The 72089-nt window shown below is 58.4% G+C and overlaps 1 protein-coding gene across 1 annotated transcript; it reads right to left on the reverse strand.

Moving 5' to 3' along the window:
• Positions 1-22240: 22240 nt before the first annotated feature.
• Positions 22241-60406, reverse strand: LOC124569870 (nascent polypeptide-associated complex subunit alpha, muscle-specific form-like). Its single transcript, XM_047131094.1, has 2 exons — positions 59405-60406; positions 22241-22699 (listed from the first exon to the last, which is right to left on the reverse strand). The coding sequence occupies exons 1-2, from the start codon at positions 60404-60406 to the stop codon at positions 22241-22243; spliced, it is 1461 nt and encodes a 486-aa protein (XP_046987050.1).
• Positions 60407-72089: the final 11683 nt, after the last annotated feature.

Below are 72089 nucleotides of genomic sequence, written 5' to 3' on the forward strand. Positions count from 1 at the left end.
CAGTTACGTCGCACCATTGTCGAACTCGGCGTACAGCAAAGGGAATAGTGGGCGGCAAAAAAAAAAAAAAAACCAAACAAAAACATTTCACATTTCACCCTCGCCATGTATGATGTGCAAAAAAAAAAAAAAACCCGCAAACGGCCGTCGTTACGGTGACACAAAAGTCGCCGATCGCACTGTCCCCCCTCGCAGACGGGTAACACACACACACACACACACACACACCAACAACACCAATGGGTCAAAAACCACGCCAACGAGGCGTGCCACCATTCCACGCCACGGCGACCAACCTCGTGGCCGTACCCCGCGCAACACGCTTTGACGCGCCCCCCCCACCCACAAAAAAAAAAGGAAACACATACATCACAGCCGTCCACACAAACAACAACAACAACAATTCCGCCCTTCCCGCAAAAGGCACGTTGGTGGCCCTGAAAAGGGCCGTTTTGCCGCTCTCGCAACGGAGGAGCCTTCTCCATCCTTCCTTCCTTCCTTCCATTCCAGAGCCACCTCCTTACTTGGAGCTCGTGTACTTGGTCACCGCCTTCGTGCCCTCGCTCACGGCGTGCTTGGCCAGCTCGCCAGGCAGCAACAGCCGCACAGCGGTCTGGATCTCGCGGGACGTGATGGTCGAGCGCTTGTTGTAGTGCGCCAGGCGAGAAGCCTCGGCCGCAATGCGCTCGAAAATGTCGTTCACGAAGCTGTTCATGATGCTCATCGCCTTCGACGAGATGCCCGTGTCAGGGTGCACCTGCTTCAGCACCTTGTAGATGTAGATGGCATAGCTCTCCTTCCTCTTGCGCTTCTTCTTCTTGTCGCCCTTCGAAATGTTCTTCTGCGCCTTGCCAGCCTTCTTGGCGGCCTTCCCGCTAGTCTTGGGCGGCATCTCGAACCAACGTACGGCAGCAGCAACACCAGTAGCAAGCGCTCCGCTCTAGTCAGCGTCTCCCCACACAGTGGCACCCGCCGCCAGCCGCCGCCGCACCTTTACCAGCTCGCCCTGTTGCGGCCGCCGACCAATGGGGCGCGCGCGCAACCGGCCGCCGCACCCGAGCCCATAAAGCACCCCCACCCCGGCTGCGCCGGCACGCACTCCGCTGCTCGACTCGCTGCCGCTCGCACCGGTCGTTTTCGTTGCCGTTTCGTGTGCACCGTCGCTAGCCCATCGCCATGTCCGGACGCGGAAAGGGAGGCAAAGTCAAGGGCAAGTCAAAGTCCCGCTCAAGCAGGGCTGGGCTCCAGTTCCCGGTCGGCAGAATCCACCGCCTCCTGCGCAAGGGAAACTACGCAGAGCGCGTCGGCGCCGGGGCGCCCGTCTACCTCGCCGCCGTCATGGAGTACCTCGCGGCTGAGGTGCTCGAGCTGGCCGGAAACGCGGCCCGCGACAACAAGAAGACGCGCATCATCCCGCGCCACCTGCAGCTTGCCATCCGCAACGACGAGGAGCTCAACAAGCTCCTGTCGGGCGTCACCATCGCACAGGGTGGTGTCCTGCCCAACATCCAGGCCGTCCTGCTGCCAAAGAAGACCGAGAAGAAGGCCTAAAGGAGGCCAGGCAATCGCAGCGCCGCGTGCTCCCCTGCACGCAACGCGCTTTGCCGGCTCGGCCCACAACAATCGGCCCTTTTCAGGGCCACCACACAAACCTACGTCCAAAGCAAAATTTCAGTCGTCCTCGCCGCACCTTGTTTTGTTTTTTAACTTTGCACTGTCACAGCACAGCCGCCGCCGGCGCACGTCCGCCATCTTGTCGTCCACACAGCCCGTGTGGCCCAACACACACACACACATTTTGCACGGTCGCAGTCGCCTTCCAAACCGACAACGGCAGCAATAATGACCATTGTTAAAGGGAGGCGTGTCGACACACCGCCCTCCACTCCCGCGCGCAACGGCCGTCGACACGAACGAAACAGCTGATCCGGCCGCCTATGCCCACACGCCTTGCCTCGGAAACCCCAACGCCGCCGCAAACAAACACACAGAGCCAAACCACGCAAGCAAATAATCACCGCCTCTCGCACAACAACACACAGCCCGCCATCTCCGTCGCGATCGATACAAAGACACACAAACGAAGCAGCTCCACACACAGCCAGCCACATGACACGTTTCCTTTCCTTCTCCCCTCCCAGTCACATCACGTCGCTCAAACGGAAAGAAAGAAACAAAGACAGAGAGAAACAAACAAACAAACAACACAGCGCACACACGCAGCAACAACACAGACTCTTTCGCACTTTTCAACTTCCGAACAGTGTGGTGGCCCTGAAAAGGGCCGTTTTCTAGTCTCTCCCACCCACAAGCACGGCCGCGGGAAGGCCAGCGCCCGCTGCGACGCAGCCTAACCGCCGAAACCGTACAGGGTGCGCCCCTGCCTCTTCAGGGCGTACACCACGTCCATGGCCGTCACAGTCTTGCGCTTGGCGTGCTCAGTGTACGTCACCGCGTCGCGGATCACGTTCTCCAGGAACACCTTCAGCACCCCGCGGGTCTCCTCGTAGATCAGACCAGAGATGCGCTTCACGCCGCCCCTGCGAGCCAGGCGGCGGATGGCGGGCTTCGTGATGCCCTGGATGTTGTCGCGCAACACCTTGCGGTGCCGCTTGGCGCCACCCTTGCCGAGCCCCTTTCCTCCCTTGCCGCGGCCTGTCATCCTTCCTTCCTCGGGCAAAGCAAAACGTGCACAAACAGCAGCTGCAGCGGCTGGCGAGTCGGCTACGGTCTGCGCCCAGCGCGCCCGCCGCCCCCCTATATAGACTCTGGCCCGCCCTCCCCCCACCACGCGCAACCGAGGGCATATAAGCGCAGCACGGAGGCGCGCGGGCCCGTTGTCAAGGCAGCACCGGACGCCGCGCCGCACCTAACCTCCACGCACGCCGCTCCGCTACCGCTACCGCTACCGCTATGGCCCGCACAAAGCAAACGGCCCGCAAGTCCACCGGCGGAAAGGCGCCGCGCAAACAGCTCGCCACCAAGGCGGCGAGGAAGAGCGCGCCCGCCACCGGAGGCGTCAAGAAGCCCCACCGCTACAGGCCGGGCACCGTCGCCCTGCGAGAAATCAGGCGCTACCAGAAGAGCACAGAGCTGCTCATCCGCAAGCTGCCATTCCAGCGCCTAGTGCGCGAGATCGCCCAGGACTTCAAGACCGACCTGCGCTTCCAGAGCTCCGCAGTCATGGCCCTGCAGGAGGCCAGCGAGGCCTACCTCGTCGGCCTCTTCGAAGACACCAACCTGTGCGCAATCCACGCCAAGCGCGTCACCATCATGCCCAAGGACATCCAGCTCGCGCGCCGCATCCGCGGCGAGCGCGCCTAAACCGCGCCGCGGCACCGCACCGCACAAACAAAAACGGCCCTTTTCAGGGCCACTAACATCTCTCCGTCGCGAGCAAACTTTGTCGGTCGCCTGCCTCTCGCCCCGCAACCCAAAAACAAACACCGCCACTTCCCGTCCGTCCGCCACACCCGCTCACTCTGCCTGCCTGCTAGCAGCGCGCAACAATCACACATCATCCCTCCCCGGCGCTCCAAGCGCACAATACCCAACGGCCGACGTCACACCGCACGGGTGGCTGGCCGGCCGCCGCTTTCGTTTCGAAAACAAAAAAAACCCGCACTCCACTCCGACGGCCAACGGCCAGGCAGGCGCGCTCGCTCGCTCTACACGCCACCGACTCCTTCCACATCTCTCAACGTGCCCCCCGTTGCAAAACATAACACACACAAAGGAACAAAACAAAGACCAGACACGACTCGACAAGACAGACATCCGAGAAGAACGAACGCAGGCAAGCCAACCAACGTATTCAAACAAAACAACGTGACAGAAAACCAACCGTCGGCCGCCGCCACAAACACGGCGACAATCAACCACGACAACAACAACACCGCTTACCGCTACCGCCGCCCACACCCGCCACCGACCCCCGCAATCCAACCACCACGGCACGCAAACAGCATCCCCACGGGCATACAGACAGACACCCACACCAAACGCAACACGACAATCAAAACCTTCCCCGACGTGCTTTGATGGCCCTGAGAAGGGCCGTTTTGGGCCGCGCGTCTCTTGCGCGCCACTAGACGACGACGGGGGGTGGGGACGACGGAGTCAAGCGCCAAACCCTTCCTTTCCCATCTCTTTCTCCTCTACTCTACTTCTTCTTCTTGGGCGAAGCCTTCGCCTTAGACGGCGTCGTCGCCTTCTTCGGGCGCGGCGCCTTCGGCTTCTTCGTCGGAAACTTGGCGGCCTTCTTCGCCTTCGACGGCGACTTGGCCTTGGCCGGCTTGGCCGCAGCCGCCTTCTTCGCACCCGCGGGAGCGGCCGACGCCGCAGACGCCTTCTTGGCGGCGCCCGCCTTCCGACCGGTCGCCGCCTTCACGCCACCAGCCTTCTTTGCGCCGGCCGCACGGGCGCCCTTCTTCTCCTTGCTGGCCGGAGCGGCGCGCTTCTTCTTGGCACCGCCAGCACGAGCCTTGCCGCCCTCGGCCGCCCCCCCGCCGCCGGCGCCGGCAAGCTTGAACGAGCCGGACGCGCCCTTCCCCTTCGTCTGCACCAGCTCGCCCGCCACGACGGCCGACTTGAGGTACTTCTTGATAAACGGCGCCAGCTTCTCCGCGTCCAGCTTGTAGTGCGCGGCTATGTACTTCTTGATCGCCTGCAGCGACGACCCGCCGCGCTCCTTCAGACTCTTGATGGCGGCCGTCACCATCTCAGAGGTGCGCGGGTGCGCAGGCTTGGCGCGCGGCTTCTTCGCAGACGACGCAGACTTGGCCTTCTTCGTAGTGCCGGTGGCGGCGGGTGCCGCAGCAGTCTCGTTCGTAGCCGCCTGATCTGCCATTTCGACGACGCGCGTAACACACAGCGAGAGCGAGCGGGACGGCAGGCACGCAAGCACAGCACAGCAGCAGAGCAGAGAATCACAAGGCCCAGCCAGTGTCGCGGGCGGGCGCGGACGGCCGAGAGAGCGGCCGCCACTCTGCGCGCCGCCGCGCCGCGCCTCCCGCGCTTGCTACCGCCCAACGTCCGACAGCCTGTGCGGAGCAGCCCCAAACCTGCGCCACAACCGCCCGCGCCTTTCAAACCACCGAGGATGGGGCTACACACAGCCACACCACAGTCGCCAACCAGTCGCCACGGCAGCGCCGCAAACCACGGCCAAACTGCAGCTACCGCGCGCTACAGCCTGGGTCGGCCCGCCGAGAATCGCCGCCCCCGCCCAAATGCCGCCCCCACAGCCCCAGCCGACGACCCGCCACAATGGCCAAACCTTCGGCAAAACTCCCACACCGTCGCCGCGGCAGCCCGGCCAGCGCGGCCGGCGCCACAGCCACACAAGCCGAGGCGTGCGGCGATGACGGCCGTGCAAACGCGCCTCCGCCGCCCCATCGCCTTCCGTCGCCCTCCCGCCGTTTCCCGATCGGCCCGCAGCCGTCGGGCCACATCGCGCGCCGTCCTCCTCCTCTCGCCCGCCAACATTCACAGCCGTTTCTCAACAATTGCCCGCCGCAAACGGACGCCGCCTGCGCAACAGGCGCCGCCGCCCCTCGCCGCTTCCGACCCAACCCCTCGACCGAGGCAAACCGCAATCCGAATCTACAGACCAACCCAATCTGCCGTCAAGCACACACGCCAGCCGACCTTACACGTTACGCGTTACACATTACGTTTACACGTCTAGGTTAGGTTAGGTTAGGTGGGCGTGGGTTAGGTTAAGGGGACTTGGGTTAGGTTAAGCGTCAAACTTAGGTTAAGCATTCAAACACGTCAGGCGTCAGAGGCTAGGTTAGGTTAGGTTACACGTTAGGTTAAGGGGTCAGTGCTAGGTTAAGAAGCGTCAAACGTAGGTTAAAAAAGCGTTCAAACGTGAGGCGTGAGCCGGACAGCTTACCGTACGTAGACGTTAGGGGCTCACAGGCTGAGCTCACCTCGCCACACCACAGGTTAGGTTCGGTTCGGTTCGCTCGGCTCAGCGTAAAGCGCCGAGGTCAGGGTTACGTTCGTTCACCTTCGGGCGCCACACTTTCGGTTGAAAGGTCGCGACGGGACGACGTCGGCAGGCACGCCGCAAACGAACAAAAAACGTACAGACGACGTCGAAAACCGCCGACAGACGGGGGAGCAGCACGACCACGACCAGATACCGAGCGCGAACGAGACACACGCGAACCACCCCCACCGGCCAAACGGCACCACACAACAACCCAGAGCACCACGTGTCGACACCAGAAGCAACCCGCCGCTCACGCGACATGGCTGGCACCGAAGGGCAACCGCCCGCAACTGCGCTTTCCGCGCCGGCCCGGATGCACGTCGTGCTACAACAACACCACTACCGTACACAGCCGCTGTTCACAACACCACTATCAATGGCGCGCCCGCGGCTCGCCGCCGTCGCAGTCGCAGCCGCAGCCCCAACGCCAGCACTTTTGCACCACCATTCACACGCACCGCAACACAGCTCGCCGACACAGCCGAACAAAACAAACACCACACAACAACAGCAACAACGCCGCCGCCTCTACTTGTGCCGGCGACCCACCCCGCCGATGGCGCACCTTTCGCCAGCCGGCAATCGACACACACGCACCCACCCCCCGGGGCCCAGTGCAAAAAAAAACCACACAAAAACAAAACAAAAACAAAACAACACAAACGACACGGGAAGCGCACACCGCCACTTCGCGCGCACGCCACCAACCAGTCGTCGTCTCAAAATAACAAACACAAACAAAATAAACTAACAACTAGGGCAACACAAAACAAAAACGCCTCGCACGAACCGCCCACAAAAAGGACAAGCACACGCACAGCCTCTGCTGACGACCACGACGCAGCGGCACGCTGCTCCTGTCCCGCGCCCCGCGCCCCACTCGATTCACAACTCACGCGACACCGTCAACGACGGGCTCGCTTCCCGCAACCTACCACCTTTCCGCCACGACGCACAGCCCCAGCCCCAGCCCCACCCGACGACTGCACTTTCACCACCGCCTCCCCCTTCCCCCCCAAAACACACACACACACACACACACACACACACACACAGCCAGCCAAAAACGCACTCGCGACCCACACATGCACGTGCATCGGCACACGCCAACCAGTCAACGTCGACAACCACACGCAAGGCTCGAAACGAAAACGAAACCGGCGTCCTTCCACGTTGCCATCAAGCTACGCGACACAAGACACAAGGAACCAACACAACAGCCGGCCCCACTAATTCCCACTCTCACGCCGCAAAAAGCACACCGAAACCGCCAAACACGCACGCACATTCCCCTTCGCACTGACACCACCGACCGGCTCGCTACCACACACCTCTCGGCAGCCGTTTCACGCCAATTCGCCACACCGCCCACACAGTCGACAAGCGCCCGCCCTGTACGGCACACGCAACGACGCAGCGCAGCAAAGGGCGCCCGCAACACATACCTCTCCGCCGCCCGACGCGCCAACCGCCACACCACACCGCCGGCCACTCGCAAATTGTGCACTGCCACCAGCCACACGTCCAACACGCCGCGCCGCCTCCGGCCACCCGCCAGGGGGCGCTCACGTCCGCGACAACAGCGCGGCCCGCCGGGCCGGGCCGAACCGAACCGAGCCGCCGCTGCTCTGCACTCGGCACGGCCACACCCTGCTGCAGACCGGGCTCGTCCCTCTGTACGCGTCTGCCTGCGCATCAACACAACACGACCTTTTTTGTTTTTTCTTCTCTCTACCGCCATCCCTTCTTCTCGCGTTTTACTCGTTGTTGCAGCAGCGGCGCACACCTACACATCCACAGCCCCAGCCGAGCCGGCCTCACCTCAGGGCCCGCCGCCAGCGTCTCCTCCTCGGGCACAGGTGCGGTGCTGTGGCCGCCCATCCAACCGCATTGCTGGCCGTCCAGCCACCAGGCGTTCCCACTGCCGCGAGCCACGCCGCGCACCGACCCTGCTGCAGAACACGAAGCATAGCCAGAGACCGACCGATACACAAAGCAAGCCGTCGCCTCGCCTCTTGTCCTTCCTGCCTTCCTTCCGCCCCCGCCCTTCTCACACCACCGCCTCTCCACTTTCGCCCCCCCCTCCTTTTTTTTTTTTTTTTTTTGTTTTCTTCTTTCTTTCTTTCTTTCTTTCTTTCTTTCTTTCTTTCTTTCTTTCTTTCTTTGGCCCTCTCTCCTTCCCGCCATGGCGGTTACGGCACCGCCTGCAGCGGCAGATTTTTTGCGCCCACACGCCTACTCCTACCACCATTAAACCTTGCCCTGCCCTGCCCTGCCCTGCCCTGCCCATCAACGTCGCAGTCGAACCGACGCTTGCCAACACACTGCCCACGTTCCTTTCTCTTTTCGGCCTACGCCCATTACGCGCCGCCGCCACAGCACCTTCCCTTCCCACAACACACCGACGTCATCACACGCACCCAAAACAGGGGCCACGACCGTGTTCCTCGCCCACTCCCATCCCGCACGGTACGCACATTCCCAACTACTACCGCGCACCCTCCCTTTCCAATCTGTGTGTCTCTGTGTCTGTGTCCTGTCCGCGCGTGACGCCTCTCAACATCCGCCGTCCCCCGTCCCGTTTTCGCCCCCATGCCGTCGTCGCGCCGCCTCCGCCCCTGTCCGCCCCGCACCACACCATACACCGCTGCTTGTCCCGGCCGTTGCCACCAAAGGCGCCGACCGCAAACGCGCCACGCCGCAGCCCCCGTGCGTCTCGCGCTCGCTTGCATCTCCGTGCCGACGCTGCCTCTCTTCCCGCTCGCACTCGACCTCGACAACACAGTCTTTGGCTCCGCCACTGCGTGTTCCGGTGGTACGCACGCTGCAACACGTATGTATTCATTACCAGAGCGATGGCGAGGCATGACAGCATCTCTGTCTGACCAGAGAGTTCTTTATCGCTGCTAGTCGGCGCTTGGACCGCGCCAGACGACAGTAGTGGCACGCACCGGGTCGCCAGGAACAGTTGTTATATATATATATTGTAGCGCGAGTCGGGAGAGGTAGTAGTCGGTCGACAGTAGTAGCGGGTGGACGGTTGTACTGAGCGGGCGTCGGCGGCGTGCTCTGCTCGTCTCGCGACTCTGGTCACGGTTCGGGACGATGTATAGTCTATTGTGTTATAATCAAACGGTGGTGTGACGCTGCATTGCGCAAATCTGATAACGTATGTTCATTGTACTTATTTTGTTCAACAACAAAAGCCCCACTATTACTTTTTTTCTAAAGTAACTTTTGTCTCTTAACGAAAAACATTCACTTTTTAAAGACTACTTCCTATGGCATTTCCCTCCAAGGAGTGCAATTAATTACCAGCCAGCACTCATTCATTGCACACAGCTGTGTAAGGGGTATCTACAATTGAGGAGCGGATATAAATGCAATTTTTTGTTTTTTTTTTTTTTGTGTGTGTGTTGTAACCTCCCAGCAAAATTTAAAATAATGGACAATGTTATTTACGGATGCTAATGGACATTGCGCTAATTGTAACCTCGCCCACAATGAGAGGTATTGAAAATGGCAACACAAATGTGAAATTCGCAATCTGACTCAAATATAAAGTCTTCACACAACATTTAAAAAAGTCCGTTCAGTGACAAGAAACTTCAATTAAACCGAAATATCGGTCTTTGGCCCTGTGCAAAACAATCAGAATTAAAGTCTTACCTCCGAATAAATGGATGTCACATTTCTGCTCTGGTTGTTGCGCAGCGCTTGGAGGAACTGCATTGCAAATAATAATATTCTCTTTTTTTGTGATTTTAGTGACATTTTTCTTCAAAGAAGTGGAATGAAATGTGAAGTGCAACGAACTCTTTAGTTCAATAAACAATTAAATGTTTGAAAAATGCTTTTGAAATAAAAATTATTATTGGGGAACTTGTTGGAGAATAATTACAATAAATACAATTTTTCATTATCTAATGATTATATTAATTAACAGTATACCTTATTCACCATCTTGACCAGTGTTGCCGACCGCCTACATCACACAACCGCACTCGGCTGCTACTACTGACCGACCGCTCTGCATGACGACTATTGGCGTACTGCACGCGACGACTACTGACAGAGTACAGCCCTCAACTACACAGAGCTACGGACTCGCAACGACTACTGACTGACTGACTGACTGACTGACTGAGAACCGCTCGCAACACTCGCGCAGTCCAGCGCAAACTCTCTGGTCACAGATGCTACAATGTCTCGCCATCGCTACTATGTTACATACGTGTTTCAGTGTCTTTTTCATTGGGGTAACGATCTTTGGCTCTTTTTATTCTGAATACAGGGCCAAAGGTCAACGCTGCTGCCCTTATACAATTTATCAGGTTTCATTATGTCTGTTGCAATGTTACATACGGTTCACTCTTTCATTAATATTATCGTTGGGTTTGTTTTGTAGGGACGTTAACATTCTGGCACATTTTTATTATCATCGGACTCTCTGCTATTTGTGCAGGGAGGTTATACCTGGGTCCATTTCCATTTCCATTTACATTTTAATATTGATAGACTTTTTGTTTTCTTGTTGTTTTTCCTTCTTTTTTTTTTGTTGTTTTTTTTTTGTTTTGTTTTTCCCGCTCTCACCACCACCGCCGCATCACGCCTTCCGTTTTCTTGGTTTCTTTTCTGTTCTTCAACTGCTTCAACATCACCGCGCCCCATTTCCACACCACAGCCATCAGCCTCCAAGACGGGCGGGCGCAGTGTGCCATTTCCGGCGCACAAGCACACCCGTACGGTACTCTCCTCGCCCCCACGCCACCAACAACACAGCGACCACGCGGCTTTCAGGCACGGCACGGCACCGGCGAAATGCGCCGCCCCCGCCCCTCCGCGCATCCGTCCGTCTCGCCACGTTCACTGACAGCCGCGTCTGCGGCTACACCACGACAACCACAACACAACACCGCTCCCCTCCCTGGCAACTCACATTGTTTTTCTCCTCCTCTTTTGCACAAACCACAACGCCGAGCACAGGCGCAAGCCACCCACACCGCGCCCCTCCCCGTCCCGTCTTTGGCCGCCGCTCCTCGTTTCCTCGTTTGCCCCCTCCCATCTCCCGAAATGCCATGCCAGCAGCGTTACGCATGCCCCTCCCCTGTCCACACAACACTACCGCCTAACGAACAGCCTTCCGGGCCACATGCAGGGCACGCCCACCTCCAAACACTGCCAATTCACGGACGCACGCACACACACACACACACACACACACACACACACACACACGCACGCACACACACTCACTTTCTCGACACCTTTCTGTACGGAGGGTGCGTCATCTCGACCGTGACAGAGTGACGGCAACTATCGACGATCCATTTCCCCCCACTGGTAAAACATGTCCACTAACACCTACATACATCATTCAAGTACACAGACAATAGCATACACACAATGGGAGGGCACACGAACATGGACGGCACGGCACTGTCATACACTCTTCCTCAGAACCATATCAACAAACGTTACGTACATCCGGGAAAGCGAAAGCGAAAGCAAAAGCAAAGGGCAAAGCCCAATGCAGCCGTCAAAGGTAACGTTCACCACGGCAGACACTTGCAGCCGCGCCGCCGTTAAACGCATTTCAGTGCGGCTCCAATACGCCTCCGACACGGGAACGTTCCGTTGCTCTACGAATGCGTTTCTCCCCTTTTTCCCTTCCTCTCTCTTTTGCCCCCCCTCCTTGCACTCTTGCCTCATTCCTCACGTTCTGCCCAGACATTCGACCGATCAAAGTCAACCTTTCGTTACCGTTCTCAGCGCGACGGTGTACAACAGTATGACGGGTGTGCCCACGACTTCGGTTCAGTTGCGTGACGCCGGTCTATCGCGCCGATCGACAGTTACTCAGGGGGCGACGGATCGGACCACGTCACCGACACACAAAACACTTTCAAACAAACAAATACATACCGGATGGACACAGACAAACACGTGTACAGACATTCGCCAAACAAACGACCGCCGCCGCCGCCGCCGTCGTCGCGCTTACTGTACTGCACTGGACACGCGTGCATCTTGAATGACGACATCGGTGTGCGTGCGTCGTACGCAATCAGTCAGACACGGCTATCAAACATCAGAGTCGAATGGTACATCATCGTGCGTGTCGCCGTACACGTACAGTACAATACAACAACAATGCGTCTTAATGGCACGTTCATTTCAACGTCACTCACACACCTCCACGCTGCAGTTACGTCGCACCATTGTCGAACTCGGCGTACAGCAAAGGGAATAGTGGGCGGCAAAAAAAAAAAAAAAACCAAACAAAAACATTTCACATTTCACCCTCGCCATGTATGATGTGCAAAAAAAAAAACAAACCCGCAAACGGCCGTCGTTACGGTGACACAAAAGTCGCCGATCGCACTGTCCCCCCTCGCAGACGGGTAACACACACACACACACACACACACACCAACAACACCAATGGGTCAAAAACCACGCCAACGAGGCGTGCCACCATTCCACGCCACGGCGACCAACCTCGTGGCCGTACCCCGCGCAACACGCTTTGACGCGCCCCCCCCACCCACAAAAAAAAAGGAAACACATACATCACAGCCGTCCACACAAACAACAACAACAACAATTCCGCCCTTCCCGCAAAAGGCACGTTGGTGGCCCTGAAAAGGGCCGTTTTGCCGCTCTCGCAACGGAGGAGCCTTCTCCATCCTTCCTTCCTTCCTTCCATTCCAGAGCCACCTCCTTACTTGGAGCTCGTGTACTTGGTCACCGCCTTCGTGCCCTCGCTCACGGCGTGCTTGGCCAGCTCGCCAGGCAGCAACAGCCGCACAGCGGTCTGGATCTCGCGGGACGTGATGGTCGAGCGCTTGTTGTAGTGCGCCAGGCGAGAAGCCTCGGCCGCAATGCGCTCGAAAATGTCGTTCACGAAGCTGTTCATGATGCTCATCGCCTTCGACGAGATGCCCGTGTCAGGGTGCACCTGCTTCAGCACCTTGTAGATGTAGATGGCATAGCTCTCCTTCCTCTTGCGCTTCTTCTTCTTGTCGCCCTTCGAAATGTTCTTCTGCGCCTTGCCAGCCTTCTTGGCGGCCTTCCCGCTAGTCTTGGGCGGCATCTCGAACCAACGTACGGCAGCAGCAACACCAGTAGCAAGCGCTCCGCTCTAGTCAGCGTCTCCCCACACAGTGGCACCCGCCGCCAGCCGCCGCCGCACCTTTACCAGCTCGCCCTGTTGCGGCCGCCGACCAATGGGGCGCGCGCGCAACCGGCCGCCGCACCCGAGCCCATAAAGCACCCCCACCCCGGCTGCGCCGGCGGAAGAGAGGGCAACACTCCAAGCCGAGCTGGCCGAGGCTCGGCTGCTGGTGCACAGTCTCCGTGATGCACTGGCCAGCCAGCCCCTCCCAGCACAGAAGAAGGACGCCGACACGCAGACTGCCGCCCCCGTGGAACCTGTAGTAATACAGGAAGCCACGAGGGTGGAAAAACAAGACGCAGCCGCACAGACGATTGTCGTGGCTGAGACCATGGCAACCCAAACCATCACGGAGGAGGCTCCTTGCCCCCTCTCAAAGACGCAGTTGCAGAAGGTAGTGTCCATTCACTTGGACACTCTCAGGTCCTACAACGCCCGCCCTCCTCTCACGCCTGTCCAGTGGGAAGCTCTCTTCGTTTCAATAGAACAACAAGAGCAACAAGAAGACTACGCAAGCCAGGAACAAGGGGCGAGGACCGCTGAAGACGCCGACTGGGAGGATGTGACACATCCTAAAGTGTCACAAGCAGACAATCACCACAACAAGAAGAAGAAGAAGGACAAGAAGAGATACCCAGACGCCAGAAGGACCTAGAAGACTCCTTTCCTCACTGTGTCCGGCACCCATCACCATCATCTTCATCATCATTAAATATCCACTCTGTCAGTCGCCGACTGACAGTACCAGGCGTCGACAGGGCCAGTTAAGTAATGGCCCCTAGCCGATGCATACTTGTCAATTCACGTGACCAACCGCCTGTCTCCGACAGGCAATTCACATGAACCCAAATACGCACAACCGTCCCAGTTATTCCCAAAGTCCCAGCATACCTCAACCCATCTCAGTGGAGTAAATGTCTAACGACAACAAACTCCCCCTTAACATCCTCAAGAAGAGGAATTCAAGTGCGAAGAGAGAGAGGCTGCGCCGGCATTCCCGCTCACGCCGCGGAGAGTACACGTTAGTTCGTTGTCGCTGTTGGTTATCGTGATGTCGGGACGCGGAAGTGGACGCAAAGCTGCTGCCTTGGCTGAGTTGCTGCTCACGTTAGCAGGACCTGCCGGGAAGAAGAAGAAGAAGTCTACACCGCAGTGCTTTCGCTGCCAAAAGCTTGGCCACGTCGCCAAGCAATGCAGCGGAGCAGTCGCGTGCTTGAAGTGTGCGCAAGCACACGACACACGCGACTGCAAGAAGCCGAAGGACGCCCCCTGCACATGCGCCAACTGCGGTGGCGCACACGCGGCTAACGCCCGTTCCTGCGCGTACAGGAGAAATTGGCGCGGACCAGAGAAGACGCAGAAGCAAGTGACCACCACACGCGAAGAGGTGGTCACTCGCTCAGAAGACGCCATCACCAGGCGCCTCAGCGACGCCGTAGAAGAAGCCATGTCCGCCTTCAAATCCGCCATGGCGGAAGAGAGGGCGGCCATGCTGGCGGAACTGGGCGAGGCTCGGCGTCAGATTGCTGAGCTGACGCAGGAGCTTCGCTCAGCCAAGGCAGCTTCCGCCACAGCGGTCGACACCGCCAGCCAGACGACTCCTCCTCGAGAGAAGAAGTTTGCGACGGTGGCCACGCAGACCGACGTGCCTGCCGAAGGGGAGGCAACACTGCCCAAGACGGACGCAGAAGCAGAAGCGCAAGAAGAAGGGTGGGAAGAAGTCCCATTCCTCCCGCTTCCCGACATGTACAGCGCAAGCGCTGTGACGCAGAAGATAGCTGCATCGCTTCGCGATGGTACATATCCCCACCACGACAACCCTTATCCCTTCGTTCCTCCTAACCTTTCTAAACCTTCACCTCCACACCAACCAATCGAATATCCAGAAGGCCTTGTTGGTCTTTCCAAGGAGGATTACGATCTGATCAATTCCTTCCCAATTTTCACAGAGTGGCAAATGCGCTACGTCATCTTCGCTCTCGTCCACGGAGAGTATGAGAAAGCTGGATACACTGTATCCACTATCCCAACCGAGGGAGAGCCCTCAAGTAAGAAGAAGAAGAAGAAAAGTCGTCACACCGACAAATACAGAAAATAGGTTATCGGCACTCCTTGCCAGTACAGAACAACCTACAAGTCAAGAAAGAAGACTCATCAATCATCCCAGGGGAGTAAAGGCCAACAGGCCACAAACTTCCACCTGAACCTCCTCACAGTGAGGAAGTCAGAAAAGGAGCAGCAGGCAGGGGCTGCGCCGGCACGCACTCCGCTGCTCGACTCGCTGCCGCTCGCACCGGTCGTTTTCGTTGCCGTTTCGTGTGCACCGTCGCTAGCCCATCGCCATGTCCGGACGCGGAAAGGGAGGCAAAGTCAAGGGCAAGTCAAAGTCCCGCTCAAGCAGGGCTGGGCTCCAGTTCCCGGTCGGCAGAATCCACCGCCTCCTGCGCAAGGGAAACTACGCAGAGCGCGTCGGCGCCGGGGCGCCCGTCTACCTCGCCGCCGTCATGGAGTACCTCGCGGCTGAGGTGCTCGAGCTGGCCGGAAACGCGGCCCGCGACAACAAGAAGACGCGCATCATCCCGCGCCACCTGCAGCTTGCCATCCGCAACGACGAGGAGCTCAACAAGCTCCTGTCGGGCGTCACCATCGCACAGGGTGGTGTCCTGCCCAACATCCAGGCCGTCCTGCTGCCAAAGAAGACCGAGAAGAAGGCCTAAAGGAGGCCAGGCAATCGCAGCGCCGCGTGCTCCCCTGCACGCAACGCGCTTTGCCGGCTCGGCCCACAACAATCGGCCCTTTTCAGGGCCACCACACAAACCTACGTCCAAAGCAAAATTTCAGTCGTCCTCGCCGCACCTTGTTTTGTTTTTTAACTTTGCACTGTCACAGCACAGCCGCCGCCGGCGCACGTCCGCCATCTTGTCGTCCACACAGCCCGTGTGGCCCAACACACACACACACATTTTGCACGGTCGCAGTCGCCTTCCAAACCGACAACGGCAGCAATAATGACCATTGTTAAAGGGAGGCGTGTCGACACACCGCCCTCCACTCCCGCGCGCAACGGCCGTCGACACGAACGAAACAGCTGATCCGGCCGCCTATGCCCACACGCCTTGCCTCGGAAACCCCAACGCCGCCGCAAACAAACACACAGAGCCAAACCACGCAAGCAAATAATCACCGCCTCTCGCACAACAACACACAGCCCGCCATCTCCGTCGCGATCGATACAAAGACACACAAACGAAGCAGCTCCACACACAGCCAGCCACATGACACGTTTCCTTTCCTTCTCCCCTCCCAGTCACATCACGTCGCTCAAACGGAAAGAAAGAAACAAAGACAGAGAGAAACAAACAAACAAACAACACAGCGCACACACGCAGCAACAACACAGACTCTTTCGCACTTTTCAACTTCCGAACAGTGTGGTGGCCCTGAAAAGGGCCGTTTTCTAGTCTCTCCCACCCACAAGCACGGCCGCGGGAAGGCCAGCGCCCGCTGCGACGCAGCCTAACCGCCGAAACCGTACAGGGTGCGCCCCTGCCTCTTCAGGGCGTACACCACGTCCATGGCCGTCACAGTCTTGCGCTTGGCGTGCTCAGTGTACGTCACCGCGTCGCGGATCACGTTCTCCAGGAACACCTTCAGCACCCCGCGGGTCTCCTCGTAGATCAGACCAGAGATGCGCTTCACGCCGCCCCTGCGAGCCAGGCGGCGGATGGCGGGCTTCGTGATGCCCTGGATGTTGTCGCGCAACACCTTGCGGTGCCGCTTGGCGCCACCCTTGCCGAGCCCCTTTCCTCCCTTGCCGCGGCCTGTCATCCTTCCTTCCTCGGGCAAAGCAAAACGTGCACAAACAGCAGCTGCAGCGGCTGGCGAGTCGGCTACGGTCTGCGCCCAGCGCGCCCGCCGCCCCCCTATATAGACTCTGGCCCGCCCTCCCCCCACCACGCGCAACCGAGGGCATATAAGCGCAGCACGGAGGCGCGCGGGCCCGTTGTCAAGGCAGCACCGGACGCCGCGCCGCACCTAACCTCCACGCACGCCGCTCCGCTACCGCTACCGCTACCGCTATGGCCCGCACAAAGCAAACGGCCCGCAAGTCCACCGGCGGAAAGGCGCCGCGCAAACAGCTCGCCACCAAGGCGGCGAGGAAGAGCGCGCCCGCCACCGGAGGCGTCAAGAAGCCCCACCGCTACAGGCCGGGCACCGTCGCCCTGCGAGAAATCAGGCGCTACCAGAAGAGCACAGAGCTGCTCATCCGCAAGCTGCCATTCCAGCGCCTAGTGCGCGAGATCGCCCAGGACTTCAAGACCGACCTGCGCTTCCAGAGCTCCGCAGTCATGGCCCTGCAGGAGGCCAGCGAGGCCTACCTCGTCGGCCTCTTCGAAGACACCAACCTGTGCGCAATCCACGCCAAGCGCGTCACCATCATGCCCAAGGACATCCAGCTCGCGCGCCGCATCCGCGGCGAGCGCGCCTAAACCGCGCCGCGGCACCGCACCGCACAAACAAAAACGGCCCTTTTCAGGGCCACTAACATCTCTCCGTCGCGAGCAAACTTTGTCGGTCGCCTGCCTCTCGCCCCGCAACCCAAAAACAAACACCGCCACTTCCCGTCCGTCCGCCACACCCGCTCACTCTGCCTGCCTGCTAGCAGCGCGCAACAATCACACATCATCCCTCCCCGGCGCTCCAAGCGCACAATACCCAACGGCCGACGTCACACCGCACGGGTGGCTGGCCGGCCGCCGCTTTCGTTTCGAAAACAAAAAAAACCCGCACTCCACTCCGACGGCCAACGGCCAGGCAGGCGCGCTCGCTCGCTCTACACGCCACCGACTCCTTCCACATCTCTCAACGTGCCCCCCGTTGCAAAACATAACACACACAAAGGAACAAAACAAAGACCAGACACGACTCGACAAGACAGACATCCGAGAAGAACGAACGCTGGCAAGCCAACCAACGTATTCAAACAAAACAACGTGACAGAAAACCAACCGTCGGCCGCCGCCACAAACACGGCGACAATCAACCACGACAACAACAACACCGCTTACCGCTACCGCCGCCCACACCCGCCACCGACCCCCGCAATCCAACCACCACGGCACGCAAACAGCATCCCCACGGGCATACAGACAGACACCCACACCAAACGCAACACGACAATCAAAACCTTCCCCGACGTGCTTTGATGGCCCTGAGAAGGGCCGTTTTGGGCCGCGCGTCTCTTGCGCGCCACTAGACGACGACGGGGGGTGGGGACGACGGAGTCAAGCGCCAAACCCTTCCTTTCCCATCTCTTTCTCCTCTACTCTACTTCTTCTTCTTGGGCGAAGCCTTCGCCTTAGACGGCGTCGTCGCCTTCTTCGGGCGCGGCGCCTTCGGCTTCTTCGTCGGAACCTTGGCGGCCTTCTTCGCCTTCGACGGCGACTTGGCCTTGGCCGGCTTGGCCGCAGCCGCCTTCTTCGCACCCGCGGGAGCGGCCGACGCCGCAGACGCCTTCTTGGCGGCGCCCGCCTTCCGACCGGTCGCCGCCTTCACGCCACCAGCCTTCTTTGCGCCGGCCGCACGGGCGCCCTTCTTCTCCTTGCTGGCCGGAGCGGCGCGCTTCTTCTTGGCACCGCCAGCACGAGCCTTGCCGCCCTCGGCCGCCCCCCCGCCGCCGGCGCCGGCAAGCTTGAACGAGCCGGACGCGCCCTTCCCCTTCGTCTGCACCAGCTCGCCCGCCACGACGGCCGACTTGAGGTACTTCTTGATAAACGGCGCCAGCTTCTCCGCGTCCAGCTTGTAGTGCGCGGCTATGTACTTCTTGATCGCCTGCAGCGACGACCCGCCGCGCTCCTTCAGACTCTTGATGGCGGCCGTCACCATCTCAGAGGTGCGCGGGTGCGCAGGCTTGGCGCGCGGCTTCTTCGCAGACGACGCAGACTTGGCCTTCTTCGTAGTGCCGGTGGCGGCGGGTGCCGCAGCAGTCTCGTTCGTAGCCGCCTGATCTGCCATTTCGACGACGCGCGTAACACACAGCGAGAGCGAGCGGGACGGCAGGCACGCAAGCACAGCACAGCAGCAGAGCAGAGAATGCTGTCGCATCATGGTGTAGTGTCCTCCAGGTTGACACTACTGGTGTGTGGGTGAAGTTCTGGTAGAATCGCTCTACCCTTCCTTCAACAAGTGGGACATCAGTGTCCCTCCAGGTTTTTCTTAGAGAGAAGCTTTTGGGTGTCTATGCTGCCCTGCTTCGTGGGCAATTTGATAATTGATGCTTGCTGCGGTTTTTTTTTTTTTTTTTTTTTTTTCCCGCAGCAGGTGTGGCTAAGCGCTACTTGTCACGTAGCAATGTCTTCTAGTCTGGGAAGTCGGCAACGTCTGCTGGCCGTCTCAGCAGGTCCGGCCAGCGGAGTGTGCGTCGCCAGTGTGGACGTTGTCCCAGGTTCCTTATAAGCGGGTTGGTGGATGTACCCGCTTTGATGTAGAAGTTTGTGGCCGCTTCTTCGAACCGCCTGCGTAGCGGTACGATGTCTGCGACCACGTGTGTGTCCTCCGTCGGGAAGTCCCTTGGGAGGTGGAGAGCTAACCTGAGAGCCCTATTCTGCAGTTTTTGCAGCCGCTCCAGGTTTGTTTGCGCCGTGTTGCCCCACACTACCGCCGCGTATTCGAGGAGAGGTCGAATTACGGACTTATATAGTGTGAGGCCGACGCAGGCAGGCAGCGTCGTAGTGGGGTTTAGCAGTGGGTAGAGGAGTCTTAGTCTACCCAGTGCTTTGCCCCTGATGCTCTCCACGTGTGGCCTCCAGGTGAGGTGCCGGTCCAGTGTGACGCCCAGGTACTTCGCAGTACCGTTCCACGGGACCGGGACGCCTCGGACCGAGACTGTGGGCGCGTCGTCCTTGACGTGTCTCGTCGCAATGATGATGGCCTGGGACTTCTCCCCATTGTAAGCCAGGCGCCATTTTTTCGCCCAGTCAGTGAGGGCGTCGGTGGCCGTCTGAAGTTTCCGCTGCAACGCCTCGACGCATCTGCTGCGGCTGTACACGGCTGTGTCGTCCGCATACAGCGCCAGGTTGACGTGGGCTGTGCGCGGTGGGTCGGCCGTGTACAGAGAGTAGAGCGTCGGCCCAACGACCGAGCCTTGAGGTACACCCGCGAGTATACGACGCTCCGTGGAGATTCCACTATCTGCTCTGACGTGGAACGTTCTGCCCTCGAGGTAGCTCTGTAAGAGCTTCACGTGCGACACCGGGACGCCCAGGTCAAATAGTTTGAACAGGAGACCCCGATGCCACACGGAGTCGAAGGCACGCGACACGTCGAGCAGGAGAGCGCCGAAATACTCGCGTCGGTCGATGGCACCGAACGCCTCCTCTGTTAGGCGCAGCAGCTGGTGTGTCGTGGCGTGTTGACTCCTGAAGCCAAACTGTTCGTTTGGTAGGAGTTCTTCTGCCTCGATGAGCGCCCGCAGGCGGACCAGATACAGGCGTTCGAATATTTTCGAAAGTGCCGGAAGCAGGCTGATTGGCCTGTAGTTCTTCGCCCTTCGAATGTCCTTCCCTGGCTTGGGGAGGGCTACTATTTCAGCATGCTTCCAGCACGACGGGAACTGTTTGCTGAGCAGCACCTGGTTAAAGGTTGACGCGAGGACGTCGGCTGCCGTGTCTGGTAGCTGCTTCAGCATTAAGTTCGTTACGTCATCTGGTCCACCTGCTTTTTTAGCATTTAGGTGGCGAAGTTGCAGCTTGACTTCGTCTGCTGATATCGGCGGAATGGCGTCTTCTACCTCGTCATACTCCGCATCGAGGAAGACGGGGAGGCGTTCTTCTACCATCTGGATGTGGGCGGCGTCTATCGGGTCGTCGACCGGAGTGAAATTCGCGGCGAACGCGTCCGCTAGTGCTTCTGCCTTCGCGTTCGGCTCGCTCACGAATTCGGCTCCCACTTGCAGCGGCGGAATACGTTGCATACGGCGCAGGTAGCCTTTTACGGCTTTCCACGCCGAGCCGTCATCGATGTTTAGTTGCTCCACCTTGCGCGCCCACTCCTGATTGCGGTGCGTGTCTACATCGGCCTTGATATGCCGGCACAATCTATTTAATTCGCGCTTTGTGGCTCGATTTCTTGTCCTCTGCCACTCGCGCTGTAGGCGGTTCTTTTGCGCTATAGCCTCCCGGATGTGTCGTGGCAGAGGGTGTGGCCGGCAGTCGATGTTGGCGTCGTCTCTGACGGGCGTGGCCGCTGCCGCGGCGTCAACTATCGACTGCCTGATGTGTTGAAGTGCTGCGTCTGCTCCGTGTTCCGCCGCGTCCGGTGTGGCCTCAAGGGAATCGGCGACGGCGTTGCGGAACTCGTCCCAGCTGATGTCTCGTATGTCGACCCCTCTCCGCTGTCTTGGGAGAGCGTCGGCGTCGAGGTCGAATATGACCGGTACGTGGTCGGAGGACATCTTTGGCCGCGTACCGGCCGTGACGTGCAGGCGAGCGCCCTTGATGATCATGATATCCAGGATATCCGGGTGGCCCCGGTTCCGTGGATATATTGTCGGTTCGTGAGGACCGATGACGACAGCTTCGTGGCGTTCCGCGACGTGGAGTAAGCGCCGCCCGCTTGTGTTGGTCGTCCTGCTGTTCCAGACCGCATGCTTCGCGTTGAAGTCTCCCCCCAGTATGATTTTTCCGGGGAGAGCCAGCAACTTGTTGTAGTCTCCCGGTAGGAGCGCTCCTCTAGGCGGTCTGTAGACAGCGACGAACGTTATGGCGCCGTGTGCCGCCTCCACTGATACGGCAGTCGCTTCTGTCTTTGCCAGTTCCGGTATTTGGACGCGGTGGTGTCGTAGCGTCCTCCGTACATATACCGCTGTGCCGCCTCCGTGTGTTTGCCTGTCGTCCCTGTAGCATTCGTAGTTCGCTACGCCGACTCGGACGCCAGGCTTAAGCCACGTTTCGGTGACGAGACATACGTCGATGTTTTCGTCCCGTATAAGCTGCCGGAATTCGCCTGCCTGCTTAAGGAGTCCCTCGGCGTTGAAGACGCAGGCTGTTAAACTCCTTAGCGCTTCAGGCATGATGGCTGCATGGATGGATGGCGGATGCAACTTTCTGCACCACGGCCAGGAGCTCAGTCATCTGCTGCATCATTGTTTCCATGCAGCTGAGCATCCGTTCCACGCGGGCTTCATTGGCAGCGTTGCCGCCGACAACATGGCGCGCGTTGGTCTCCATTTGTCCGCCATCTTGTCGGGCGCCGACAGTATGGCGGGGCGCCGTGGGACGCCGCCATCTTGGCTCCGGGAAGTCCTTCGGGCTCGCAAGGTCAGGCGCGGCTGCCGGTGGTTGGTCCGCTGCGCGTGCCGGCGGGGCCGGGAAGGCTCGCGCTGATTGGCCCGCGGCGCGCTGGGTCGCTGCAGGGAGGGGAGCCTGGCGCTGCAGGGGTGCAGCGGCCGGGACTACCTGCCTGCGCGGCAGCGCTGTGGGCGGGGCAACGGCGCTTTGTCCTGCAGACGGGCCAGCTGCCGGCTGGAGAGCAGAGAATCACAAGGCCCAGCCAGTGTCGCGGGCGGGCGCGGACGGCCGAGAGAGCGGCCGCCACTCTGCGCGCCGCCGCGCCGCGCCTCCCGCGCTTGCTACCGCCCAACGTCCGACAGCCTGTGCGGAGCAGCCCCAAACCTGCGCCACAACCGCCCGCGCCTTTCAAACCACCGAGGATGGGGCTACACACAGCCACACCACAGTCGCCAACCAGTCGCCACGGCAGCGCCGCAAACCACGGCCAAACTGCAGCTACCGCGCGCTACAGCCTGGGTCGGCCCGCCGAGAATCGCCGCCCCCGCCCAAATGCCGCCCCCACAGCCCCAGCCGACGACCCGCCACAATGGCCAAACCTTCGGCAAAACTCCCACACCGTCGCCGCGGCAGCCCGGCCAGCGCGGCCGGCGCCACAGCCACACAAGCCGAGGCGTGCGGCGATGACGGCCGTGCAAACGCGCCTCCGCCGCCCCATCGCCTTCCGTCGCCCTCCCGCCGTTTCCCGATCGGCCCGCAGCCGTCGGGCCACATCGCGCGCCGTCCTCCTCCTCTCGCCCGCCAACATTCACAGCCGTTTCTCAACAATTGCCCGCCGCAAACGGACGCCGCCTGCGCAACAGGCGCCGCCGCCCCTCGCCGCTTCCGACCCAACCCCTCGACCGAGGCAAACCGCAATCCGAATCTACAGACCAACCCAATCTGCCGTCAAGCACACACGCCAGCCGACCTTACACGTTACGCGTTACACATTACGTTTACACGTCTAGGTTAGGTTAGGTTAGGTGGGCGTGGGTTAGGTTAAGGGGACTTGGGTTAGGTTAAGCGTCAAACTTAGGTTAAGCATTCAAACACGTCAGGCGTCAGAGGCTAGGTTAGGTTAGGTTACACGTTAGGTTAAGGGGTCAGTGCTAGGTTAAGAAGCGTCAAACGTAGGTTAAAAAAGCGTTCAAACGTGAGGCGTGAGCCGGACAGCTTACCGTACGTAGACGTTAGGGGCTCACAGGCTGAGCTCACCTCGCCACACCACAGGTTAGGTTCGGTTCGGTTCGCTCGGCTCAGCGTAAAGCGCCGAGGTCAGGGTTACGTTCGTTCACCTTCGGGCGCCACACTTTCGGTTGAAAGGTCGCGACGGGACGACGTCGGCAGGCACGCCGCAAACGAACAAAAAACGTACAGACGACGTCGAAAACCGCCGACAGACGGGGGAGCAGCACGACCACGACCAGATACCGAGCGCGAACGAGACACACGCGAACCACCCCCACCGGCCAAACGGCACCACACAACAACCCAGAGCACCACGTGTCGACACCAGAAGCAACCCGCCGCTCACGCGACATGGCTGGCACCGAAGGGCAACCGCCCGCAACTGCGCTTTCCGCGCCGGCCCGGATGCACGTCGTGCTACAACAACACCACTACCGTACACAGCCGCTGTTCACAACACCACTATCAATGGCGCGCCCGCGGCTCGCCGCCGTCGCAGTCGCAGCCGCAGCCCCAACGCCAGCACTTTTGCACCACCATTCACACGCACCGCAACACAGCTCGCCGACACAGCCGAACAAAACAAACACCACACAACAACAGCAACAACGCCGCCGCCTCTACTTGTGCCGGCGACCCACCCCGCCGATGGCGCACCTTTCGCCAGCCGGCAATCGACACACACGCACCCACCCCCCGGGGCCCAGTGCAAAAAAAAACCACACAAAAACAAAACAAAAACAAAACAACACAAACGACACGGGAAGCGCACACCGCCACTTCGCGCGCACGCCACCAACCAGTCGTCGTCTCAAAATAACAAACACAAACAAAATAAACTAACAACTAGGGCAACACAAAACAAAAACGCCTCGCACGAACCGCCCACAAAAAGGACAAGCACACGCACAGCCTCTGCTGACGACCACGACGCAGCGGCACGCTGCTCCTGTCCCGCGCCCCGCGCCCCACTCGATTCACAACTCACGCGACACCGTCAACGACGGGCTCGCTTCCCGCAACCTACCACCTTTCCGCCACGACGCACAGCCCCAGCCCCAGCCCCACCCGACGACTGCACTTTCACCACCGCCTCCCCCTTCCCCCCCAAAACACACACACACACACACACACACACACACAGCCAGCCAAAAACGCACTCGCGACCCACACATGCACGTGCATCGGCACACGCCAACCAGTCAACGTCGACAACCACACGCAAGGCTCGAAACGAAAACGAAACCGGCGTCCTTCCACGTTGCCATCAAGCTACGCGACACAAGACACAAGGAACCAACACAACAGCCGGCCCCACTAATTCCCACTCTCACGCCGCAAAAAGCACACCGAAACCGCCAAACACGCACGCACATTCCCCTTCGCACTGACACCACCGACCGGCTCGCTACCACACACCTCTCGGCAGCCGTTTCACGCCAATTCGCCACACCGCCCACACAGTCGACAAGCGCCCGCCCTGTACGGCACACGCAACGACGCAGCGCAGCAAAGGGCGCCCGCAACACATACCTCTCCGCCGCCCGACGCGCCAACCGCCACACCACACCGCCGGCCACTCGCAAATTGTGCACTGCCACCAGCCACACGTCCAACACGCCGCGCCGCCTCCGGCCACCCGCCAGGGGGCGCTCACGTCCGCGACAACAGCGCGGCCCGCCGGGCCGGGCCGAACCGAACCGAGCCGCCGCTGCTCTGCACTCGGCACGGCCACACCCTGCTGCAGACCGGGCTCGTCCCTCTGTACGCGTCTGCCTGCGCATCAACACAACACGACCTTTTTTGTTTTTTCTTCTCTCTACCGCCATCCCTTCTTCTCGCGTTTTACTCGTTGTTGCAGCAGCGGCGCACACCTACACATCCACAGCCCCAGCCGAGCCGGCCTCACCTCAGGGCCCGCCGCCAGCGTCTCCTCCTCGGGCACAGGTGCGGTGCTGTGGCCGCCCATCCAACCGCATTGCTGGCCGTCCAGCCACCAGGCGTTCCCACTGCCGCGAGCCACGCCGCGCACCGACCCTGCTGCAGAACACGAAGCATAGCCAGAGACCGACCGATACACAAAGCAAGCCGTCGCCTCGCCTCTTGTCCTTCCTGCCTTCCTTCCGCCCCCGCCCTTCTCACACCACCGCCTCTCCACTTTCGCCCCCCCCTCCTTTTTTTTTTTTTTTTTTTTGTTTTCTTCTTTCTTTCTTTCTTTCTTTCTTTCTTTCTTTCTTTCTTTCTTTCTTTCTTTGGCCCTCTCTCCTTCCCGCCATGGCGGTTACGGCACCGCCTGCAGCGGCAGATTTTTTGCGCCCACACGCCTACTCCTACCACCATTAAACCTTGCCCTGCCCTGCCCTGCCCTGCCCTGCCCATCAACGTCGCAGTCGAACCGACGCTTGCCAACACACTGCCCACGTTCCTTTCTCTTTTCGGCCTACGCCCATTACGCGCCGCCGCCACAGCACCTTCCCTTCCCACAACACACCGACGTCATCACACGCACCCAAAACAGGGGCCACGACCGTGTTCCTCGCCCACTCCCATCCCGCACGGTACGCACATTCCCAACTACTACCGCGCACCCTCCCTTTCCAATCTGTGTGTCTCTGTGTCTGTGTCCTGTCCGCGCGTGACGCCTCTCAACATCCGCCGTCCCCCGTCCCGTTTTCGCCCCCATGCCGTCGTCGCGCCGCCTCCGCCCCTGTCCGCCCCGCACCACACCATACACCGCTGCTTGTCCCGGCCGTTGCCACCAAAGGCGCCGACCGCAAACGCGCCACGCCGCAGCCCCCGTGCGTCTCGCGCTCGCTTGCATCTCCGTGCCGACGCTGCCTCTCTTCCCGCTCGCACTCGACCTCGACAACACAGTCTTTGGCTCCGCCACTGCGTGTTCCGGTGGTACGCACGCTGCAACACGTATGTATTCATTACCAGAGCGATGGCGAGGCATGACAGCATCTCTGTCTGACCAGAGAGTTCTTTATCGCTGCTAGTCGGCGCTTGGACCGCGCCAGACGACAGTAGTGGCACGCACCGGGTCGCCAGGAACAGTTGTTATATATATATATTGTAGCGCGAGTCGGGAGAGGTAGTAGTCGGTCGACAGTAGTAGCGGGTGGACGGTTGTACTGAGCGGGCGTCGGCGGCGTGCTCTGCTCGTCTCGCGACTCTGGTCACGGTTCGGGACGATGTATAGTCTATTGTGTTATAATCAAACGGTGGTGTGACGCTGCATTGCGCAAATCTGATAACGTATGTTCATTGTACTTATTTTGTTCAACAACAAAAGCCCCACTATTACTTTTTTTCTAAAGTAACTTTTGTCTCTTAACGAAAAACATTCACTTTTTAAAGACTACTTCCTATGGCATTTCCCTCCAAGGAGTGCAATTAATTACCAGCCAGCACTCATTCATTGCACACAGCTGTGTAAGGGGTATCTACAATTGAGGAGCGGATATAAATGCAATTTTTTGTTTTTTTTTTTTTTGTGTGTGTGTTGTAACCTCCCAGCAAAATTTAAAATAATGGACAATGTTATTTACGGATGCTAATGGACATTGCGCTAATTGTAACCTCGCCCACAATGAGAGGTATTGAAAATGGCAACACAAATGTGAAATTCGCAATCTGACTCAAATATAAAGTCTTCACACAACATTTAAAAAAGTCCGTTCAGTGACAAGAAACTTCAATTAAACCGAAATATCGGTCTTTGGCCCTGTGCAAAACAATCAGAATTAAAGTCTTACCTCCGAATAAATGGATGTCACATTTCTGCTCTGGTTGTTGCGCAGCGCTTGGAGGAACTGCATTGCAAATAATAATATTCTCTTTTTTTGTGATTTTAGTGACATTTTTCTTCAAAGAAGTGGAATGAAATGTGAAGTGCAACGAACTCTTTAGTTCAATAAACAATTAAATGTTTGAAAAATGCTTTTGAAATAAAAATTATTATTGGGGAACTTGTTGGAGAATAATTACAATAAATACAATTTTTCATTATCTAATGATTATATTAATTAACAGTATACCTTATTCACCATCTTGACCAGTGTTGCCGACCGCCTACATCACACAACCGCACTCGGCTGCTACTACTGACCGACCGCTCTGCATGACGACTATTGGCGTACTGCACGCGACGACTACTGACAGAGTACAGCCCTCAACTACACAGAGCTACGGACTCGCAACGACTACTGACTGACTGACTGACTGACTGACTGAGAACCGCTCGCAACACTCGCGCAGTCCAGCGCAAACTCTCTGGTCACAGATGCTACAATGTCTCGCCATCGCTACTATGTTACATACGTGTTTCAGTGTCTTTTTCATTGGGGTAACGATCTTTGGCTCTTTTTATTCTGAATACAGGGCCAAAGGTCAACGCTGCTGCCCTTATACAATTTATCAGGTTTCATTATGTCTGTTGCAATGTTACATACGGTTCACTCTTTCATTAATATTATCGTTGGGTTTGTTTTGTAGGGACGTTAACATTCTGGCACATTTTTATTATCATCGGACTCTCTGCTATTTGTGCAGGGAGGTTATACCTGGGTCCATTTCCATTTCCATTTACATTTTAATATTGATAGACTTTTTGTTTTCTTGTTGTTTTTCCTTCTTTTTTTTTTGTTGTTTTTTTTTTGTTTTGTTTTTCCCGCTCTCACCACCACCGCCGCATCACGCCTTCCGTTTTCTTGGTTTCTTTTCTGTTCTTCAACTGCTTCAACATCACCGCGCCCCATTTCCACACCACAGCCATCAGCCTCCAAGACGGGCGGGCGCAGTGTGCCATTTCCGGCGCACAAGCACACCCGTACGGTACTCTCCTCGCCCCCACGCCACCAACAACACAGCGACCACGCGGCTTTCAGGCACGGCACGGCACCGGCGAAATGCGCCGCCCCCGCCCCTCCGCGCATCCGTCCGTCTCGCCACGTTCACTGACAGCCGCGTCTGCGGCTACACCACGACAACCACAACACAACACCGCTCCCCTCCCTGGCAACTCACATTGTTTTTCTCCTCCTCTTTTGCACAAACCACAACGCCGAGCACAGGCGCAAGCCACCCACACCGCGCCCCTCCCCGTCCCGTCTTTGGCCGCCGCTCCTCGTTTCCTCGTTTGCCCCCTCCCATCTCCCGAAATGCCATGCCAGCAGCGTTACGCATGCCCCTCCCCTGTCCACACAACACTACCGCCTAACGAACAGCCTTCCGGGCCACATGCAGGGCACGCCCACCTCCAAACACTGCCAATTCACGGACGCACGCACACACACACACACACACACACACACACACACACACGCACGCACACACACTCACTTTCTCGACACCTTTCTGTACGGAGGGTGCGTCATCTCGACCGTGACAGAGTGACGGCAACTATCGACGATCCATTTCCCCCCACTGGTAAAACATGTCCACTAACACCTACATACATCATTCAAGTACACAGACAATAGCATACACACAATGGGAGGGCACACGAACATGGACGGCACGGCACTGTCATACACTCTTCCTCAGAACCATATCAACAAACGTTACGTACATCCGGGAAAGCGAAAGCGAAAGCAAAAGCAAAGGGCAAAGCCCAATGCAGCCGTCAAAGGTAACGTTCACCACGGCAGACACTTGCAGCCGCGCCGCCGTTAAACGCATTTCAGTGCGGCTCCAATACGCCTCCGACACGGGAACGTTCCGTTGCTCTACGAATGCGTTTCTCCCCTTTTTCCCTTCCTCTCTCTTTTGCCCCCCCTCCTTGCACTCTTGCCTCATTCCTCACGTTCTGCCCAGACATTCGACCGATCAAAGTCAACCTTTCGTTACCGTTCTCAGCGCGACGGTGTACAACAGTATGACGGGTGTGCCCACGACTTCGGTTCAGTTGCGTGACGCCGGTCTATCGCGCCGATCGACAGTTACTCAGGGGGCGACGGATCGGACCACGTCACCGACACACAAAACACTTTCAAACAAACAAATACATACCGGATGGACACAGACAAACACGTGTACAGACATTCGCCAAACAAACGACCGCCGCCGCCGCCGCCGTCGTCGCGCTTACTGTACTGCACTGGACACGCGTGCATCTTGAATGACGACATCGGTGTGCGTGCGTCGTACGCAATCAGTCAGACACGGCTATCAAACATCAGAGTCGAATGGTACATCATCGTGCGTGTCGCCGTACACGTACAGTACAATACAACAACAATGCGTCTTAATGGCACGTTCATTTCAACGTCACTCACACACCTCCACGCTGCAGTTACGTCGCACCATTGTCGAACTCGGCGTACAGCAAAGGGAATAGTGGGCGGCAAAAAAAAAAAAAAAACCAAACAAAAACATTTCACATTTCACCCTCGCCATGTATGATGTGCAAAAAAAAAAACAAACCCGCAAACGGCCGTCGTTACGGTGACACAAAAGTCGCCGATCGCACTGTCCCCCCTCGCAGACGGGTAACACACACACACACACACACACACACCAACAACACCAATGGGTCAAAAACCACGCCAACGAGGCGTGCCACCATTCCACGCCACGGCGACCAACCTCGTGGCCGTACCCCGCGCAACACGCTTTGACGCGCCCCCCCCACCCACAAAAAAAAAAGGAAACACATACATCACAGCCGTCCACACAAACAACAACAACAACAATTCCGCCCTTCCCGCAAAAGGCACGTTGGTGGCCCTGAAAAGGGCCGTTTTGCCGCTCTCGCAACGGAGGAGCCTTCTCCATCCTTCCTTCCTTCCTTCCATTCCAGAGCCACCTCCTTACTTGGAGCTCGTGTACTTGGTCACCGCCTTCGTGCCCTCGCTCACGGCGTGCTTGGCCAGCTCGCCAGGCAGCAACAGCCGCACAGCGGTCTGGATCTCGCGGGACGTGATGGTCGAGCGCTTGTTGTAGTGCGCCAGGCGAGAAGCCTCGGCCGCAATGCGCTCGAAAATGTCGTTCACGAAGCTGTTCATGATGCTCATCGCCTTCGACGAGATGCCCGTGTCAGGGTGCACCTGCTTCAGCACCTTGTAGATGTAGATGGCATAGCTCTCCTTCCTCTTGCGCTTCTTCTTCTTGTCGCCCTTCGAAATGTTCTTCTGCGCCTTGCCAGCCTTCTTGGCGGCCTTCCCGCTAGTCTTGGGCGGCATCTCGAACCAACGTACGGCAGCAGCAACACCAGTAGCAAGCGCTCCGCTCTAGTCAGCGTCTCCCCACACAGTGGCACCCGCCGCCAGCCGCCGCCGCACCTTTACCAGCTCGCCCTGTTGCGGCCGCCGACCAATGGGGCGCGCGCGCAACCGGCCGCCGCACCCGAGCCCATAAAGCACCCCCACCCCGGCTGTAACTGGCACCCCCCTGGCAGCAGCCCCACTTCCCGCCCCGGACATGGCAAGAAACACAGCTGTCTTACACAACACACCAACATCAAAATATATAGTCAGTACTTGCAATCCTGCCCCTCCTAACCTCGTCCTATCTCCGCTCCTGCTTGCCCACGCCACCGGCACACTTCCCGAATTCCTCACATCCATGAAGAATGGCAAGCAGATGCCCCGTCTGCCGACCAAAATCCTCCCCAAACCCACCCCCTCGTCTCAGTCCTCCACCCGTTCCAAATACCTTAAATCCCCCCCACACAAGTCCACCACAACAAAGCAGCGGCGTGTTAAGAAGGATAGGAAGGAGAAGCACTCCAAGGGGAAGAAGCAATCCACCACCCCCACCCTAACCACGTCCACACCCTCCGAGGAGCCTGCGCCCCCGACAGCACCTGTCGTCGTTCTGGGAGGGGACCAGGAAACACCGGAACTGGAAGGGAACCGTGTAACTGGGCAGGATTCGGATGGTTTCGTGCTGGCAAGGAAAACGTTTCGCCAGCCGAGGCTTCCGCCAGCCCGGGGAGTGGAACCCACCCCAAACAGATTCCAGGTGATTGCTGAGGAGCCAGCGTTAACAGAAAACACAACGCAAACACAGAATCAAGTCGCCCACCACCTCCCCCCGATTGTCGCAGAGTTTCCTCAAAACTACGAGGAGCTCTTTGAGTTGCTCAAGACAGAAATCGGGGGAGGCAGTTTCCAGGCAAAACCCGCCGGAGGAGACAAAATAAAAGTCACAGTACACACACTTGAACACTACAACACAGTCAAAGCACTGTTCAGCACAAGAAGCATACCTCACTACACCTTCCCAACAACCAAGACACGAAACAGAAACATAGTAATCAGAGACCTACCAAGACGAGTATCCCCCCAGGCAATCAAAACAGACTTGACTGCCCGGGGGTATGTCGTCAAGGTAGTACAGCAAATGGGCAGCATAAACAGTAAGTGGCCGCTGTACCAGGTAACACTCCCTGATGTACCTCAAAACAAGAGGGAGATCACGATGGTCCTGGCAGTCCCTGTCACCACGGAGCCGCTGCGCCGTAAAAACAAGACGGTGCAGTGCTTCAGGTGTCAGGGCCTGAACCACATCGCTGCGCACTGCAACATGCCAGTGAGATGCAGGAAGTGCGCTGAGGCCCACGACACCAGGACATGCACACTCCAGCACACGGACCCACAAATAAGGTGCGCGCTGTGTGGCAAAAACCACACAGCGGGTTACCAAGGTTGTGAGGTCCACAAAAGACACTCACAGCAGGCAAAGGGCGCAAAGGCCGCCCCCCACACACGCAAACAGAACACCACAAACCCAACCACTCACACAAGAAAACAAAATACAACAGCACACACAGACAAGGCCTGGGTAAAACCAAGGCCGGACACACCGAGGGCGACATATGCGGAAGTGGTTTCTCCCCTGAGGAACCATGAAAGCGTGGCCCAATCACCACAACACCAGACACAACAAACAGAACAACACCGGGATATACACAGCACCAACGGCCAGGTCCACCACGACGGAGGAAGCTCTAGGGAACCCCACACACACTCCCCCCCCATGGATCAGTTGTTAGGCGTAATGGTGCAGACCATGAACCTCGTCATGGAAATGATGAAGGAATTCAGGGAAGCCCAGAAGCAGAACACACAGATCCTCGTTGCCCTCCAGGCAACAGTCCAGCAGTCGCTCCCCTCTGCGACTTCCTCAGTAGTTTCAAAACCCCATCATGGATAGACGACCAAACATCCATGGCCTGACAATGTGCGTCTTTAACGCAGACGGCATTGTTAACCAAGAGGTCGAGTTCAGAGAACTCATGAAGGAGTTCTCCATCGACATATGCATGATGGGGGAAACCCACTTAAAACCGGGAATAAAAGCGACAGTCCCCAACTATGTTACCTATCGCAAAGACAGGCCAACCCAAGGCGGAGGAGTGGCCATATACATAAAAAGAGGGATCCCCCACCACCAGGTATTCTTACCAGCTACCAATAAAATCGAAGCAGTGGCGGTGGAAGTAGCCACTGCCACTGGACCCCTAACAATCGTTGCAATCTACCGACCCCCACAAGACCAGATAGATGAGGGAGACATAGCTACTCTAGGGCAAATTGAAGGCAAACTCATAATAGGGGGCGACTTCAATGCCAAACATCCTGATTGGAATTCTAGAGTAACCTCCAGAGCAGGCGCCAGATTGCAACAACTAGCGCGCAACCACCACTTCGAAACCTGGGGTCCAGTCGAGCCCACACATTTTCCAAAAAATGGAAGCAGGCCCGACGTGTTGGACATAGCTCTCACTAGGAGGATTACGGGGTTTGTGACCGCGAGGACGATCAACAGAATGTCCTCCGACCACAACCCAGTGATCCTAGAGGTCGATGTGGGAGAATGGGTAGCACTCCCACGGTACCAGACGTCTTACAAACGTACAAACTGGGAGCGATACCGAGAAACTGTCGCCTCTGATATCGCTCGCGCCCCGCCACCTACTGCCGAAACAGTAGAACAAGCGCTACAAGACCTAACAGGCACCATCTTGCAGGCAGCGGAAGAAGCCACCCCTCCACAAAGGGATGGCCCGCCGCCGCAAATACAGCTCCCGGAACACTTGCTAGCTCAAATTCGACATAAGAACAGAGTGGCAAAAGAGTGGAAGATAACCAGAAACCAGGCCACAAGGAGGCTGCTCAATCGTCTACAGAGAGAATTGAAGGTAGCGCTCAATGAGCACAGAAACCAGCAATGGCAAAACCGCCTCTCAGCCCTCAAAGTAGACGATCACACACTTTGGCAAGCAACCAAACAATTCACAAGAAGACGCGCTAGGATGCCGCCACTGCATGGCGAGCGGGGTATGGCCTACAGCCATGCTGAAAAGGCCAACGCCCTCGCCGACACTTTCGAGAAGCAGTTCCAAGCGGCTGAACCACAGGATGATGAGCATGAAAGAGCGGTCCGTCGTCAACTGGCTGTCTTCCTCAATGCTGAGGAGGACCCAGAAGACGAACCCACAGTTTTTGCCCCCGAAGACGTGGCAAAAGTAATTAGGTACCTCCCCTCCAAAAAGGCGCCAGGACATGACAATGTCACCAACCAGTTGGTCAAAAACCTCCCACCCACGGCGATCGAACACCTCGCGAACGTCTTCAACGAGATTACTCGTACCCGCGAGTTCCCAGCTTGCTGGAAACACGCGGAAGTGGTCGCAATACACAAACCAGGGAAAGACCCTCTGTTCCCGCAGCACTACAGGCCGATTAGCCTCTTGCCAACTCTCAGCAAGATCTACGAGCGCCTCCTGCTAAGACCCATACTAGAACACATCACCAGAGAGCAAATTCTGCCGGATTTCCAATTCGGATTCCGGCAGAACCACTCTGCCCCACAACAGATCATGAGAGTGGTTGAAGCAGCCACAGAGGGCTTCAACCACAGAGGCTACTGCGGGATAGTGCTACTTGACGTAGCCAAGGCCTTTGACTCAGTATGGCATAGAGGGCTACTCTACAAGTTGTACACCCAAGGGTTCCCCGGGAGTATAGTTAAACAGATTAAAAGCTATCTCTCGAACAGAACTTTCTCTGTCAAAGTAGAAACGTCCACCTCCACCAGAAGGCGTATTCGTGCTGGGGTGCCACAGGGATCGGTCCTGGGGCCCGTTTTGTACAGTCTGTACACTGCGGACACTCCAACGGCCCCCCTGGTGCACACTGCACAGTACGCTGACGATACAGCCTTCTACACAAGAAACGCGAACAAGGACCTGGTCATCCGTAGGCTACAAAGGGTTTTAGATGACACAGAAACTTGGGCCCGTCGCTGGCGAATCACCATCAATTCTGAAAAGACGCAGGCGATGCTGATCACCCATAGGCTCGGAAGGCGCGAACCTCCTCAACGGCCCCCCCTCCACCTTCACCTAAACGGAACCCAACTCCCCTGGCGCAGAACCGCCAAGTACCTTGGCGTAACCTTGGACTCTCGTCTTACGTGGAAACCCCACATAGACGAGGTCCATAGGAAGGTCTGTGCCAGAATGTCCATCCTGTACCCAATCCTCAACTCATCCAGCTCCCTTTCCTGCTCAGTAGGAGTGAACGTGTACCAGGCCCTGATCCGGCCAGTCATGGAATACGCGTGCCCTGTCTGGGGATACGCGGCGAAGCAGCACCTGGACAAACTCCAGAGGCTGCAGAACCGCGCCCTCAGGAGGGCACTGCGTTTACCCCTTGGATTCCCTATCGACGATTTGCATGCCGCTGCGGAAATCCCACTACTGAGAGAGCGTTTTCAAGACCTGGCAAGGGCCTTCTATGAAGGTACTTCCAGGTCGGGAAATGCTCTCATCCACTCCCTAGGTCGGTATGACATGTCCCGCGATAAACACAATCGCCCCATGACGATCTTCGACGACTAAGTCGAAGAGAAAAATCCCAATACCCATTCCCAAATCCTACTCCTACCCAAAATGCTACAATTATCTCGCCAAACCTCAGGCAAGTACCAGACCCACACAGAACAAACATCACAAATCACAGACATCAAAAAAGTACAGAAATAATCACACACACAAGTACACAGGGGAGTAAAAGCCGAAAGGCTACAAACTCCCCCTCACACTTCCCCAAAGAGGGGAAAGTATTAGATGTAAGCAGCAGGCTGCGCCGGCACGCACTCCGCTGCTCGACTCGCTGCCGCTCGCACCGGTCGTTTTCGTTGCCGTTTCGTGTGCACCGTCGCTAGCCCATCGCCATGTCCGGACGCGGAAAGGGAGGCAAAGTCAAGGGCAAGTCAAAGTCCCGCTCAAGCAGGGCTGGGCTCCAGTTCCCGGTCGGCAGAATCCACCGCCTCCTGCGCAAGGGAAACTACGCAGAGCGCGTCGGCGCCGGGGCGCCCGTCTACCTCGCCGCCGTCATGGAGTACCTCGCGGCTGAGGTGCTCGAGCTGGCCGGAAACGCGGCCCGCGACAACAAGAAGACGCGCATCATCCCGCGCCACCTGCAGCTTGCCATCCGCAACGACGAGGAGCTCAACAAGCTCCTGTCGGGCGTCACCATCGCACAGGGTGGTGTCCTGCCCAACATCCAGGCCGTCCTGCTGCCAAAGAAGACCGAGAAGAAGGCCTAAAGGAGGCCAGGCAATCGCAGCGCCGCGTGCTCCCCTGCACGCAACGCGCTTTGCCGGCTCGGCCCACAACAATCGGCCCTTTTCAGGGCCACCACACAAACCTACGTCCAAAGCAAAATTTCAGTCGTCCTCGCCGCACCTTGTTTTGTTTTTTAACTTTGCACTGTCACAGCACAGCCGCCGCCGGCGCACGTCCGCCATCTTGTCGTCCACACAGCCCGTGTGGCCCAACACACACACACACATTTTGCACGGTCGCAGTCGCCTTCCAAACCGACAACGGCAGCAATAATGACCATTGTTAAAGGGAGGCGTGTCGACACACCGCCCTCCACTCCCGCGCGCAACGGCCGTCGACACGAACGAAACAGCTGATCCGGCCGCCTATGCCCACACGCCTTGCCTCGGAAACCCCAACGCCGCCGCAAACAAACACACAGAGCCAAACCACGCAAGCAAATAATCACCGCCTCTCGCACAACAACACACAGCCCGCCATCTCCGTCGCGATCGATACAAAGACACACAAACGAAGCAGCTCCACACACAGCCAGCCACATGACACGTTTCCTTTCCTTCTCCCCTCCCAGTCACATCACGTCGCTCAAACGGAAAGAAAGAAACAAAGACAGAGAGAAACAAACAAACAAACAACACAGCGCACACACGCAGCAACAACACAGACTCTTTCGCACTTTTCAACTTCCGAACAGTGTGGTGGCCCTGAAAAGGGCCGTTTTCTAGTCTCTCCCACCCACAAGCACGGCCGCGGGAAGGCCAGCGCCCGCTGCGACGCAGCCTAACCGCCGAAACCGTACAGGGTGCGCCCCTGCCTCTTCAGGGCGTACACCACGTCCATGGCCGTCACAGTCTTGCGCTTGGCGTGCTCAGTGTACGTCACCGCGTCGCGGATCACGTTCTCCAGGAACACCTTCAGCACCCCGCGGGTCTCCTCGTAGATCAGACCAGAGATGCGCTTCACGCCGCCCCTGCGAGCCAGGCGGCGGATGGCGGGCTTCGTGATGCCCTGGATGTTGTCGCGCAACACCTTGCGGTGCCGCTTGGCGCCACCCTTGCCGAGCCCCTTTCCTCCCTTGCCGCGGCCTGTCATCCTTCCTTCCTCGGGCAAAGCAAAACGTGCACAAACAGCAGCTGCAGCGGCTGGCGAGTCGGCTACGGTCTGCGCCCAGCGCGCCCGCCGCCCCCCTATATAGACTCTGGCCCGCCCTCCCCCCACCACGCGCAACCGAGGGCATATAAGCGCAGCACGGAGGCGCGCGGGCCCGTTGTCAAGGCAGCACCGGACGCCGCGCCGCACCTAACCTCCACGCACGCCGCTCCGCTACCGCTACCGCTACCGCTATGGCCCGCACAAAGCAAACGGCCCGCAAGTCCACCGGCGGAAAGGCGCCGCGCAAACAGCTCGCCACCAAGGCGGCGAGGAAGAGCGCGCCCGCCACCGGAGGCGTCAAGAAGCCCCACCGCTACAGGCCGGGCACCGTCGCCCTGCGAGAAATCAGGCGCTACCAGAAGAGCACAGAGCTGCTCATCCGCAAGCTGCCATTCCAGCGCCTAGTGCGCGAGATCGCCCAGGACTTCAAGACCGACCTGCGCTTCCAGAGCTCCGCAGTCATGGCCCTGCAGGAGGCCAGCGAGGCCTACCTCGTCGGCCTCTTCGAAGACACCAACCTGTGCGCAATCCACGCCAAGCGCGTCACCATCATGCCCAAGGACATCCAGCTCGCGCGCCGCATCCGCGGCGAGCGCGCCTAAACCGCGCCGCGGCACCGCACCGCACAAACAAAAACGGCCCTTTTCAGGGCCACTAACATCTCTCCGTCGCGAGCAAACTTTGTCGGTCGCCTGCCTCTCGCCCCGCAACCCAAAAACAAACACCGCCACTTCCCGTCCGTCCGCCACACCCGCTCACTCTGCCTGCCTGCTAGCAGCGCGCAACAATCACACATCATCCCTCCCCGGCGCTCCAAGCGCACAATACCCAACGGCCGACGTCACACCGCACGGGTGGCTGGCCGGCCGCCGCTTTCGTTTCGAAAACAAAAAAAACCCGCACTCCACTCCGACGGCCAACGGCCAGGCAGGCGCGCTCGCTCGCTCTACACGCCACCGACTCCTTCCACATCTCTCAACGTGCCCCCCGTTGCAAAACATAACACACACAAAGGAACAAAACAAAGACCAGACACGACTCGACAAGACAGACATCCGAGAAGAACGAACGCAGGCAAGCCAACCAACGTATTCAAACAAAACAACGTGACAGAAAACCAACCGTCGGCCGCCGCCACAAACACGGCGACAATCAACCACGACAACAACAACACCGCTTACCGCTACCGCCGCCCACACCCGCCACCGACCCCCGCAATCCAACCACCACGGCACGCAAACAGCATCCCCACGGGCATACAGACAGACACCCACACCAAACGCAACACGACAATCAAAACCTTCCCCGACGTGCTTTGATGGCCCTGAGAAGGGCCGTTTTGGGCCGCGCGTCTCTTGCGCGCCACTAGACGACGACGGGGGGTGGGGACGACGGAGTCAAGCGCCAAACCCTTCCTTTCCCATCTCTTTCTCCTCTACTCTACTTCTTCTTCTTGGGCGAAGCCTTCGCCTTAGACGGCGTCGTCGCCTTCTTCGGGCGCGGCGCCTTCGGCTTCTTCGTCGGAACCTTGGCGGCCTTCTTCGCCTTCGACGGCGACTTGGCCTTGGCCGGCTTGGCCGCAGCCGCCTTCTTCGCACCCGCGGGAGCGGCCGACGCCGCAGACGCCTTCTTGGCGGCGCCCGCCTTCCGACCGGTCGCCGCCTTCACGCCACCAGCCTTCTTTGCGCCGGCCGCACGGGCGCCCTTCTTCTCCTTGCTGGCCGGAGCGGCGCGCTTCTTCTTGGCACCGCCAGCACGAGCCTTGCCGCCCTCGGCCGCCCCCCCGCCGCCGGCGCCGGCAAGCTTGAACGAGCCGGACGCGCCCTTCCCCTTCGTCTGCACCAGCTCGCCCGCCACGACGGCCGACTTGAGGTACTTCTTGATAAACGGCGCCAGCTTCTCCGCGTCCAGCTTGTAGTGCGCGGCTATGTACTTCTTGATCGCCTGCAGCGACGACCCGCCGCGCTCCTTCAGACTCTTGATGGCGGCCGTCACCATCTCAGAGGTGCGCGGGTGCGCAGGCTTGGCGCGCGGCTTCTTCGCAGACGACGCAGACTTGGCCTTCTTCGTAGTGCCGGTGGCGGCGGGTGCCGCAGCAGTCTCGTTCGTAGCCGCCTGATCTGCCATTTCGACGACGCGCGTAACACACAGCGAGAGCGAGCGGGACGGCAGGCACGCAAGCACAGCACAGCAGCAGAGCAGAGAATCACAAGGCCCAGCCAGTGTCGCGGGCGGGCGCGGACGGCCGAGAGAGCGGCCGCCACTCTGCGCGCCGCCGCGCCGCGCCTCCCGCGCTTGCTACCGCCCAACGTCCGACAGCCTGTGCGGAGCAGCCCCAAACCTGCGCCACAACCGCCCGCGCCTTTCAAACCACCGAGGATGGGGCTACACACAGCCACACCACAGTCGCCAACCAGTCGCCACGGCAGCGCCGCAAACCACGGCCAAACTGCAGCTACCGCGCGCTACAGCCTGGGTCGGCCCGCCGAGAATCGCCGCCCCCGCCCAAATGCCGCCCCCACAGCCCCAGCCGACGACCCGCCACAATGGCCAAACCTTCGGCAAAACTCCCACACCGTCGCCGCGGCAGCCCGGCCAGCGCGGCCGGCGCCACAGCCACACAAGCCGAGGCGTGCGGCGATGACGGCCGTGCAAACGCGCCTCCGCCGCCCCATCGCCTTCCGTCGCCCTCCCGCCGTTTCCCGATCGGCCCGCAGCCGTCGGGCCACATCGCGCGCCGTCCTCCTCCTCTCGCCCGCCAACATTCACAGCCGTTTCTCAACAATTGCCCGCCGCAAACGGACGCCGCCTGCGCAACAGGCGCCGCCGCCCCTCGCCGCTTCCGACCCAACCCCTCGACCGAGGCAAACCGCAATCCGAATCTACAGACCAACCCAATCTGCCGTCAAGCACACACGCCAGCCGACCTTACACGTTACGCGTTACACATTACGTTTACACGTCTAGGTTAGGTTAGGTTAGGTGGGCGTGGGTTAGGTTAAGGGGACTTGGGTTAGGTTAAGCGTCAAACTTAGGTTAAGCATTCAAACACGTCAGGCGTCAGAGGCTAGGTTAGGTTAGGTTACACGTTAGGTTAAGGGGTCAGTGCTAGGTTAAGAAGCGTCAAACGTAGGTTAAAAAAGCGTTCAAACGTGAGGCGTGAGCCGGACAGCTTACCGTACGTAGACGTTAGGGGCTCACAGGCTGAGCTCACCTCGCCACACCACAGGTTAGGTTCGGTTCGGTTCGCTCGGCTCAGCGTAAAGCGCCGAGGTCAGGGTTACGTTCGTTCACCTTCGGGCGCCACACTTTCGGTTGAAAGGTCGCGACGGGACGACGTCGGCAGGCACGCCGCAAACGAACAAAAAACGTACAGACGACGTCGAAAACCGCCGACAGACGGGGGAGCAGCACGACCACGACCAGATACCGAGCGCGAACGAGACACACGCGAACCACCCCCACCGGCCAAACGGCACCACACAACAACCCAGAGCACCACGTGTCGACACCAGAAGCAACCCGCCGCTCACGCGACATGGCTGGCACCGAAGGGCAACCGCCCGCAACTGCGCTTTCCGCGCCGGCCCGGATGCACGTCGTGCTACAACAACACCACTACCGTACACAGCCGCTGTTCACAACACCACTATCAATGGCGCGCCCGCGGCTCGCCGCCGTCGCAGTCGCAGCCGCAGCCCCAACGCCAGCACTTTTGCACCACCATTCACACGCACCGCAACACAGCTCGCCGACACAGCCGAACAAAACAAACACCACACAACAACAGCAACAACGCCGCCGCCTCTACTTGTGCCGGCGACCCACCCCGCCGATGGCGCACCTTTCGCCAGCCGGCAATCGACACACACGCACCCACCCCCCGGGGCCCAGTGCAAAAAAAAACCACACAAAAACAAAACAAAAACAAAACAACACAAACGACACGGGAAGCGCACACCGCCACTTCGCGCGCACGCCACCAACCAGTCGTCGTCTCAAAATAACAAACACAAACAAAATAAACTAACAACTAGGGCAACACAAAACAAAAACGCCTCGCACGAACCGCCCACAAAAAGGACAAGCACACGCACAGCCTCTGCTGACGACCACGACGCAGCGGCACGCTGCTCCTGTCCCGCGCCCCGCGCCCCACTCGATTCACAACTCACGCGACACCGTCAACGACGGGCTCGCTTCCCGCAACCTACCACCTTTCCGCCACGACGCACAGCCCCAGCCCCAGCCCCACCCGACGACTGCACTTTCACCACCGCCTCCCCCTTCCCCCCCAAAACACACACACACACACACACACACACACACACACACACAGCCAGCCAAAAACGCACTCGCGACCCACACATGCACGTGCATCGGCACACGCCAACCAGTCAACGTCGACAACCACACGCAAGGCTCGAAACGAAAACGAAACCGGCGTCCTTCCACGTTGCCATCAAGCTACGCGACACAAGACACAAGGAACCAACACAACAGCCGGCCCCACTAATTCCCACTCTCACGCCGCAAAAAGCACACCGAAACCGCCAAACACGCACGCACATTCCCCTTCGCACTGACACCACCGACCGGCTCGCTACCACACACCTCTCGGCAGCCGTTTCACGCCAATTCGCCACACCGCCCACACAGTCGACAAGCGCCCGCCCTGTACGGCACACGCAACGACGCAGCGCAGCAAAGGGCGCCCGCAACACATACCTCTCCGCCGCCCGACGCGCCAACCGCCACACCACACCGCCGGCCACTCGCAAATTGTGCACTGCCACCAGCCACACGTCCAACACGCCGCGCCGCCTCCGGCCACCCGCCAGGGGGCGCTCACGTCCGCGACAACAGCGCGGCCCGCCGGGCCGGGCCGAACCGAACCGAGCCGCCGCTGCTCTGCACTCGGCACGGCCACACCCTGCTGCAGACCGGGCTCGTCCCTCTGTACGCGTCTGCCTGCGCATCAACACAACACGACCTTTTTTGTTTTTTCTTCTCTCTACCGCCATCCCTTCTTCTCGCGTTTTACTCGTTGTTGCAGCAGCGGCGCACACCTACACATCCACAGCCCCAGCCGAGCCGGCCTCACCTCAGGGCCCGCCGCCAGCGTCTCCTCCTCGGGCACAGGTGCGGTGCTGTGGCCGCCCATCCAACCGCATTGCTGGCCGTCCAGCCACCAGGCGTTCCCACTGCCGCGAGCCACGCCGCGCACCGACCCTGCTGCAGAACACGAAGCATAGCCAGAGACCGACCGATACACAAAGCAAGCCGTCGCCTCGCCTCTTGTCCTTCCTGCCTTCCTTCCGCCCCCGCCCTTCTCACACCACCGCCTCTCCACTTTCGCCCCCCCCTCCTTTTTTTTTTTTTTTTTTTTGTTTTCTTCTTTCTTTCTTTCTTTCTTTCTTTCTTTCTTTCTTTCTTTCTTTCTTTGGCCCTCTCTCCTTCCCGCCATGGCGGTTACGGCACCGCCTGCAGCGGCAGATTTTTTGCGCCCACACGCCTACTCCTACCACCATTAAACCTTGCCCTGCCCTGCCCTGCCCTGCCCTGCCCATCAACGTCGCAGTCGAACCGACGCTTGCCAACACACTGCCCACGTTCCTTTCTCTTTTCGGCCTACGCCCATTACGCGCCGCCGCCACAGCACCTTCCCTTCCCACAACACACCGACGTCATCACACGCACCCAAAACAGGGGCCACGACCGTGTTCCTCGCCCACTCCCATCCCGCACGGTACGCACATTCCCAACTACTACCGCGCACCCTCCCTTTCCAATCTGTGTGTCTCTGTGTCTGTGTCCTGTCCGCGCGTGACGCCTCTCAACATCCGCCGTCCCCCGTCCCGTTTTCGCCCCCATGCCGTCGTCGCGCCGCCTCCGCCCCTGTCCGCCCCGCACCACACCATACACCGCTGCTTGTCCCGGCCGTTGCCACCAAAGGCGCCGACCGCAAACGCGCCACGCCGCAGCCCCCGTGCGTCTCGCGCTCGCTTGCATCTCCGTGCCGACGCTGCCTCTCTTCCCGCTCGCACTCGACCTCGACAACACAGTCTTTGGCTCCGCCACTGCGTGTTCCGGTGGTACGCACGCTGCAACACGTATGTATTCATTACCAGAGCGATGGCGAGGCATGACAGCATCTCTGTCTGACCAGAGAGTTCTTTATCGCTGCTAGTCGGCGCTTGGACCGCGCCAGACGACAGTAGTGGCACGCACCGGGTCGCCAGGAACAGTTGTTATATATATATATTGTAGCGCGAGTCGGGAGAGGTAGTAGTCGGTCGACAGTAGTAGCGGGTGGACGGTTGTACTGAGCGGGCGTCGGCGGCGTGCTCTGCTCGTCTCGCGACTCTGGTCACGGTTCGGGACGATGTATAGTCTATTGTGTTATAATCAAACGGTGGTGTGACGCTGCATTGCGCAAATCTGATAACGTATGTTCATTGTACTTATTTTGTTCAACAACAAAAGCCCCACTATTACTTTTTTTCTAAAGTAACTTTTGTCTCTTAACGAAAAACATTCACTTTTTAAAGACTACTTCCTATGGCATTTCCCTCCAAGGAGTGCAATTAATTACCAGCCAGCACTCATTCATTGCACACAGCTGTGTAAGGGGTATCTACAATTGAGGAGCGGATATAAATGCAATTTTTTGTTTTTTTTTTTTTTTGTGTGTGTGTTGTAACCTCCCAGCAAAATTTAAAATAATGGACAATGTTATTTACGGATGCTAATGGACATTGCGCTAATTGTAACCTCGCCCACAATGAGAGGTATTGAAAATGGCAACACAAATGTGAAATTCGCAATCTGACTCAAATATAAAGTCTTCACACAACATTTAAAAAAGTCCGTTCAGTGACAAGAAACTTCAATTAAACCGAAATATCGGTCTTTGGCCCTGTGCAAAACAATCAGAATTAAAGTCTTACCTCCGAATAAATGGATGTCACATTTCTGCTCTGGTTGTTGCGCAGCGCTTGGAGGAACTGCATTGCAAATAATAATATTCTCTTTTTTTGTGATTTTAGTGACATTTTTCTTCAAAGAAGTGGAATGAAATGTGAAGTGCAACGAACTCTTTAGTTCAATAAACAATTAAATGTTTGAAAAATGCTTTTGAAATAAAAATTATTATTGGGGAACTTGTTGGAGAATAATTACAATAAATACAATTTTTCATTATCTAATGATTATATTAATTAACAGTATACCTTATTCACCATCTTGACCAGTGTTGCCGACCGCCTACATCACACAACCGCACTCGGCTGCTACTACTGACCGACCGCTCTGCATGACGACTATTGGCGTACTGCACGCGACGACTACTGACAGAGTACAGCCCTCAACTACACAGAGCTACGGACTCGCAACGACTACTGACTGACTGACTGACTGACTGACTGAGAACCGCTCGCAACACTCGCGCAGTCCAGCGCAAACTCTCTGGTCACAGATGCTACAATGTCTCGCCATCGCTACTATGTTACATACGTGTTTCAGTGTCTTTTTCATTGGGGTAACGATCTTTGGCTCTTTTTATTCTGAATACAGGGCCAAAGGTCAACGCTGCTGCCCTTATACAATTTATCAGGTTTCATTATGTCTGTTGCAATGTTACATACGGTTCACTCTTTCATTAATATTATCGTTGGGTTTGTTTTGTAGGGACGTTAACATTCTGGCACATTTTTATTATCATCGGACTCTCTGCTATTTGTGCAGGGAGGTTATACCTGGGTCCATTTCCATTTCCATTTACATTTTAATATTGATAGACTTTTTGTTTTCTTGTTGTTTTTCCTTCTTTTTTTTTTGTTGTTTTTTTTTTGTTTTGTTTTTCCCGCTCTCACCACCACCGCCGCATCACGCCTTCCGTTTTCTTGGTTTCTTTTCTGTTCTTCAACTGCTTCAACATCACCGCGCCCCATTTCCACACCACAGCCATCAGCCTCCAAGACGGGCGGGCGCAGTGTGCCATTTCCGGCGCACAAGCACACCCGTACGGTACTCTCCTCGCCCCCACGCCACCAACAACACAGCGACCACGCGGCTTTCAGGCACGGCACGGCACCGGCGAAATGCGCCGCCCCCGCCCCTCCGCGCATCCGTCCGTCTCGCCACGTTCACTGACAGCCGCGTCTGCGGCTACACCACGACAACCACAACACAACACCGCTCCCCTCCCTGGCAACTCACATTGTTTTTCTCCTCCTCTTTTGCACAAACCACAACGCCGAGCACAGGCGCAAGCCACCCACACCGCGCCCCTCCCCGTCCCGTCTTTGGCCGCCGCTCCTCGTTTCCTCGTTTGCCCCCTCCCATCTCCCGAAATGCCATGCCAGCAGCGTTACGCATGCCCCTCCCCTGTCCACACAACACTACCGCCTAACGAACAGCCTTCCGGGCCACATGCAGGGCACGCCCACCTCCAAACACTGCCAATTCACGGACGCACGCACACACACACACACACACACACACACACACACACACGCACGCACACACACTCACTTTCTCGACACCTTTCTGTACGGAGGGTGCGTCATCTCGACCGTGACAGAGTGACGGCAACTATCGACGATCCATTTCCCCCCACTGGTAAAACATGTCCACTAACACCTACATACATCATTCAAGTACACAGACAATAGCATACACACAATGGGAGGGCACACGAACATGGACGGCACGGCACTGTCATACACTCTTCCTCAGAACCATATCAACAAACGTTACGTACATCCGGGAAAGCGAAAGCGAAAGCAAAAGCAAAGGGCAAAGCCCAATGCAGCCGTCAAAGGTAACGTTCACCACGGCAGACACTTGCAGCCGCGCCGCCGTTAAACGCATTTCAGTGCGGCTCCAATACGCCTCCGACACGGGAACGTTCCGTTGCTCTACGAATGCGTTTCTCCCCTTTTTCCCTTCCTCTCTCTTTTGCCCCCCCTCCTTGCACTCTTGCCTCATTCCTCACGTTCTGCCCAGACATTCGACCGATCAAAGTCAACCTTTCGTTACCGTTCTCAGCGCGACGGTGTACAACAGTATGACGGGTGTGCCCACGACTTCGGTTCAGTTGCGTGACGCCGGTCTATCGCGCCGATCGACAGTTACTCAGGGGGCGACGGATCGGACCACGTCACCGACACACAAAACACTTTCAAACAAACAAATACATACCGGATGGACACAGACAAACACGTGTACAGACATTCGCCAAACAAACGACCGCCGCCGCCGCCGCCGTCGTCGCGCTTACTGTACTGCACTGGACACGCGTGCATCTTGAATGACGACATCGGTGTGCGTGCGTCGTACGCAATCAGTCAGACACGGCTATCAAACATCAGAGTCGAATGGTACATCATCGTGCGTGTCGCCGTACACGTACAGTACAATACAACAACAATGCGTCTTAATGGCACGTTCATTTCAACGTCACTCACACACCTCCACGCTGCAGTTACGTCGCACCATTGTCGAACTCGGCGTACAGCAAAGGGAATAGTGGGCGGCAAAAAAAAAAAAAAACCAAACAAAAACATTTCACATTTCACCCTCGCCATGTATGATGTGCAAAAAAAAAAACAAACCCGCAAACGGCCGTCGTTACGGTGACACAAAAGTCGCCGATCGCACTGTCCCCCCTCGCAGACGGGTAACACACACACACACACACACACACACCAACAACACCAATGGGTCAAAAACCACGCCAACGAGGCGTGCCACCATTCCACGCCACGGCGACCAACCTCGTGGCCGTACCCCGCGCAACACGCTTTGACGCGCCCCCCCCACCCACAAAAAAAAAAGGAAACACATACATCACAGCCGTCCACACAAACAACAACAACAACAATTCCGCCCTTCCCGCAAAAGGCACGTTGGTGGCCCTGAAAAGGGCCGTTTTGCCGCTCTCGCAACGGAGGAGCCTTCTCCATCCTTCCTTCCTTCCTTCCATTCCAGAGCCACCTCCTTACTTGGAGCTCGTGTACTTGGTCACCGCCTTCGTGCCCTCGCTCACGGCGTGCTTGGCCAGCTCGCCAGGCAGCAACAGCCGCACAGCGGTCTGGATCTCGCGGGACGTGATGGTCGAGCGCTTGTTGTAGTGCGCCAGGCGAGAAGCCTCGGCCGCAATGCGCTCGAAAATGTCGTTCACGAAGCTGTTCATGATGCTCATCGCCTTCGACGAGATGCCCGTGTCAGGGTGCACCTGCTTCAGCACCTTGTAGATGTAGATGGCATAGCTCTCCTTCCTCTTGCGCTTCTTCTTCTTGTCGCCCTTCGAAATGTTCTTCTGCGCCTTGCCAGCCTTCTTGGCGGCCTTCCCGCTAGTCTTGGGCGGCATCTCGAACCAACGTACGGCAGCAGCAACACCAGTAGCAAGCGCTCCGCTCTAGTCAGCGTCTCCCCACACAGTGGCACCCGCCGCCAGCCGCCGCCGCACCTTTACCAGCTCGCCCTGTTGCGGCCGCCGACCAATGGGGCGCGCGCGCAACCGGCCGCCGCACCCGAGCCCATAAAGCACCCCCAGCGGCAATCGAAGTGGCGCATTCCCGCTCACGCCGCGGAGAGTACACGTTAGTTCGTTGTCGCTGTTGCTTATCGTGATGTCGGGACGCGGAAGTGGACGCAAAGCTGCTGCCTTGGCTGAGTTGCTGCTCACGTTAGCAGGACCAGCCGGGAAGAAGAAGAAGAAGTCTACACCGCAGTGCTTTCGCTGCCAAAAGCTTGGCCACGTCGCCAAGCAGTGCAGCGGAGCAGTCGCGTGTTTGAAGTGTGCGCAAGCACACGACACACGCGACTGCAAGAAGCCGAAGGACGCCCCCTGCACATGCGCCAACTGCGGTGGCGCACACGCGGCTAACGCCCGTTCCTGCGCTTACAGGAGAAATTGGCGCGGACCAGAGAAGACGCAGAAGCAAGTGACCACCACACGCGAAGAGGTGGTCACTCGATCAGAAGACGTCATCACCAGGCGCCTCAACGACGCCGTAGAAGAAGCCATGTCCGCCTTCAAATCCGCCATGGCGGAAGAGAGGGCGGCCATGCTGGCGGAACTGGGCGAGGCTCGGCGTCAGATTGCTGAGCTGACGCAGGAGCTTCGCTCAGCCAAGGCAGCTTCCGCCACAGCGGTCGACACCGCCAGCCAGACGACTCCTCCACGAGAGAAGAAGTTTGCGACGGTGGCCACGCAGACCGACGTGCCTGCCGAAGGGGAGCCCAAGACGGACACCGAGGCAGCAGCGCACGAAGACGAGTGGGAAGAAGTCCCATTCCTCCCGCTTCCGGACATGTACAGCGCAAGCGCTGTGACGCAGAAGATCGCTGCATCGCTTCGCGACGGTACTTACCCCCACCACGACAACCCTTATCCCTTCGTTCCTCCTAACCATCCTAAACCACAACTCCCGCATCGCCCACTCGGGTATCCTGAAGGCCTTCTGGGTCTTTCTAGGGAGGAGTTCAATCTGATTGACTCCTACCCTATCTTCACAGATGCGCAGATGCGCTGTATCATCATCGCTCTCGTCAACGGGGAGTATGATAAAGCGGGATGCATTTTGCACAACATCCCAACCGAGGAAGGGCCCTCAACAACAGCCAAGAAGAAAAAGAAAAGTCGTCACACCGACAAATACAGAAAATAGGTTATCGGCACTCCTTGCCAGTACAGAAGAACCTACAAGTCAAGAAAGAAGACTCATCAATCATCCCAGGGGAGTAAAGGCCAACAGGCCACAGACTTCCACCTGAACCTCCTCACAGTGAGGAAGTCAGAAAAGGAGCAGCAGGCAATCGAAGTGGCTACAGTAACTGGCCCCCTAACAGTCGTTGCAGTGTATCGCCCCCCTTCCCAAAGACTAGAAGAGGACGACATAGCTGCACTAAGTCGCATTAGAGGCAAACTACTAATAGCAGGGGACCTAAATGCCAAGCACGCGGACTGGAACTCGAGACGCCGAAATCAAGCTGGTCAACAACTGCAACGACTCGCGCGCACACACCAGTTACAAATATGGGGCCCAGAGGAACCGACACACTTCCCAAAGAACGGAGGAAGACCGGACGTCCTCGACATAGCCATCACAAAGAATCTGGTGGGCTTTGTATCCGCGACATCGGTAAACAGAATGTCGTCGGACCACAATCCCGTGATTTTCGAGGTCGACATGGGAGAATGGCTCTCTAGCCCACAACGGCATGCGACATACAAGCGCATCAATAAGGAGCAATTCAGCAATGCAGTAGCAGCTGAACTTGCCCAGACCCCGCCTCCAACTGCAGAGACAGCAGAACAGGCACTAGACGACCTCACAAGAGCGATCCTACAAGCTGCTGAGGGAGCCACACCGCCTCCTGCGGGGCCCCCCCGCTCCAGGCAACTCCCCCCGCACTTGCTTGCGCAAATACGGCACAAAAACAGGATCGCCAAAGAGTGGAAGCTCACCAGAAATAGGGATACACGGAGGCTACTCAATAGGCTACAGAGAGAGCTGAAAGCCGATCTCAATGAGTACCGCAACCAACAATGGTCGGCAAGGCTCTCAGCTCTCAAACTAGACGACAATAGTTTATGGCAAGCCACCAAACAGTACACAAAAAGACGCGCAAAAATGCCACCACTCCATGGCGAACGCGGACTGCAGTTCAGCCCCATCGACAAAGCTAACGCACTAGCCGACGTGTTCGAAAAACAGTTCAGACCAGCAGAAGTACAGGACAGAGAACACGTCGCAACAGTCCGCAGAGAACTGGCCGTGTTCCTGGAAGCAGACGACGAAGATGACTACACGCCACTCTTCAATACTGAAGATGTGGCGCGCTGCATCAAGTCCCTGCCCACCAGGAAAACCCCGGGTCACGACCAGGTCACAAATGAATTGCTGAAACTCCTCCCGCCTCTGGCAATCACCCACCTGACCGATATAGTTAATGAACTGACGCGATCACAAAAATTCCCGGCGCAGTGGAAGCACGCAGAAGTTATTGCGATCGCGAAACCAGGAAAAGACCCGGTGTTCCCGCAACACTATAGACCAATTAGTCTACTGCCTACCCTCAGTAAACTTTACGAGCGCCTCCTACTAACCCCCATACAGGACTATATCACAAGAGAGCAGATTCTGCCGAAATTCCAATTCGGATTTAGGCAAAGACACTCCGCCCCCCAGCAAATCATGAGGGTGGTTGAAGCAGCCACAGACAGCTTCAACCGAAAGGGCTACTGCGGGCTTGTCTTGTTAGACGTAGCAAAAGCCTTCGACTCAGTCTGGCACACCGGGATATTACACAAGATGTACACCCTAGGCTTCCCCGGAAAGATAGTCAAAATCGTTAAAAACTATCTCTCCGGTAGGACTTTCTCAGTCAAGATCGATGGATCCCTGTCGACCAGGAGAAGAATCAGTGCAGGCGTGCCCCAGGGCTCAGTCCTGGGACCCGTCCTCTACAGTGTCTACACTGCTGACATCCCTACGACTCAGCATGTAAACACTGCACAGTACGCAGACGACACTGCATTCTTCTCCTGCTCGACAAACAGGAACCTGGTTACAAGGCGTCTGCAAACCGCCCTAAACAGGACGGAAAACTGGGCAAAGCAGTGGCGCATCTCAATTAACTCTGAGAAAACACAAGCCATGCTGCTCACCAGACGCTATGGGAAACGCCGACCCCCAAGAAGACTATACCAACTGCTGAGATTGCAGGGGCAGAATCTGCCATGGAGAAATTCTGCGAAGTACCTCGGTGTCACACTTGACAGACGCCTGACATGGAAGTGCCACATAGAGGAGCTTCGCAGAAAGGCTCACGCCAGGATGCAGATTCTGTACCCTGTCTTGAACAGCACCAGTTCCCTCGACCCCGCAACAGGAGTAGCGATCTATCGAAGTCTAATTCGACCGATACTGGAATATGCGTGCCCTGTATGGGGCTACGCAGCCAGATCGACGATAGATCGCTTACAAAAGACTCAAAACAGAGCGTTAAGACGAGCCCTACACGTCCCCACGCGCTTCCCCACGGCAGATTTGCACGAAGCCGCAGACATAGAGCCAATCACCACAAGATTCCGCGCCCTGGCAGAAGTGTTCTACGCCACGGCGCGGAAGTCAGAAAACGAATTAATCAACACCCTTGGGCAATACGAACCCCATAGGCAGAGATATAACAGACCCAAGTCGCTACTCCTGCAGTAGCAGAAAAAGAACAACTAAAGAAAACTCTCAACGAACAGCAACCAACAAAAGCAAAGAAACAAAAACAACACAAAAGAAAAGAGGAGGAAATGTCCTAATGTGACAACAACCTCCACCAGCACACCCTCTAAAGGTAGAGGAATAAAAGAGAGAAGCAGCAGCTGCGCCGGCACGCACTCCGCTGCTCGACTCGCTGCCGCTCGCACCGGTCGTTTTCGTTGCCGTTTCGTGTGCACCGTCGCTAGCCCATCGCCATGTCCGGACGCGGAAAGGGAGGCAAAGTCAAGGGCAAGTCAAAGTCCCGCTCAAGCAGGGCTGGGCTCCAGTTCCCGGTCGGCAGAATCCACCGCCTCCTGCGCAAGGGAAACTACGCAGAGCGCGTCGGCGCCGGGGCGCCCGTCTACCTCGCCGCCGTCATGGAGTACCTCGCGGCTGAGGTGCTCGAGCTGGCCGGAAACGCGGCCCGCGACAACAAGAAGACGCGCATCATCCCGCGCCACCTGCAGCTTGCCATCCGCAACGACGAGGAGCTCAACAAGCTCCTGTCGGGCGTCACCATCGCACAGGGTGGTGTCCTGCCCAACATCCAGGCCGTCCTGCTGCCAAAGAAGACCGAGAAGAAGGCCTAAAGGAGGCCAGGCAATCGCAGCGCCGCGTGCTCCCCTGCACGCAACGCGCTTTGCCGGCTCGGCCCACAACAATCGGCCCTTTTCAGGGCCACCACACAAACCTACGTCCAAAGCAAAATTTCAGTCGTCCTCGCCGCACCTTGTTTTGTTTTTTAACTTTGCACTGTCACAGCACAGCCGCCGCCGGCGCACGTCCGCCATCTTGTCGTCCACACAGCCCGTGTGGCCCAACACACACACACACATTTTGCACGGTCGCAGTCGCCTTCCAAACCGACAACGGCAGCAATAATGACCATTGTTAAAGGGAGGCGTGTCGACACACCGCCCTCCACTCCCGCGCGCAACGGCCGTCGACACGAACGAAACAGCTGATCCGGCCGCCTATGCCCACACGCCTTGCCTCGGAAACCCCAACGCCGCCGCAAACAAACACACAGAGCCAAACCACGCAAGCAAATAATCACCGCCTCTCGCACAACAACACACAGCCCGCCATCTCCGTCGCGATCGATACAAAGACACACAAACGAAGCAGCTCCACACACAGCCAGCCACATGACACGTTTCCTTTCCTTCTCCCCTCCCAGTCACATCACGTCGCTCAAACGGAAAGAAAGAAACAAAGACAGAGAGAAACAAACAAACAAACAACACAGCGCACACACGCAGCAACAACACAGACTCTTTCGCACTTTTCAACTTCCGAACAGTGTGGTGGCCCTGAAAAGGGCCGTTTTCTAGTCTCTCCCACCCACAAGCACGGCCGCGGGAAGGCCAGCGCCCGCTGCGACGCAGCCTAACCGCCGAAACCGTACAGGGTGCGCCCCTGCCTCTTCAGGGCGTACACCACGTCCATGGCCGTCACAGTCTTGCGCTTGGCGTGCTCAGTGTACGTCACCGCGTCGCGGATCACGTTCTCCAGGAACACCTTCAGCACCCCGCGGGTCTCCTCGTAGATCAGACCAGAGATGCGCTTCACGCCGCCCCTGCGAGCCAGGCGGCGGATGGCGGGCTTCGTGATGCCCTGGATGTTGTCGCGCAACACCTTGCGGTGCCGCTTGGCGCCACCCTTGCCGAGCCCCTTTCCTCCCTTGCCGCGGCCTGTCATCCTTCCTTCCTCGGGCAAAGCAAAACGTGCACAAACAGCAGCTGCAGCGGCTGGCGAGTCGGCTACGGTCTGCGCCCAGCGCGCCCGCCGCCCCCCTATATAGACTCTGGCCCGCCCTCCCCCCACCACGCGCAACCGAGGGCATATAAGCGCAGCACGGAGGCGCGCGGGCCCGTTGTCAAGGCAGCACCGGACGCCGCGCCGCACCTAACCTCCACGCACGCCGCTCCGCTACCGCTACCGCTACCGCTATGGCCCGCACAAAGCAAACGGCCCGCAAGTCCACCGGCGGAAAGGCGCCGCGCAAACAGCTCGCCACCAAGGCGGCGAGGAAGAGCGCGCCCGCCACCGGAGGCGTCAAGAAGCCCCACCGCTACAGGCCGGGCACCGTCGCCCTGCGAGAAATCAGGCGCTACCAGAAGAGCACAGAGCTGCTCATCCGCAAGCTGCCATTCCAGCGCCTAGTGCGCGAGATCGCCCAGGACTTCAAGACCGACCTGCGCTTCCAGAGCTCCGCAGTCATGGCCCTGCAGGAGGCCAGCGAGGCCTACCTCGTCGGCCTCTTCGAAGACACCAACCTGTGCGCAATCCACGCCAAGCGCGTCACCATCATGCCCAAGGACATCCAGCTCGCGCGCCGCATCCGCGGCGAGCGCGCCTAAACCGCGCCGCGGCACCGCACCGCACAAACAAAAACGGCCCTTTTCAGGGCCACTAACATCTCTCCGTCGCGAGCAAACTTTGTCGGTCGCCTGCCTCTCGCCCCGCAACCCAAAAACAAACACCGCCACTTCCCGTCCGTCCGCCACACCCGCTCACTCTGCCTGCCTGCTAGCAGCGCGCAACAATCACACATCATCCCTCCCCGGCGCTCCAAGCGCACAATACCCAACGGCCGACGTCACACCGCACGGGTGGCTGGCCGGCCGCCGCTTTCGTTTCGAAAACAAAAAAAACCCGCACTCCACTCCGACGGCCAACGGCCAGGCAGGCGCGCTCGCTCGCTCTACACGCCACCGACTCCTTCCACATCTCTCAACGTGCCCCCCGTTGCAAAACATAACACACACAAAGGAACAAAACAAAGACCAGACACGACTCGACAAGACAGACATCCGAGAAGAACGAACGCAGGCAAGCCAACCAACGTATTCAAACAAAACAACGTGACAGAAAACCAACCGTCGGCCGCCGCCACAAACACGGCGACAATCAACCACGACAACAACAACACCGCTTACCGCTACCGCCGCCCACACCCGCCACCGACCCCCGCAATCCAACCACCACGGCACGCAAACAGCATCCCCACGGGCATACAGACAGACACCCACACCAAACGCAACACGACAATCAAAACCTTCCCCGACGTGCTTTGATGGCCCTGAGAAGGGCCGTTTTGGGCCGCGCGTCTCTTGCGCGCCACTAGACGACGACGGGGGGTGGGGACGACGGAGTCAAGCGCCAAACCCTTCCTTTCCCATCTCTTTCTCCTCTACTCTACTTCTTCTTCTTGGGCGAAGCCTTCGCCTTAGACGGCGTCGTCGCCTTCTTCGGGCGCGGCGCCTTCGGCTTCTTCGTCGGAACCTTGGCGGCCTTCTTCGCCTTCGACGGCGACTTGGCCTTGGCCGGCTTGGCCGCAGCCGCCTTCTTCGCACCCGCGGGAGCGGCCGACGCCGCAGACGCCTTCTTGGCGGCGCCCGCCTTCCGACCGGTCGCCGCCTTCACGCCACCAGCCTTCTTTGCGCCGGCCGCACGGGCGCCCTTCTTCTCCTTGCTGGCCGGAGCGGCGCGCTTCTTCTTGGCACCGCCAGCACGAGCCTTGCCGCCCTCGGCCGCCCCCCCGCCGCCGGCGCCGGCAAGCTTGAACGAGCCGGACGCGCCCTTCCCCTTCGTCTGCACCAGCTCGCCCGCCACGACGGCCGACTTGAGGTACTTCTTGATAAACGGCGCCAGCTTCTCCGCGTCCAGCTTGTAGTGCGCGGCTATGTACTTCTTGATCGCCTGCAGCGACGACCCGCCGCGCTCCTTCAGACTCTTGATGGCGGCCGTCACCATCTCAGAGGTGCGCGGGTGCGCAGGCTTGGCGCGCGGCTTCTTCGCAGACGACGCAGACTTGGCCTTCTTCGTAGTGCCGGTGGCGGCGGGTGCCGCAGCAGTCTCGTTCGTAGCCGCCTGATCTGCCATTTCGACGACGCGCGTAACACACAGCGAGAGCGAGCGGGACGGCAGGCACGCAAGCACAGCACAGCAGCAGAGCAGAGAATCGCTCGCTTCTACCTTACGGGTCGGCCCTGACCCGTGCAGGAGCAGGCTAAGCAGTCTTCTGCTATTCCTGCGTAAACCTTATGTATTGGAACTGCGGCCTCTCTTCATGGATTGGCCTCTAGGTTTTCCTGGGTGCGGATGTCCTGTCTCTGTTGTGGGAGTTTTCACTCCCGCAGCAGGTCCGGCCAACGGGTTGTTGGCCTGTGATGTGTAGGGTGGCCCAGATCCCTGATGAGCCGGTTTTCGGACCGTTCGGTCCGCTCGTAGAACGTCCGCGCCGTTTGCTTGAAGCGGTCGCGGAGGAGGGGGATTCCTGTCTGCTCGTGTAGCCGAGCGGTCGAATATAGCCTCGGCAGGCGCAGGGCGAGCTTGAGCGCCCTGCTCTGCACCCTCTGCAGCTTTTTGATGTGTGTTTCGGCCGCGTTGCCCCACACCACAGCCGCGTATTCCAGCACTGGACGTACCAGCGCCAGGTACAGCGTGATGCCGTGGTGAGGTGGCAGCGCAGACGAGGGGTTGAGCAGAGGGTACAGGACGCGTAGGCGCCCTATTGCTCTGCCCCTGACGTCCTCAATGTGCGGCTTCCACGTCAGCTTCTGGTCCAATGTGACCCCCAGGTAGCGGCCAGTCTTGCTCCATGGGACGGGGCTGCCCATGATGGTGACTGGCGGAAGATCAGGCGGCAGTGGTCTTCTCGTGAAGACCACCGCCTGGCTCTTCGCCGCGTTTTGCTTGAGGCGCCACTTGGTTGACCAGGCGCCAAGGGCCTCGCAACCTCTTTGGAGAAGACGGCGCATCTCGACCGCCTTCATGCTCCGCACGAACAGCGCAGTGTCGTCGGCATATAGTGCCAACTTCACCGGCGTCACGCGCGGAGCGTCGGCGGTGTATAGGGAGTACAATAGGGGCCCAAGGACGGACCCCTGCGGCACTCCAGCACGGATGTGTCGATGGGTGGATGTCCCATCGTCCAGTCTGACGTGGAAGGACCGCTCGGCTAGGTATGAGCGGAGGAGGACCCCGTGCGACGTCGGGACCCCGTGTACAAAGAGTTTGTACACGAGGCCGTCGTGCCACACAGAGTCGAATGCCCTGGATACGTCCAGGAACACCGCCCCAAGGTATTCCCGGGTCTCCAGGGCGCGCATCGCTTCTTCTACCAGCCGCATCAGCTGGTGGACGGTGGAATGGCCCCTCCTAAAGCCGAACTGCTCATCGGGTATGATGCCTTCCGCTGACACGTGGCGGAGCAGTCGTCTGGCGTACAGGCGCTCAAACACCTTCGAGAGCGCCGGCAGCAGGCTGATGGGCCTGTAGTTGGCGGCGTCCCGTGGGTCCTTGTTCGCCTTGGGGATTGCCACCACCTCTGCGTGTTTCCACACAGTGGGGTAGACCCCAGAGCGAAGGACCTCATTGAAGATGCCCGCCAGGAACGGGTATGCGCCCGCCGGCAGGCTCCTCAGCAGATGGTTGGTGACGCCGTCAGCACCGCCAGCCTTCTTGGTGTTGAGCGCTGTAATCTGCGCGGCCACCTCCTCGTCAGAGATGGGGTCGATCTCGTCTGCGTCGTCCCTGGCTTCCAGGAACACAGGGAGCTGCTCTTCCACCCGGTGGAGGTGTTCTTCGTCTACATTGTCATCCACCGGGGTGAATGACAGCTCGAAGTGGTCCGCCAGGACGCCCGCTTTGCCGTCCGGGCTGCAGACGACGTCTTGTCCGACGAGCAGAGGCGGCACGCGCTGCCTTCTGCGTAGAAAGGACTTCACAGTCCGCCACGCGCTGCCGTCCTCAGGGTTGAGGGAGGCGACGAGGTCCGCCCAGACGTTGTTCCTGTGCGCCTCAGCCGCCGCTTTGATTTCTCTCCGCATGCGGTTGAGGCGCCGTTTCGTCGCGGGTTGGCGGGTGAGCTGCCACTCCCGGAAGAGGCGGTTCTTCTCCCGTATTGCGTCCCGGATGGGAGGCGGTAGGTTACGGGAGAAGTCCCTGGTACCCTGTGGAGGGGGAGGGGAGGCCGCGTCGGCTGCTTGCAGCAGCTGGCGGGTGAGGAACTGGAGGGCGGCATCCGCACCCACTGCCGCGGGGTCAGGTGAGTTCTCCAGTGATGCCAGGACATTGTCCTGGAATCGGTCGCAGTCCAGGCGCCGGTACGTCCGCCGACGTGGCGGGAGCGTGGCTCCAGCGATGTCGATTTGGTAGACCACCGGCAGGTGGTCGGACGACATCGCGCACCGCGTGGTGGCGGTCGTGTGATGCCCGATTCCTTTGATGACGGCCACGTCGAGCACGTCTGACCGCCCCCTGGCCGGGAAGATGGTGTGTTCCCGTGGGCCCAGGACCAGGGCGCCATTCCTCTGGGCAGCGCGAAGAAGTCGGCGGCCACTGATGTTCGTGAGGCGGGAGTTCCATTCCGGGTGCTTCGCGTTGAAGTCACCCGCAATGAATGTCCTTCCCCCAAACGTCAGCAGCTCGTCGATGTCCGCCTCCTGGAGGTGTCCACGCGGCGGCCTGTATGCAGCCACGAAGGTTATTTGCCCCGCAGCCGTGGTGACGTTCACCCCGGTGGCTTCCAGGGTGGCCATGGCTGGGAGCTGCACCTGGTGGTGCCGGAGTGAGGCGCGTACGTAGATGGCGGTACCCCCGCCTGCCGTCGGCCTGTCGTTCCGGTAGCAAACATAGTTTGCCACCTTCACGCGAACTCCCGGCTTGAGGTGAGTTTCGCAGATCAGACACAGGTCGATTGCCTCGTCCTGCATGAACTGACGAAACTCACCTTGTTGTGGGAACAGGCTGTTGGCGTTGAAGCCACAGATGGTCAGGCCATGGATATGGGCATTATCCATGGTGTGGCTTCGCGGCGACGGTAGTGGCCTGGAGGGCCCCCGTTACGGCGGTGACGAGCACCGGCAGTTGCTGTAGCAAGGCAGAGAGGGAGCTCAGCATTGCTCCCAGGTCTGCTGCTTCCAGTCCTGGTGTTGCAGCTGCAGGTGCCGCAATTGCGGCTTGCGGCGTGGCTGTGGTGGGGGGACGGGTTTGGCGTCCGCCCTGGTGTTGGACCTCCCGGGTGCCGGCTGCCTGGTTAGGCGACGTGGTGGCCGGGAATTCCGCCTGCCGCCCCCTGGGGGCGTCCAAAGACTCCCCCTTGGTGGCAGAGGCGAAACTGGTGCCTGGTTGCACCTTTCGAGCGGGTGCCGCTCGTCCTTGCTGGCGTGGGCGGCGCTTGAAGGCGGCGCAGCCTCTGTAGCTCGCCACATGTGGCTCGCTGCAGTTACAGCACTTGGGCGCCTCCTCCCTCTTCTTCGTGCAGTCCCGACTCTGGTGGGAGTCGGCGCACTTGACGCAGCGGGCCGGCATCGTGCAGTAGCGCGCCACGTGGTCAAGGCCTTGGCAGGAGAAGCACTGGGCGCGCCTCCCCTTGGCCTTGAGCGGCTCCACTTCCACACCGATCCTGGCCACCATCTGCAACTGGAAAATCTTGCGGTTTTCGAAGTTGTCCGGAAGGACAACTAGGAACAGCGGCATGGGTCTCTTCGTCCTGGGAGACTTCATGAGAGTGACCGAGCTGGCCATGTAGCCCAGCGCAGCTAGTTCCCTCTTGAGATGGTCGGTCTCCATTTTTAGCGGAAGGCGGCGGAAAACCACCTTCAGCTGCTTCACTGGCTCGGCATTGTGGGTGAAGCAGTGAAGCTTCTCCACCTCTATGAGCCGCATGGCAGCTCGGTATTCCTCCATCGTGCTGACCCAGACTCTGTATAAGTCCCGACCAGCACATTTGATCTTGGCGGAGGACGTCACCGCCTGGAACTTCTCGAGGAAGGACTGGTACGTGTCCGTCCACGATACAGTTATCGGTGGCGGAGCGGGTGCCCGCCTCTTGGGTGCCTCAGCAGCATCCATGGCCTCCTGTTCGTCGGGTACGTCGACGAATGCGTTCGCCGTCGGCAGCGGCTGCACAGTCTCGAGCCGCTTGGCCCGAGCAGTGTGCCGCCGCTTCGGGACAACGAAGCCGTCGTCAGTCCCCTTTTCTGCCTCGGAGGGGGCAGGAGCCTCCGGCATCTTCTTCCTCTGACTCCGCCTGAAATCAGAATCAGAGATTGCGGAGGACTCGTCCTCCTCCGACGCTGCAGGCCTCTTTCTAGAGGGCTGCGATGTGTCCATGTCTGTCCCCTCGATCAGGTCGCCCAGGTTAGCCTCTGGGATCATGCTGTCACGTGGCAGGACGGTGACGTCTTCTGTCGTCACGCCTGGCGGTACAGCAATCGGTGTATATGTGGTCTCTTCACTGGAAGAGACCGGAGTGGCAGTCAGCAGGGCTCCAGTTTCTTCTGTAACTGGGCCTGGTGGTGCAACACTCATCGGGGCCGCCACTGGCAGAACAATGCCGTCTTCATTCGGCACGCCTGGCAGGGCTCCCGACGGTACTCTCGCCTCTTCGTATACCACGCAACCGAGTGACCTCAGGTGCTGTTGGAACAAGCGGAGTGCTCGTTCGTCAGCAGCGTATTCAGGGTAAACATTGCCCCGTGATAAACGGTGTACAACGAGGTACACCTGCTCTGGCGTGAGCGGGCTAATGCCCCTTGGTTGTGCCGTTGCGTAGTCCATCGTCGGTAGCTGCGTCGTCGTACGTGGGGGGCCGGACGGGGCCGCCGACGGGGCTGGCTCGGTCGCCCGGGCCAGTCCCGCCGGGCAGCGGTCCGCCACACCCTGCGCCTGAGTAGCGTGGTCCTGCTCGCACGGCATGCTAACTCGGAATGTGAGAGCAGAGAATCACAAGGCCCAGCCAGTGTCGCGGGCGGGCGCGGACGGCCGAGAGAGCGGCCGCCACTCTGCGCGCCGCCGCGCCGCGCCTCCCGCGCTTGCTACCGCCCAACGTCCGACAGCCTGTGCGGAGCAGCCCCAAACCTGCGCCACAACCGCCCGCGCCTTTCAAACCACCGAGGATGGGGCTACACACAGCCACACCACAGTCGCCAACCAGTCGCCACGGCAGCGCCGCAAACCACGGCCAAACTGCAGCTACCGCGCGCTACAGCCTGGGTCGGCCCGCCGAGAATCGCCGCCCCCGCCCAAATGCCGCCCCCACAGCCCCAGCCGACGACCCGCCACAATGGCCAAACCTTCGGCAAAACTCCCACACCGTCGCCGCGGCAGCCCGGCCAGCGCGGCCGGCGCCACAGCCACACAAGCCGAGGCGTGCGGCGATGACGGCCGTGCAAACGCGCCTCCGCCGCCCCATCGCCTTCCGTCGCCCTCCCGCCGTTTCCCGATCGGCCCGCAGCCGTCGGGCCACATCGCGCGCCGTCCTCCTCCTCTCGCCCGCCAACATTCACAGCCGTTTCTCAACAATTGCCCGCCGCAAACGGACGCCGCCTGCGCAACAGGCGCCGCCGCCCCTCGCCGCTTCCGACCCAACCCCTCGACCGAGGCAAACCGCAATCCGAATCTACAGACCAACCCAATCTGCCGTCAAGCACACACGCCAGCCGACCTTACACGTTACGCGTTACACATTACGTTTACACGTCTAGGTTAGGTTAGGTTAGGTGGGCGTGGGTTAGGTTAAGGGGACTTGGGTTAGGTTAAGCGTCAAACTTAGGTTAAGCATTCAAACACGTCAGGCGTCAGAGGCTAGGTTAGGTTAGGTTACACGTTAGGTTAAGGGGTCAGTGCTAGGTTAAGAAGCGTCAAACGTAGGTTAAAAAAGCGTTCAAACGTGAGGCGTGAGCCGGACAGCTTACCGTACGTAGACGTTAGGGGCTCACAGGCTGAGCTCACCTCGCCACACCACAGGTTAGGTTCGGTTCGGTTCGCTCGGCTCAGCGTAAAGCGCCGAGGTCAGGGTTACGTTCGTTCACCTTCGGGCGCCACACTTTCGGTTGAAAGGTCGCGACGGGACGACGTCGGCAGGCACGCCGCAAACGAACAAAAAACGTACAGACGACGTCGAAAACCGCCGACAGACGGGGGAGCAGCACGACCACGACCAGATACCGAGCGCGAACGAGACACACGCGAACCACCCCCACCGGCCAAACGGCACCACACAACAACCCAGAGCACCACGTGTCGACACCAGAAGCAACCCGCCGCTCACGCGACATGGCTGGCACCGAAGGGCAACCGCCCGCAACTGCGCTTTCCGCGCCGGCCCGGATGCACGTCGTGCTACAACAACACCACTACCGTACACAGCCGCTGTTCACAACACCACTATCAATGGCGCGCCCGCGGCTCGCCGCCGTCGCAGTCGCAGCCGCAGCCCCAACGCCAGCACTTTTGCACCACCATTCACACGCACCGCAACACAGCTCGCCGACACAGCCGAACAAAACAAACACCACACAACAACAGCAACAACGCCGCCGCCTCTACTTGTGCCGGCGACCCACCCCGCCGATGGCGCACCTTTCGCCAGCCGGCAATCGACACACACGCACCCACCCCCCGGGGCCCAGTGCAAAAAAAAACCACACAAAAACAAAACAAAAACAAAACAACACAAACGACACGGGAAGCGCACACCGCCACTTCGCGCGCACGCCACCAACCAGTCGTCGTCTCAAAATAACAAACACAAACAAAATAAACTAACAACTAGGGCAACACAAAACAAAAACGCCTCGCACGAACCGCCCACAAAAAGGACAAGCACACGCACAGCCTCTGCTGACGACCACGACGCAGCGGCACGCTGCTCCTGTCCCGCGCCCCGCGCCCCACTCGATTCACAACTCACGCGACACCGTCAACGACGGGCTCGCTTCCCGCAACCTACCACCTTTCCGCCACGACGCACAGCCCCAGCCCCAGCCCCACCCGACGACTGCACTTTCACCACCGCCTCCCCCTTCCCCCCCAAAACACACACACACACACACACACACACACACACACACAGCCAGCCAAAAACGCACTCGCGACCCACACATGCACGTGCATCGGCACACGCCAACCAGTCAACGTCGACAACCACACGCAAGGCTCGAAACGAAAACGAAACCGGCGTCCTTCCACGTTGCCATCAAGCTACGCGACACAAGACACAAGGAACCAACACAACAGCCGGCCCCACTAATTCCCACTCTCACGCCGCAAAAAGCACACCGAAACCGCCAAACACGCACGCACATTCCCCTTCGCACTGACACCACCGACCGGCTCGCTACCACACACCTCTCGGCAGCCGTTTCACGCCAATTCGCCACACCGCCCACACAGTCGACAAGCGCCCGCCCTGTACGGCACACGCAACGACGCAGCGCAGCAAAGGGCGCCCGCAACACATACCTCTCCGCCGCCCGACGCGCCAACCGCCACACCACACCGCCGGCCACTCGCAAATTGTGCACTGCCACCAGCCACACGTCCAACACGCCGCGCCGCCTCCGGCCACCCGCCAGGGGGCGCTCACGTCCGCGACAACAGCGCGGCCCGCCGGGCCGGGCCGAACCGAACCGAGCCGCCGCTGCTCTGCACTCGGCACGGCCACACCCTGCTGCAGACCGGGCTCGTCCCTCTGTACGCGTCTGCCTGCGCATCAACACAACACGACCTTTTTTGTTTTTTCTTCTCTCTACCGCCATCCCTTCTTCTCGCGTTTTACTCGTTGTTGCAGCAGCGGCGCACACCTACACATCCACAGCCCCAGCCGAGCCGGCCTCACCTCAGGGCCCGCCGCCAGCGTCTCCTCCTCGGGCACAGGTGCGGTGCTGTGGCCGCCCATCCAACCACATTGCTGGCCGTCCAGCCACCAGGCGTTCCCACTGCCGCGAGCCACGCCGCGCACCGACCCTGCTGCAGAACACGAAGCATAGCCAGAGACCGACCGATACACAAAGCAAGCCGTCGCCTCGCCTCTTGTCCTTCCTGCCTTCCTTCCGCCCCCGCCCTTCTCACACCACCGCCTCTCCACTTTCGCCCCCCCCTCCTTTTTTTTTTTTTTTTTTTTGTTTTCTTCTTTCTTTCTTTCTTTCTTTCTTTCTTTCTTTCTTTCTTTCTTTCTTTGGCCCTCTCTCCTTCCCGCCATGGCGGTTACGGCACCGCCTGCAGCGGCAGATTTTTTGCGCCCACACGCCTACTCCTACCACCATTAAACCTTGCCCTGCCCTGCCCTGCCCTGCCCTGCCCATCAACGTCGCAGTCGAACCGACGCTTGCCAACACACTGCCCACGTTCCTTTCTCTTTTCGGCCTACGCCCATTACGCGCCGCCGCCACAGCACCTTCCCTTCCCACAACACACCGACGTCATCACACGCACCCAAAACAGGGGCCACGACCGTGTTCCTCGCCCACTCCCATCCCGCACGGTACGCACATTCCCAACTACTACCGCGCACCCTCCCTTTCCAATCTGTGTGTCTCTGTGTCTGTGTCCTGTCCGCGCGTGACGCCTCTCAACATCCGCCGTCCCCCGTCCCGTTTTCGCCCCCATGCCGTCGTCGCGCCGCCTCCGCCCCTGTCCGCCCCGCACCACACCATACACCGCTGCTTGTCCCGGCCGTTGCCACCAAAGGCGCCGACCGCAAACGCGCCACGCCGCAGCCCCCGTGCGTCTCGCGCTCGCTTGCATCTCCGTGCCGACGCTGCCTCTCTTCCCGCTCGCACTCGACCTCGACAACACAGTCTTTGGCTCCGCCACTGCGTGTTCCGGTGGTACGCACGCTGCAACACGTATGTATTCATTACCAGAGCGATGGCGAGGCATGACAGCATCTCTGTCTGACCAGAGAGTTCTTTATCGCTGCTAGTCGGCGCTTGGACCGCGCCAGACGACAGTAGTGGCACGCACCGGGTCGCCAGGAACAGTTGTTATATATATATATTGTAGCGCGAGTCGGGAGAGGTAGTAGTCGGTCGACAGTAGTAGCGGGTGGACGGTTGTACTGAGCGGGCGTCGGCGGCGTGCTCTGCTCGTCTCGCGACTCTGGTCACGGTTCGGGACGATGTATAGTCTATTGTGTTATAATCAAACGGTGGTGTGACGCTGCATTGCGCAAATCTGATAACGTATGTTCATTGTACTTATTTTGTTCAACAACAAAAGCCCCACTATTACTTTTTTTCTAAAGTAACTTTTGTCTCTTAACGAAAAACATTCACTTTTTAAAGACTACTTCCTATGGCATTTCCCTCCAAGGAGTGCAATTAATTACCAGCCAGCACTCATTCATTGCACACAGCTGTGTAAGGGGTATCTACAATTGAGGAGCGGATATAAATGCAATTTTTTGTTTTTTTTTTTTTTGTGTGTGTGTTGTAACCTCCCAGCAAAATTTAAAATAATGGACAATGTTATTTACGGATGCTAATGGACATTGCGCTAATTGTAACCTCGCCCACAATGAGAGGTATTGAAAATGGCAACACAAATGTGAAATTCGCAATCTGACTCAAATATAAAGTCTTCACACAACATTTAAAAAAGTCCGTTCAGTGACAAGAAACTTCAATTAAACCGAAATATCGGTCTTTGGCCCTGTGCAAAACAATCAGAATTAAAGTCTTACCTCCGAATAAATGGATGTCACATTTCTGCTCTGGTTGTTGCGCAGCGCTTGGAGGAACTGCATTGCAAATAATAATATTCTCTTTTTTTGTGATTTTAGTGACATTTTTCTTCAAAGAAGTGGAATGAAATGTGAAGTGCAACGAACTCTTTAGTTCAATAAACAATTAAATGTTTGAAAAATGCTTTTGAAATAAAAATTATTATTGGGGAACTTGTTGGAGAATAATTACAATAAATACAATTTTTCATTATCTAATGATTATATTAATTAACAGTATACCTTATTCACCATCTTGACCAGTGTTGCCGACCGCCTACATCACACAACCGCACTCGGCTGCTACTACTGACCGACCGCTCTGCATGACGACTATTGGCGTACTGCACGCGACGACTACTGACAGAGTACAGCCCTCAACTACACAGAGCTACGGACTCGCAACGACTACTGACTGACTGACTGACTGACTGACTGAGAACCGCTCGCAACACTCGCGCAGTCCAGCGCAAACTCTCTGGTCACAGATGCTACAATGTCTCGCCATCGCTACTATGTTACATACGTGTTTCAGTGTCTTTTTCATTGGGGTAACGATCTTTGGCTCTTTTTATTCTGAATACAGGGCCAAAGGTCAACGCTGCTGCCCTTATACAATTTATCAGGTTTCATTATGTCTGTTGCAATGTTACATACGGTTCACTCTTTCATTAATATTATCGTTGGGTTTGTTTTGTAGGGACGTTAACATTCTGGCACATTTTTATTATCATCGGACTCTCTGCTATTTGTGCAGGGAGGTTATACCTGGGTCCATTTCCATTTCCATTTACATTTTAATATTGATAGACTTTTTGTTTTCTTGTTGTTTTTCCTTCTTTTTTTTTTGTTGTTTTTTTTTTGTTTTGTTTTTCCCGCTCTCACCACCACCGCCGCATCACGCCTTCCGTTTTCTTGGTTTCTTTTCTGTTCTTCAACTGCTTCAACATCACCGCGCCCCATTTCCACACCACAGCCATCAGCCTCCAAGACGGGCGGGCGCAGTGTGCCATTTCCGGCGCACAAGCACACCCGTACGGTACTCTCCTCGCCCCCACGCCACCAACAACACAGCGACCACGCGGCTTTCAGGCACGGCACGGCACCGGCGAAATGCGCCGCCCCCGCCCCTCCGCGCATCCGTCCGTCTCGCCACGTTCACTGACAGCCGCGTCTGCGGCTACACCACGACAACCACAACACAACACCGCTCCCCTCCCTGGCAACTCACATTGTTTTTCTCCTCCTCTTTTGCACAAACCACAACGCCGAGCACAGGCGCAAGCCACCCACACCGCGCCCCTCCCCGTCCCGTCTTTGGCCGCCGCTCCTCGTTTCCTCGTTTGCCCCCTCCCATCTCCCGAAATGCCATGCCAGCAGCGTTACGCATGCCCCTCCCCTGTCCACACAACACTACCGCCTAACGAACAGCCTTCCGGGCCACATGCAGGGCACGCCCACCTCCAAACACTGCCAATTCACGGACGCACGCACACACACACACACACACACACACACACACACACACGCACGCACACACACTCACTTTCTCGACACCTTTCTGTACGGAGGGTGCGTCATCTCGACCGTGACAGAGTGACGGCAACTATCGACGATCCATTTCCCCCCACTGGTAAAACATGTCCACTAACACCTACATACATCATTCAAGTACACAGACAATAGCATACACACAATGGGAGGGCACACGAACATGGACGGCACGGCACTGTCATACACTCTTCCTCAGAACCATATCAACAAACGTTACGTACATCCGGGAAAGCGAAAGCGAAAGCAAAAGCAAAGGGCAAAGCCCAATGCAGCCGTCAAAGGTAACGTTCACCACGGCAGACACTTGCAGCCGCGCCGCCGTTAAACGCATTTCAGTGCGGCTCCAATACGCCTCCGACACGGGAACGTTCCGTTGCTCTACGAATGCGTTTCTCCCCTTTTTCCCTTCCTCTCTCTTTTGCCCCCCCTCCTTGCACTCTTGCCTCATTCCTCACGTTCTGCCCAGACATTCGACCGATCAAAGTCAACCTTTCGTTACCGTTCTCAGCGCGACGGTGTACAACAGTATGACGGGTGTGCCCACGACTTCGGTTCAGTTGCGTGACGCCGGTCTATCGCGCCGATCGACAGTTACTCAGGGGGCGACGGATCGGACCACGTCACCGACACACAAAACACTTTCAAACAAACAAATACATACCGGATGGACACAGACAAACACGTGTACAGACATTCGCCAAACAAACGACCGCCGCCGCCGCCGCCGTCGTCGCGCTTACTGTACTGCACTGGACACGCGTGCATCTTGAATGACGACATCGGTGTGCGTGCGTCGTACGCAATCAGTCAGACACGGCTATCAAACATCAGAGTCGAATGGTACATCATCGTGCGTGTCGCCGTACACGTACAGTACAATACAACAACAATGCGTCTTAATGGCACGTTCATTTCAACGTCACTCACACACCTCCACGCTGCAGTTACGTCGCACCATTGTCGAACTCGGCGTACAGCAAAGGGAATAGTGGGCGGCAAAAAAAAAAAAAAAACCAAACAAAAACATTTCACATTTCACCCTCGCCATGTATGATGTGCAAAAAAAAAAACAAACCCGCAAACGGCCGTCGTTACGGTGACACAAAAGTCGCCGATCGCACTGTCCCCCCTCGCAGACGGGTAACACACACACACACACACACACACACCAACAACACCAATGGGTCAAAAACCACGCCAACGAGGCGTGCCACCATTCCACGCCACGGCGACCAACCTCGTGGCCGTACCCCGCGCAACACGCTTTGACGCGCCCCCCCCACCCACAAAAAAAAAAGGAAACACATACATCACAGCCGTCCACACAAACAACAACAACAACAATTCCGCCCTTCCCGCAAAAGGCACGTTGGTGGCCCTGAAAAGGGCCGTTTTGCCGCTCTCGCAACGGAGGAGCCTTCTCCATCCTTCCTTCCTTCCTTCCATTCCAGAGCCACCTCCTTACTTGGAGCTCGTGTACTTGGTCACCGCCTTCGTGCCCTCGCTCACGGCGTGCTTGGCCAGCTCGCCAGGCAGCAACAGCCGCACAGCGGTCTGGATCTCGCGGGACGTGATGGTCGAGCGCTTGTTGTAGTGCGCCAGGCGAGAAGCCTCGGCCGCAATGCGCTCGAAAATGTCGTTCACGAAGCTGTTCATGATGCTCATCGCCTTCGACGAGATGCCCGTGTCAGGGTGCACCTGCTTCAGCACCTTGTAGATGTAGATGGCATAGCTCTCCTTCCTCTTGCGCTTCTTCTTCTTGTCGCCCTTCGAAATGTTCTTCTGCGCCTTGCCAGCCTTCTTGGCGGCCTTCCCGCTAGTCTTGGGCGGCATCTCGAACCAACGTACGGCAGCAGCAACACCAGTAGCAAGCGCTCCGCTCTAGTCAGCGTCTCCCCACACAGTGGCACCCGCCGCCAGCCGCCGCCGCACCTTTACCAGCTCGCCCTGTTGCGGCCGCCGACCAATGGGGCGCGCGCGCAACCGGCCGCCGCACCCGAGCCCATAAAGCACCCCCACCCCGGCTGCGCCGGCACGCACTCCGCTGCTCGACTCGCTGCCGCTCGCACCGGTCGTTTTCGTTGCCGTTTCGTGTGCACCGTCGCTAGCCCATCGCCATGTCCGGACGCGGAAAGGGAGGCAAAGTCAAGGGCAAGTCAAAGTCCCGCTCAAGCAGGGCTGGGCTCCAGTTCCCGGTCGGCAGAATCCACCGCCTCCTGCGCAAGGGAAACTACGCAGAGCGCGTCGGCGCCGGGGCGCCCGTCTACCTCGCCGCCGTCATGGAGTACCTCGCGGCTGAGGTGCTCGAGCTGGCCGGAAACGCGGCCCGCGACAACAAGAAGACGCGCATCATCCCGCGCCACCTGCAGCTTGCCATCCGCAACGACGAGGAGCTCAACAAGCTCCTGTCGGGCGTCACCATCGCACAGGGTGGTGTCCTGCCCAACATCCAGGCCGTCCTGCTGCCAAAGAAGACCGAGAAGAAGGCCTAAAGGAGGCCAGGCAATCGCAGCGCCGCGTGCTCCCCTGCACGCAACGCGCTTTGCCGGCTCGGCCCACAACAATCGGCCCTTTTCAGGGCCACCACACAAACCTACGTCCAAAGCAAAATTTCAGTCGTCCTCGCCGCACCTTGTTTTGTTTTTTAACTTTGCACTGTCACAGCACAGCCGCCGCCGGCGCACGTCCGCCATCTTGTCGTCCACACAGCCCGTGTGGCCCAACACACACACACACATTTTGCACGGTCGCAGTCGCCTTCCAAACCGACAACGGCAGCAATAATGACCATTGTTAAAGGGAGGCGTGTCGACACACCGCCCTCCACTCCCGCGCGCAACGGCCGTCGACACGAACGAAACAGCTGATCCGGCCGCCTATGCCCACACGCCTTGCCTCGGAAACCCCAACGCCGCCGCAAACAAACACACAGAGCCAAACCACGCAAGCAAATAATCACCGCCTCTCGCACAACAACACACAGCCCGCCATCTCCGTCGCGATCGATACAAAGACACACAAACGAAGCAGCTCCACACACAGCCAGCCACATGACACGTTTCCTTTCCTTCTCCCCTCCCAGTCACATCACGTCGCTCAAACGGAAAGAAAGAAACAAAGACAGAGAGAAACAAACAAACAAACAACACAGCGCACACACGCAGCAACAACACAGACTCTTTCGCACTTTTCAACTTCCGAACAGTGTGGTGGCCCTGAAAAGGGCCGTTTTCTAGTCTCTCCCACCCACAAGCACGGCCGCGGGAAGGCCAGCGCCCGCTGCGACGCAGCCTAACCGCCGAAACCGTACAGGGTGCGCCCCTGCCTCTTCAGGGCGTACACCACGTCCATGGCCGTCACAGTCTTGCGCTTGGCGTGCTCAGTGTACGTCACCGCGTCGCGGATCACGTTCTCCAGGAACACCTTCAGCACCCCGCGGGTCTCCTCGTAGATCAGACCAGAGATGCGCTTCACGCCGCCCCTGCGAGCCAGGCGGCGGATGGCGGGCTTCGTGATGCCCTGGATGTTGTCGCGCAACACCTTGCGGTGCCGCTTGGCGCCACCCTTGCCGAGCCCCTTTCCTCCCTTGCCGCGGCCTGTCATCCTTCCTTCCTCGGGCAAAGCAAAACGTGCACAAACAGCAGCTGCAGCGGCTGGCGAGTCGGCTACGGTCTGCGCCCAGCGCGCCCGCCGCCCCCCTATATAGACTCTGGCCCGCCCTCCCCCCACCACGCGCAACCGAGGGCATATAAGCGCAGCACGGAGGCGCGCGGGCCCGTTGTCAAGGCAGCACCGGACGCCGCGCCGCACCTAACCTCCACGCACGCCGCTCCGCTACCGCTACCGCTACCGCTATGGCCCGCACAAAGCAAACGGCCCGCAAGTCCACCGGCGGAAAGGCGCCGCGCAAACAGCTCGCCACCAAGGCGGCGAGGAAGAGCGCGCCCGCCACCGGAGGCGTCAAGAAGCCCCACCGCTACAGGCCGGGCACCGTCGCCCTGCGAGAAATCAGGCGCTACCAGAAGAGCACAGAGCTGCTCATCCGCAAGCTGCCATTCCAGCGCCTAGTGCGCGAGATCGCCCAGGACTTCAAGACCGACCTGCGCTTCCAGAGCTCCGCAGTCATGGCCCTGCAGGAGGCCAGCGAGGCCTACCTCGTCGGCCTCTTCGAAGACACCAACCTGTGCGCAATCCACGCCAAGCGCGTCACCATCATGCCCAAGGACATCCAGCTCGCGCGCCGCATCCGCGGCGAGCGCGCCTAAACCGCGCCGCGGCACCGCACCGCACAAACAAAAACGGCCCTTTTCAGGGCCACTAACATCTCTCCGTCGCGAGCAAACTTTGTCGGTCGCCTGCCTCTCGCCCCGCAACCCAAAAACAAACACCGCCACTTCCCGTCCGTCCGCCACACCCGCTCACTCTGCCTGCCTGCTAGCAGCGCGCAACAATCACACATCATCCCTCCCCGGCGCTCCAAGCGCACAATACCCAACGGCCGACGTCACACCGCACGGGTGGCTGGCCGGCCGCCGCTTTCGTTTCGAAAACAAAAAAAACCCGCACTCCACTCCGACGGCCAACGGCCAGGCAGGCGCGCTCGCTCGCTCTACACGCCACCGACTCCTTCCACATCTCTCAACGTGCCCCCCGTTGCAAAACATAACACACACAAAGGAACAAAACAAAGACCAGACACGACTCGACAAGACAGACATCCGAGAAGAACGAACGCAGGCAAGCCAACCAACGTATTCAAACAAAACAACGTGACAGAAAACCAACCGTCGGCCGCCGCCACAAACACGGCGACAATCAACCACGACAACAACAACACCGCTTACCGCTACCGCCGCCCACACCCGCCACCGACCCCCGCAATCCAACCACCACGGCACGCAAACAGCATCCCCACGGGCATACAGACAGACACCCACACCAAACGCAACACGACAATCAAAACCTTCCCCGACGTGCTTTGATGGCCCTGAGAAGGGCCGTTTTGGGCCGCGCGTCTCTTGCGCGCCACTAGACGACGACGGGGGGTGGGGACGACGGAGTCAAGCGCCAAACCCTTCCTTTCCCATCTCTTTCTCCTCTACTCTACTTCTTCTTCTTGGGCGAAGCCTTCGCCTTAGACGGCGTCGTCGCCTTCTTCGGGCGCGGCGCCTTCGGCTTCTTCGTCGGAACCTTGGCGGCCTTCTTCGCCTTCGACGGCGACTTGGCCTTGGCCGGCTTGGCCGCAGCCGCCTTCTTCGCACCCGCGGGAGCGGCCGACGCCGCAGACGCCTTCTTGGCGGCGCCCGCCTTCCGACCGGTCGC

This window comes from Schistocerca americana, unplaced genomic scaffold (assembly GCF_021461395.2).
Source record: "Schistocerca americana isolate TAMUIC-IGC-003095 unplaced genomic scaffold, iqSchAmer2.1 HiC_scaffold_156, whole genome shotgun sequence".
In the NCBI taxonomy this organism is placed as follows: Eukaryota; Metazoa; Arthropoda; class Insecta; order Orthoptera; family Acrididae; genus Schistocerca; species Schistocerca americana.

What these genes read in the sequence shown, in the direction of transcription:
- LOC124569870 (XM_047131094.1), bottom strand. Translation starts at nt 60,406, where the DNA reads ATGCCGTGCGAGCAGGACCACGCTACTCAGGCGCAGGGTGTGGCGGAC. An exon ending in GGGACTTATACAGAGTCTGG is followed by an intron (nt 22,700 to 59,404) that starts GTCAGCACGATG and finishes TCTGCTCTCCAG; the next exon opens with CCGGCAGCTGGCCCGTCTGC.